A 69623-nucleotide genomic window follows, 5' to 3' on the forward strand; every position below is an offset into this window, starting at 1 on the left:
TAGTAATTAGCTTAAATTTTTGATGACTTACTCAAATCAAACAGATTAAAAATGTTAGATAATAAAATTAAATTTTTTTAAAAATTTGAATAACTAAATCAAAATAATTTATAGTTCAGACAAGTTCTATACATTTTTTTTCCTTTAATTATTATTATTATTTTTTGCCGAGAAAAACCTGTAATAGAAAATTCATCTACTATTGTATTAAATTATTCCCCAAATAATCCGAGCTGGTGGGGGTCCACCAAAACACTAAAAAAAATATTGGACCGGGCCAATAAGAATAGTGAACCGGCCCAATAAATACTGTTTTCCGGCCCAATAATAGGCCCAATAAGTCCACCAAAAACTCTCCGCGAGTAGCGGGAGGAAGAGGAAGGAGACGACGACGACGACGATGGTGAGCTCCAACTCACATCCATGGCGTCGACCCCTTGCCTCCTCTCTCCTCCTCCTCCTCCTCCTTGTCGTTGCTCTCCTCCTCATCTTCTCCCTCCTCCTCTCCCCCTTCCTCTTACCCTCGCGCCCCGTCCCCCGCATCAAGAGAACCCCCCATCTCCCCCTCCGCTTCCGCTACGACGGCTCCTTCAAGATCCTCCAGGTGAGGTCGAGACCCCGCTCCCGTGGCGTGTTTACCTAGGGTTTTTCTAGGGTTTGGGTGTGCGGTTCGCTTGATCCGTGGGTCGATTAGGTCGCCGACATGCATTTCGGGAACGGAGTGGTGACGAGGTGCCGAGATGTGCCCCCCGGTGAGCTTGATCGATGCTCGGATCTCAACACGACGCGGTTCTTGAGGAGGGTGATCGACGCTGAGAAGCCCGATCTCATCGCGTTCACAGGTATCGTCGCCTTTCTCCTCCTCCTCCTCTTTGTTTTCTTCTACGCAATTGTTGCTATTAGGGTTTATCCTTTGTGTAATGCTTTTTGGTTTATAGACAAAGTTGAATCTTTTACGGAAAAGAGTCACTTTGCCGAGTCATTTGGTTAGTGAAAGTTGCCTCTGCTTCTTCTTTACCAACCATTCTCTGAAAGGAATTAGCCATAGAAGAGATATAAGAGTAAAATTTGACTAAAGATTGCTTGTTTCTATCTGGTACTTGCTTAAAGTTGCAATCTTTCACTGAACAAATTTCGAGAAGAGATCTTGTAAGACAAATTTAAAGCGTAAAGCTATCAATTTATTAGTTATCAATATAGTCACTATTGTTCTATATGTTTCGTATTTCATTATATTCTCTCAAATAAATCCATGTGGGTTGTCATCCTGGAAGTTAATGGCTAAAGGTAGTGGATCTCATATTGTAAAGATTTACATACAAATCATTAATTCAGTTAGAATAGAGAAATAATGATATTAATAAGAATGGCCTCGTTGGGCTGAAAGAGCTGGATTTTGTAAATTTCTTACAACTTACGAGGCTTAATTGAGTATTGGAGTTTGTAAATTGCTTACGACTTAAAGAGGCTTAATTGAGTAAAGGAGCAATTCTTAATCAGATTGGTAGCTCGTAAAAATAGGGGTATATACTGATTATTTAGCTTGGAAAGTGAATTCCTATAATAGTCCATCGAAGAACTTTTCTCATAGTTGTTAAAAGGACAATTAATATTGCTCATTTTTAAGAACCTATTGCAAATAGTCAGAATAAGAGATTATTAACCAATTTGAAGCTTTAATTCTCAGTGTTTTTCTCTGAAGCTTTAATTCTTGGAAAGTGTTTTCCTTTGAAGCTTTAATTCTTGGAAAGTGTTTTTCTTTGAAGCTTTAATTCTTGGGAAGCGTTTTGCTTTGACTGATTTTTCTTAACAGTTCATACTTCTAAACTTATTTTGTTTCATCTCTTACAGTAGAGGCTTCATTGTAGAATCTTTTCACTTTCAGTTTCAATCTGAATCAGGGGATAACATATTTGGGGCCAGTGCCACAGATGCAGCAGAGTCCCTATTCAAAGCCCTTAGACCTGCCATGGAATCCAGGCTACCATGGGCTGCAATCCTGGGCAACCATGACCAAGAATCCACCATGACTCGTGAGGAGCTCATGTCATTCATGTCCCTGATGGACTACTCTGTGTCCCAAGTCAATCCTTCTGGAATTGCAATCGATGGCTTTGGTAATTACAACATTAGGGTTCATGGTCCGTTTGGGTCGGGGATGGCTAACAATAGTGTGCTTAATCTCTACTTCCTTGATAGTGGTGATCGCGCAGTAGTTAGTGGAGTTAGAACTTATGGATGGATCAAGGAATCTCAACTCACGTGGCTCCGTACTACTTCACACGAGCTTCAGGTACTCTTTGTTATGGCATGATAAAAGGAGTAATACTATATATAACTCCAAAGTTTCCCTCAAAAATATTATTAATGTATCAGCATTGTAACATAATAGATAGTGATTGGTTTAGTCTTGTTGAATTCAAATATGACACATGACTGTTCCCTTTTATCTTCTAAAAGCTCAGCTAGGTTCCATGACTTTTAAGATTAAATCCTCTTAGATATAGCCGGATATGACTAAAGTGGAACTGATGAAGAGGAGACATTACCCACTTTTGGTTAAATCATTGATATCTAATGGAAATTTTCTTTGCTAAGCCGTGGTTTGAATGTTCGACTTTTGCAAGCTGTCTAACATCATGTAGTTTTCTCTGTAGGAATCCAAGAAACAGCATGCAGTTTTCGTGCATTACACCTAACTAGTGCAGTAATATTTCTTGAGTGCAAAATAAGGAATATTTAAGATTATACTACAAGCTGAAATAAACATGTTAAAACAAGGTCGAAAACCCTAAATAATTGCTGAAATAATTAAAGATTAAACCTAAAACCTATTTTCTTGAGAGATATTCATTTTCTGTTCCAATTTTTCAGCTTGCCTAATAACTGCATCTCCCCGAACTCAAAACTATATTGCCTTGACCATTTATGAACCTCATCTCTGGGGCTCCTACAAAAATGTTATGTAGTTGTATTTCAACCTGAACTTCTCTATCGACAATGACAGACTTTATTGGACACTTTGCTAATGAGATAATCTATTTGTTTAACTAACAGGGGATTTCCCAAGCACCAGCCCTTACATTTTTTCACATCCCATTTCCAGAAGTTCGAGACTTGTGGTACAAGGGTTTCCATGGCCAATTCCGGGAGGGCGTTGCCTGTTCATCGGTGAACTCCGGAGTCCTAAAAACCCTAATCTCTCTCGGAGATGTCAAAGCTGTATTTCTTGGCCACGATCATCTCAATGACTTTTGTGGCAACTTAGACGGTATGTGGGTGTGTTATGGGGGAGGTTTTGGGTACCATGGGTATGGGAGAGTGGGGTGGCATAGAAGGACTAGGGTTATTTATGCTGAGCTTAAGAAAGGGAAAGAGTCATGGATGGGTGTCGAGATGATTAGGACATGGAAGCTTTTGGATGATGAAAATCTTTCCAGGATTGATGAGCAAGTTCTCTGGCGCCGTGGAATGAGATGATTATGGCCACGGAATGCAATACAAGCCTTTGTAGGGTATGGTTTGTTGTTTGTATGTGACTGTTTTTAATTGATTTTTCGTTTTTGCGTACGTTACCACGTTTATGGCCAATTGAATATGAGGGAGTTATTTGCAATGCTTCTTTGCATAGGTTAATGTTCTCGTTTTTAACCATTATGCATGCAGAAAAATTGTGTTTAAGTTTAGCTTGGCCATCTTGAAATTGTTCATCTTTTTTATTAAATTGAGAGAGAGAAAGAGAGTGAGGATTAAATTGTTCTTTACACCTGTAAGAAGGGCTTGCTTGGCCTGAATGCTCGAACAACTTCTCTACTTCAAGAAACAGCAACTATGTGTTTAGAATCGAAAACTATGCAGCTTCTGCTGTGGCCAGAAGCTGAAACAAATTTTTAGGAATGCTCTAGTTTGAAGTTTTTGCTTCTGTTGCTGCGAAAATCTATAGGATGTATTTCTTATGAAGAAGTTAGTGCAGACAAAAAATAGTTCTACAAAGGCTAAACAGCCAAAATGCAATTTTCTACTAATTAGTGTATGTACTTCTAGTCAGCTTACCTATATGTTATAATTGATTTTGAATGATTTACACCTAGTAATTACTGGACATCAAATTGCACCCTCTTGACAGTTTCATGTTCCTTGTGTTACATTATTTTGTTTATAACAGTCTATGACTTCAAATAAGTCATGTATCTAACTGACTTGTTATTACATTGCAGTTCAATTGATCATAATTATATCTATGTTTAACAGTTTCTCTCTATAATTTTGTGCTCATGTTAATATACTGTTGCTTACAATTAGAAGCCATACATTTTACCTGATGCCTCTCTTACCATGGCAATATAAAACTCATAATATCTATGTTTTCTTTGAGCTTTTTATTGCATAAACGATCTGTTACGTATGAATAGTCTGATAGTTGTAATGTAGAATGGCTTGTTGTGGAAAACTCATTCATAAAGATGTATCAAACTGCTGGATAAAAAGATTTGGGACTTGAAAAGCTTTCAAATTTAAATATTTGCAGAAGGGCATGGGTTGCCATGAGGTATGCATTGGCTGTTCCTTTCTTTTATTTGCTAAGAGTTTGATAAACTTCTACTGAAGCTTGTTTGTATCTGTTTCTAGAGTATCTGCGGAAGTAAAGAAGTTTGTGTGAAATAGTTTGTAACTTTTACCACTGATAGCTTCTGTAGTTATCATGTTCAGGCATTAAATAAATGAAAACTCCATCAGATGACTAAATCTTCCTGCAGCTATTCTCCCTCTGAATTTGGTAGTGCTTAATTACAGATACCACAACCCTCTACAGGGAGAAAGTTCTTTTCTTATTACTTTATATTATGCTATAGTAACTTCTTCGGCTCAAAATATTTCATCACTTGCAATCATATCCGTAATTGGATTTACTGTCTAAAGTCGAGCCAGTAATCATTTTTGAATACACTATGAAACACATTTTGGTGCAATTCCATGTACCCTCTTTTTCTTTAACCCAAGCTTTGAATAGAGAGCATTTTAAATATTAGGTTGCTTCTCAAAAAGGCCCAGCTACTGCATATTACTACCATAGCCATGATTTTCTCGATTTATGCATTTTAGTATTTTTGCTATTATTAATTATTTTTGGTTTTTATGTTTATTGTGCTTGTTTTCAGCTTATTTTTTGCAATTTGACCCTTTAAATAATCTTATGGCCCTATTCTCATATTGCATCTTTTACTGTATGACACAATGAAAATTAGGTACTACTTTTAAATTTGGTACTTCTTTTGTAAGATAACTGATTGAAAAGTGCATTGTCAAGAAAAGCTCTTTTCGAAGAATCATTTTCATCACATTGCTGCCAATGGAAAATGCCAAAGCTATACATCTTATCGTCCTTCTTTTCATACTTAAAATGTAGAAAAAGATGAAAGAAACAATAATTTTTCCGTCCATCTTATAACTGCATTTCTATTTCTTGGAAGATTTTTTAGAACATAAAAGAAATTTTTCGGCACATATCTGCTTTCATGTGCGTCTTGTAGATAGTTGTTGCTAGTCTTATGGATCAATCAGGAACTAGTAATTACAAAACAATGTGGAAAATGGCCGTCTTCTGATCTCTAGTTGATTTTGACATCTGATACATTACACCTTCATCTTGATATGCTTTGTGTTTGTTTCTAGCAATTTAACTCCGATACTGGTGGGTATTGTAAGCACTGTACCCTGTGGGTAGTTCCTTTGTTGATTGGCTATTTTTAGACAAATACTTTACATAAGTGTTCGTCTCCCTTAGGACATTTGGAAATTACGAAAGTAACTGAAATTTGGTTCTCATTCGTTGCAGTTTCTGCAATGGTTAGTTTGGTGAAAATTCATTGAAATGAAGCGGGTAGAACAACAGACTTATACCATATCTATTCATAGTGCTGAGGTGCCGAAGCAAAAAGATCATGAGAACTCCAAAAGGATGGTGAAACCCCTGAGGTATGATAATGCATGAGAGTTGCCAATGTGAAAAAAGATGAAATGCATTTACAGTTTAATATCCAGATGCATGGTTCAATCATTTCTGACGGTCTAGAAACACGAAGAACAGTAGAACAAGGCTTTCTCAGTTGGATAACTTCAATTATTATCATACTTTGGAAAGCACTTATTTTAGTGGGTTTTTGATGTACAAGGTTTGTGTGTAAAAAAGTATGCCTTTTTGTTGGACTTGGACAAATGAGCCCCAAAAGCTTTTGTGCTCTAGGAGGAAAGCTATGCTTGTAGTGTTTTGTAATGTTATGTGAGAATTTTACAACTTTTGCTGGTGTCAACACTACTTTTCCTGCTTTTTTTTTTTTTTTTTTTCATATTTGTTATCTTTCAGTATTTTCTATTTTTCTTTTTGGTGGATGAATAGATAGGAGTACTTTACATCTAAGAGAAATATTAAAGAGCACTTAGCATGTGAAAAGGTAAACTAAAAAAACAACCACAAAAGCGACTCTCTGAGTCCTCCTAGATCAGTATTTGTGCACTGGATCTGCCTCTAGTAAAAGATTTGCATTGAGATTAGGGATCAATTTAAAAGCAATAATCTCCCATCTCCCAAGAGAGTAAGTTCCTCCTAGTGCAACTAAATGCATTACTCACTTTGTGGAAATAAATAAATAACCGACTAAATAATAGAAGCTGTTCTTTTATAGCTCTTCGGACAGTGATATTAACATAGCAGAAATTTTTGTTGAGTGGATAAATGTATTGAACCTACTAAGTATTTACGCACTAGAATTGATCGGTTTTATGATAATTAATAATTTTGTGATCTTTGATTTTCTTATCATCATTAGTTCACTATCCTTTACTCACCCTTCATATGAGAGAGAGAGAGAGAGAGAGAGAGAGAGAGAGAGAGAGATATGAGGAAAAAATCTCATGCTAAAGATATTCTCAACACTTAGAACAAGGAGAATGAGCAAAAAGGTAGTTGGTAAATGAGCCTTCTAATTAGGGGAATAAGAATAATAAAGGAATATGTTAAGGAATAAGGGCCAATGCAAATCTACTTATCCCATACTCCCAAAGAATAAAGACATTGGCATTGCATACACTGTAGAATCAGACTGTAGGCATGCCAACTTGGTCTTTTGGTCTTTTGGTCTTATTAGTCTCCTTGGGCCCAAAGACAGCAAAGTGTACACACCACCCTCTTGATAGGAGTGATGCGTTTTATACTGACAAAAAGAATCCATGTAGATGGAGCTTCAAAAGAAGAGCCCAATTACATTCAGAGAGAATGAGATTAAGATTGAGATTATGGTACATATGGACATGGTCCACAACATCTGCTGTGAACTGTCCAGTTGATCTGCTTCGAAATGCAATCTCACTCGGCTTGATGCCAAGTTGATTTTACATATCTTGTTTGAAGTTGCGTGTAGGCCTAAGCGCACACCCTACTCCAGCATAATGTAGGATTAGAACCGAGCGCCTTGATCGAGAGTGTTTCTACTGGCTGAGCTATTCAATGGTGATACTTAATATAGAACGCATGCAGATCAATTAGTGATCTACGGCTGATGTGGTGAACTAGGTCCAAGCAATAATAGATAGAATGTGCATGAGAGAGAGAGGCATGCGCAAAACTCCAAAGGATGGTGGGGGTCCCCCTCCCTAAATGCCCCTAATGGGGGAAATCTAGGGCATAGTGTTACCATCCCCTTGGCATTTTCTCACATTCCTTAGTATCCTAAGCTGATTTGTCCCCCCCACATCACAATGCCATTTATCTATCAAGCTCACAGTGTTGTGTTGCGTATGCCTCCCATAAGAAGCACTCCTCTATGTACCCTCAAGTCACTTTCTCTCTCTCTCTCTCTCTCTCTCTCTCTCTCTCTCTCTCTCTCTCTCTCTCTCCACATTTTCCTTTCTCTATCACTTGTTCCTGCTTCAGCTTTTTTGTTCACCACCTAGCTTGTCTTGTGCTGTGGCATGCACTGCATGCATGTATATATGCCTTTGTGCTTCTCTAGGAAGCTGCAAAGCTAAAAATAAAATGTTCACATCACTCATTTCCTATTGGGTACTTTTTCACCCCCTACACACATATACATGCATATATGTGCCCTGTGGATTGAACCCAGTAGAGGGGACATATGTAAGTTGATAGCAACAATTGCTTTTGTGATCTGATCTCATGTCCCTTTCTCTCATGACAAATTCAAAATGCATTCTCATTCCCTGCACCTTCAGATTCATAGTTGAAAAGTATTTTAATTAGGCAGATATAAAAACACCTTTTTTTTTTAGAGAGAGAGAAGGTAGCACGCTACCTGCTTCATTCATTGAATGGATAAACTAGACTACAAGGGTGAGGCAATCAGGGCCTCAATAAAGAAACAGGACAATCGCCACACACACACACACACACACAACAACAAAAAAAAAAAAAAAAAAAAAAAAAACCATCATGCAATGGTAAGGCTTCTACTAATTACGGAGATGTAGATTCCAGGATTTCCACAGCTGTGCTAATCTGTGAACGGCCAACATAGGGTCTAGTTGGATGTTTCGGAAAATCAGGTCATTCTTGTCATAAAAACACTATTTGCTTGGCAGGTTTAGTTGTTTCTGTTCTCTTTTTTTTTTGTCCTTTAAAAATAAAAGCTCTAATTTATAGCTGCCGCTTCTCGATGTTGTATAAATATATTAAATGTTTTAATTAATTAAAAGAGTATCTTCTAAAACAGTTCTTCTCAAACAATATTTGTGTGTACAAGTTCCCACACAACAAGTTTTTGCAATCAATGAAACCATAAGTGATACTAAGCCTAAGCTTACATTGAGCTCACATCACTCACAGCTCAAGATAACTACAAAACATGAGAATTTTGTCCAAGGCCACTGAAGAAATTAAACAAAAAGGATCAAGAAAAGAAATTCGGAGTAAACCACTTTGTCGATCATTGAATTTTTTTTATTTGTTGCATCTGATGTGTTGGCTTTAACTTCCATTTCCATCGAATTTAGTTTTTCCAATAAATCAGTTATAGCTAAATCAACTACTACATCTTCTGACACTATCTATTAACAATTGAATCAGCTGTCACATTTATTAGAAGAACTAATTAGAGTTTTACGGATTGGTCAATACAACTAAATAAAAGAAGTAAAATCATCCTGCAATTTCATTCCAACACCACCAAAAATAAAAATAAAAATAAAAAAGGGAAAATCATTTGAAATGGTCTAAGCAAATGGAGTCAAGCATTTCAGCCTATCCACATGGCTACAATTACTATTGGTCCAACTGGGGCCCATGGCCTTGTGTAGAAAATAGACTCCTCACCTGAGAGAGAGAGAGAGAGAGAGAGAGAGAGAGAGAGAGAGAGAGAGATGTTGAGGTGTAGTGATCAGGGTCCCATGCACAAGGTGGTCATAAGTGTTGTACTCAAATAGTACTTGGCCTTAATGCATAGCCTTTTGTTGAGTCCTGTTCATTTAACCTCCTTTCACAAACTGCAAGAATCTATGATATCTATCTATCTAAGGGCCACCAATATTATGCCTTCTCACAAACACACCCTATGGGCCATCACTATTTCCTATCAGTTTTCGAAGCAACCGGTTACTCTAAAAGCATAAATTGTTGCGTGTTAATTATACCAGAAATATCGATTAGAAAGAGTCATTTTGTATGATATAAGAACAGGAGGTCTCTGTCATTATGAAATATGTAACACAACATTTTTTCTTTACTAATTGTTTAAGCTTTTAGAGAAAACAACCAGGTAGCTCAAAAGAGGAGAGATCTAGGGAGTTGATCACTTATTAATGGAAAAGTTACTAACAGGTGAAGGTATTAGTTGCAAGTTCTTCTTTTACATGAAAATATGTTAGATGAGATTCGGAATAATGGATACATCTATTAGACTAGTTCTATTCCTAACCCCATTTATGTCCATGTAAAAGAGATTAGGTACTACTGGATTAGACAATTTGGAGAATCTTTAGGGCAAAAATTTAAGTGTCGTGTCATAGAGCCTATGCTAATTGTCATTCACAAAAAATACGTGTGCGTCGATACACAATAACATAAAATATTTATTTATTTATTTATTTATTATTGTGTCGACATCTTGTCGGTGCATGCAGTATAATACGGTGGGTAAAATTCTTACTTTAGGACCACATGCACAACTAATCAATTTATTCATCTTGCAGCGTACATATATACGAAAATGAACAAAATATTACTCTAGCTGTACATACAGAGAGACTTATATTGTTAAGAGAGAAAGGTAGCATATTATTCGCTTCATTTATTTTTTTAAAAATAAACTTAGCTGGAAATGTGAATCAGTTAGGATTCGAACTTGGGTTCTCGGGTACCAACCATCAAACTCTTTGCTACTTGCATTAGGGACAATCGGTGCAAATATGCTATTATTACTATTATTGTTATTATTATTATTATTACTACTACTACTACTATTATTATTCACGAGATATGTACGTAGTAGTCTTGTGGCAGAGCCTGCTCTCATTGCTACAGCAGCATGTTGGGTTGCGCTCAGTTGATTTCTAGCATGCCTATGTTTCTACAATATTCTAACTTTTTCTCTATGATCATGTTGTCTAGAGAGAGAGAGAGATCTAGAGAGAGAAATGCGTATAGAGATATATATAGAGAGAGTAGAATATAAATACTAAAAAAGTACTATTCTGATCACATAGTAGCTCAAGCTTTTACAAAAAAAAATAATTATTTCATATTATCTGATATAGTTCACTATTGGAACCACGATTTTTTATTTCTCTTCAAGTTCACATCTCCAGTTTATCAAAGTCTCGAGTCCAGATAATGAGTACAAAGTATTGTGTGTATATATATATATATATATATATATATATATATATATATATATATATATATATATATAAAGAAAAGGATGTTCCCTAGCTATATATGTTCCCCCTCTAGCTATACAAATATATAAATACATTATGGCTTCTTTTTTGGGGATTGGCTCGTTCTTTTCCTGGTGCATGCATGCTTTTGGGCCATGCATTCATTCATTCATTCATTCATCGCTCTCACACCCCCCCTCACCTCATGATCAGTTTCCCACAACCTTTATTCTTACGTACGTACGTACGTAACGTACGAATATATACATATGCACCACCACCTTTATAATAGGGGCAATTTCATGGATACCCCTCCCAAAGTTTAAAATATCACAGATGCCCCTATAAAGTTTAAAATATCACCAATACCCCTGTAAACACAAAAAATTATCACTAATACCCCTACTGTTAGTTAAGTTAGTTTTACTATAGTGATTACATGGTTAAAGATGGGTTAATTTTTAAAATGACTTATTTACCCTCAAATATCTTTTAACTAAAAATGTATGGAAACCCCCTCAACTATATGCATTTTGCCCTCAACTTTCATTTTTTAGTTGATATCCATTAACTTTTATTTTAAAAAAAATCCGTGTTATAAAAAAAAAAAAATTTTAGTGATGATTTTATAAATCTAATGGCCTCTGTATTTACTTTTTTTTCAATAAATACTATGTATAAAAATTTTAAATAAAAATTAATGTTGTAGAGGTTATTGAATCTTTCTTAATAATTAAATATATAAAACTCGAAATTTTATCTGTCGATTACGGTGTATTAAAATAACTGATAATACTTAAAGTATATTTTTATCTTTTGAACAAAACTGCTGCTTTTTAATTATTCATCGACAAAACAATGTATGTGATTTATTTTATAATAGGGGAAAAAATTAAAATCTAAGTAATTTATTTTGCAAAATTACTATTACTAATTAGAAAGCGTAAATAGATACAGGAATAAGTAAATAATTTTAAAATGGGATAAGTCTAATCTATATTATGATAGGGAATAGTTTTATAGTTATAACGGTACAAAAGAATTAAGTTAAATCCCGTCGTATTGTGGGGGATGTTTGAAAATGTCAGTTATAGTTTTGGTCTATAAAACCCAAAGAGACTAAAAAACCAAAACAAATACCAAATCAGATAAAAAATACTTATATTGTAAAATACAATTTACTATATTTTTAATTAATTAATATATATTAATAATGTTAATTTAATTATTATATTAAATACTCAATTTAGATTACAAAATTATTTTGAAATCCTATTAGTATTTCTACTTATTTAAAAAGAGTAAAGGGGGTAAAAATGCGTATTTTTAAAAATTTAACTTCCGATTAAAATGGGCTTATAATGGATCTTAACTAGAGGGAGGGTATTTCATGATTAATTTTTTCACATTTTGGAGGCATTTGTGATATTATTAATTTTGAAGGGTATTGATGAAATTTAATAGCTTCATAGAGGAGGCATTATGAATTCATCTCCTTTTATATATATATATATATATATATATATATATATATATATATGTTCTCTTCTTGACCTACATGTTGTAGCTGGGTGACGCATAAATATAGACATGGACTCTCTGCATGCTTTGCTCACGTACTGTCCCCTTAAAGCAGCATTGTATATTGTAGAGTTCGCAACCTATTACTAATAGGTAAAAATATATATAATTTATCTAAATTATGGATCATTCTGATTTGGCTATTCAATCTTTTAATTTGTTTGATATGAGTTAGTAAAAAGTACTTCGACTTTGAAATTTAATCAAATTACTTACTTTAATGAATTTATAATTGCGAAAATCGTATAAGATATACCAACTGAACCTGTAAAGATATATATATGACGCACTCAAATTTTGAAGTTAAGATATCGTTGGCCGGCTCAAATCAAACAAATTAAAACAAATCAAAATTTTGAAAGATTGCGTAGCTAAATCAAAATGACTCATAGTTCATATAAGTTCTATACGTTTTTACCTATTATTACCTTCACTCAGGGACAAAATTTCTCGATTAAATTATCAGATTGAAAATAAAAAAGAAAATTATGAATCCACGAATGTAAGTATGTAGTTCGAGATATTGTAATTTACTATGTGAGCAATAAATTTGTTTTAATGAATATTGTGATTGTAATAATGTGATGGGCCTTTTTTTTCGGTACAATTTATGTGAGAGTCTCGTACTAACGACGTTCAAAGAATTTGACGACAACTGTATGTACGAGATTGTAGATAAAAACAAATTAATTGTTTATATGATAATAAATTATTTTTTTAGGATTCGACCTGGACTCAGATCGATTCCCCATGACTATGCATGGATCCAAAATGAGGCCCATTGAAGATCTACTAACATGAACCCAATGCGAATCCAATCTTTCTATACATGTAGAGAGAGAGAGAGAGAGAGAGAAAATAAAGCATGCCTCTTAGAAGTAAACGTGGTCATTTATTTGAATCATTTTGGAAATATGTTGATACTAGTAATATGATTATATATATATATATATATATATATATATATATATATATATATATATAAAGTAATATTTTTTCATCATTAAACGATATGAATTATACAGCATAACACTAAACTGTCCTCTCGCCAACAAATGTCATCATGGAAACCAATTTTTTTTTTTTCATCTCTTCATTAAATTCATACAAAGTTCGAAAAAAGAAAAAGAAAAAGTTGCTTTTTTGCAGTAACGAATGAGAATCATCTTTACTTTTCTCAGAAACTACGTATGGTACAAATTAGTTGCTTATGTAATAATTAGGCATAATTTATACAAAAACAAATCACAGGAGCACAAAATTAATGCAATGCCTTTTATTTTTCTCTGCAAAATATTAGGAAGGTTAATTGTATTTGTCCTTAATTATAAAGATTCTAAATTCGAACTTTTTCATGCCCGTTGTTTTATTTATTTATTTATTTTCATCTCATTTATTTCAAAATTCATTTACTATACTTATAGCCAAAATTCAAAATTTGGTTACAAGTAAGTATAAATAAATTAAAATACTAGCAATTAATCCTGATCCTATTTTTATTTCTTTTTCATGAACTAATAAAGTGGATTGTGTTGCGTTTTGATTGGCCCGGTCTACGGATGATGTGGTGGACTCAATCTATGCACCAATTAATTTCACCATTCACATGCTCCCAAAAGTCTGATCTTAAACAGTGCTGGTCAAAAAAGTTACAAATGAGAAAACACACAAAAAATTAAAATAAAAAAATAAATACATAGAGGGGCAAATTAAAGAAAAGATTGAGGAACAGTGTAAAAAAAAAAAAAAATCTAAATATTTTTAAACAAGCCCATGCACACTGATCTAATATATATACTCAGTACATATATTCCCCTGCTCTCACCTTTTAACTTTGTTATTTATTTACTGCATGCAACAAACTGCTTCAACCAATACCTTATGTCATCATGACTTGAGGCTTTTTACATCTGCACACACCCACACAAAGTTTTTTTTTTTTAAAAAAAAAAAAGTTAAAAAGGTTTTTTTTAAAAAAAAAAAGAAAGAAAAGAAAAAGTGTTTTGCAATAACAAGTGAGAATCTTCTTTCCTTCTTTTGAGAAGTGTAGGTTAGGGTATAAGTAAGTTACAAGAAATTTCTTTCTTTTTTTCTTTTCTTTTTTGGAAGAGGTGATGATCATGACTAAGTATTAACTCTACATGTCGTTTTAATTTACGTAAGAAGTTTGCAAATTTTGTTGATAAGAAGCGTGATCAATATCTGAAATGGAATAACTATATTCGACATCTTAGTCCTTTTTTCAGAGTAAAATAAATTACTAGATGAAATATACGGTCATATAAAATTATGTATATCAGCAATTTTTAAAAAGTAAAATTTAAGCTCCTTTTACTTATAATTATACAAAAAAATTCACACACTAAATAAGTTATTCTTTGATAACTTATTCCGACGTCGAAACATGGCGTAACCAAAATTGAACTATAATTATTTGTTCCAACAACAGTATTTCAATCAACTATATTTGCAATTAAAAAAGATTATTTGTATGAGCTTTATATACTTCCTTTGCATGCAATTTAACCAATTAAAAGAGAGAGGAAAAAAAAAAGAGATTTTAAGATAAATCTAAACCACCTTTTTTCTCATCTTTGGAGTATATCTAAAGGTTCTATTGTGTATTTTTTCTTTGGAAAAAAAAAAGAAAAGAAATAGGCCTTTCAAAATAATGTTAAGTATCTAATAGTGGGTGTGTGAGTGTTGGTTTGGTATGGAGGATCATCTACTTCTATTAAGCAAAATAGAGTTGAGGCAAAAGTATCTAAAGATGTACTTCTCCAGTTACCTGTAAATTCATAGAAAATATATCGTAACATACGCATTATAATATGTACGACGTTGTATTATAAACAAAAATAAACAAAATACTTTTTTATTGAATGTAATGTAATCTTCTAGCAATCCTAACAAAGGCTAAATTGCTTTGCAAAAGAAAAAAAGCTGAATAAAAAGGTAGTTTGTTAGATATTAAAAGAAAAAAACATAATAAGGGTTTAGGACACAAGAAGGGTTCAAGGGAGTCCAGCTATTATATTCTTATAAGTATAGACTCATCTGTACTCATAAGTTTACGACTGGTAGTTCTATTCTTTTAATTATTTCCATCCGTTATATCATATTAATCAACCAACCGTCCACTCAACCTTGGGAAATCACTATCGTCTTAACTGCACATTCCTCATCTAATGACCGTAAACTTATGAGTATAAAGGGGTCTATACTTATAAGAGTATAGTAGTCCTACTGCTCGGGTTTAAGGAGCATGTATATATGACTTTTAAGAGCACATGAAAGAAACCCTAAATAATGCATTTGCAGAGGACCAGACATGGGTTTGCTTTTTGGGTACTTTATTAGGGAAGAGGGAATATATATAGCAGTGTCTCTCTCTTTTTTCTTTGGAGACAAGGAGATAACACTTATATATATGGTTTCTACTCCCACAATGGCCCCAAAAAAAAAAAAAAAAAAAAAAAAAAAAAAAGGGATAGAGAGAGAGAGAGGGTTATGTCATATGTGTGTGTGTGTGTATAAAGTTGTTAAAATTCTCTGCTGCTTTAGCCACCCTTCTCCTCTTTCCTTTTTTGAGCTCTTTACCCTTTTCTTTTGCTTTGCTTTAACTTTGGTGAAATTGTATGAGGACACCACTCAAATATCTTAGCATTTGAAATAGTCCCCTCCAACAATTTGATTGAGTCCCCTCTTAAATTTTTATTATTTTAATTTGAACCACAGGGACGATATTTGAAGTTTTTTCAAAAAAATAAATAAATAAATAAATAACAGTTGAGAGTACTACTTGGAAATATCATGTAGTTGAGGGGGTTTTCCATGCATTTCTTCTTACCTTTGGAGTCTCTGATGGCACACTGTCTGGCCCCTTCAAAGAATGATGTGGGAAAGGAGGGAAGTCTTCTGAACTCATTTGAAAAGTGGAGCCCACACTCATGCTGCCTTTCTGAAAGCATGCCTAGCAAAAAAAAGTTCCACCACAATAAACATTGGCAATTAGTGATTTATTTTTATATTTACATAATTTTGGGATTAACATTAGTGACCTGCAGAGACTTCAATTTCTCTGAGTATATTTTCTTTGCAGCTAGCAGCAAAAGCTTAAGTTGTAATATTTAGCTTTTGTCCCAGCTAGAAGTTTTTTGGTAACTACTGCTTTTCAAGTAAAGAAATTNTTTTGTGCCTAATGCCACTGTCTGTGTGGATAGAAAAATCCTACGCATGTGGCTCGTCTTGATTTTAGTACAGCATATTGTTGGCTTAAATAGACCAGTATTTTACCCTGTGCGGGGGGTCATGTGTGGGCCGAGTCATGTTCGAAGTGTCGTGAAGCTGAGTGGGCCGAGTCAAGTTCGAAGTAGCGTGAGGCTAGTTGGGTCGAGTCACAATCGAGACCCGTAGGCGTTGTATCTGTACGCTTTAAATGAATTTGTTGCGTATTTCTAACAGCTTGAGCTTTTGGGATTAATGGTTAGCGCCAACGATCCGATAGGAACGAAAGTAATTTAGCTAAATACTAACATCAAAGTAATCGTCATATATTTAGTCACATATGAGTGCTCACAGAAACACTAATAATATGTTTGTTAAAATCTTTCTGACAATTAATAATAAAAAAAAATAGTTTCAGAGTGGAAGTATGAATGAACATAAGTTTTGGCCCATAGTGAAGGGATGGAGTGGTACACTACATTTCCTTCCCCTCATTGTTTAATAATCATAAGCATAATATATAATATACATATATACACTTGTGGTGCTATTAAACTAATACAAAAAGTCATCATTTGTATATTAGCATGTTGGATGCTCCTCCTCCCAAGTCCTAAACCACTCTTTTCTTTTAAGGTCACCCCATTCAAAAATCTCACTCTTATTTTGGCTCCAATAAGCATATAAAATATAATAACAAGAACAATAAAAAGTGCTTTTACTAAACAAATAAGAGATTAGTGAGGTGGGGAGAAAAAAGTGCCTGTGGGAAGAGAAAGGAAGCAACACCTGAAGTGGTAATGAAAAGCAACAGCAACAGCAACAGCAACAACAACAACTACACCCACAGCAGAAAAAAAGGACACACACAGAGCCACAACAGTGGAGAGAGAGAGAGAGAGAGAGAGAATATGAAGTGAGGTGAGCTTCATTTTCTTATTTATTTATTTTATATTATATTATATTATATTATGAAAAAAGCATGGATGTATTGTTGTATAAAGCACCCACCCCACCCCATCTCTCCACCTCCCCACCCCTTCTTCTTCTTCTTTTCCACTTCAAAAAACTCCCCCCTCATTCCAACATTGAAGCAAAGTTATCTCCTGAAACATAGAAAACCCACTAGAGAGACCAGTGTAGCTTGAAGCAAAACAGAGGAGCTTAGTTACACTACATTGCTTGCTTAGACAGAGTAAAAGAACACAAGAGCTACAAGTAACACAAAGGAGTTAACTAGAGAGAGAGAGAGAGATTGGTGTAGGGGGGGTGGGGGGAGTAGTGGGGAGGTGGAGAGTGATGCGAACAGGGGCTTGCACAATCCANTTATCTCCTGAAACATAGAAAACCCACTAGAGAGAGAGAGAGAGAGAAGTAGAGCTACAAGTAACACAAAGGAGTTAACTAGAGAGAGAGAGAGAGATTGGTGTAGGGGGGGTGGGGGGAGTAGTGGGGAGGTGGAGAGTGATGCGAACAGGGGCTTGCACAATCCAACAGGCCCTCACAGCAGAGGCAGCCACAGTGCTGAAGCTGTCCCTGAACTTAGCAAGGAGGAGAGGCCATGCACAAGTGACACCTCTCCACGTAGCCGCCACCCTCCTCACCTCCTCTGCCTCTTCTTCTTCTTCCTCCTCCTCTTCCTCTTCTCCATTTCCTTCCTCCAATCTACTCAGAAGAGCTTGTCTCAAATCACACCCCCACCACCCTGCTTCTCACCCTCTCCAGTGCAGAGCCCTCGAGCTCTGCTTCAATGTCGCACTCAATAGACTCCCCACAACCCCACCACCCCCCTCCTCCTCCACTTCCTCTTGCTCCTCTACCACCACCACTGCTGCTGCTACTAACTCTCTCATCCACTCCCACCCAACTCTCTCCAATGCTCTCATCGCTGCTCTCAAGAGAGCTCAAGCCCACCAAAGAAGAGGCTGCATTGAGCTGCAGCAGCAGCAGCAGCAGCAGCAGCTGTCGCCGCAGTCGCCACAGCCGCTCTTGGCCATCAAAGTGGAGCTCGAGCAGCTCATCATCTCCATCTTGGATGACCCGAGCGTGAGCAGAGTGATGAGGGAGGCTGGTTTCTCCAGCACCTCTGTTAAGAGCAACTTCGAAGAACAGAGCTCCTCCTCCTCCTCCTCTGTTTCCCTCACCTCATCATCATCTCCCCCGTTCTACTTTGATCCCCAGGGATGTTTCTGGCAAACCCAGTTCCTGAAACCCAGCTCTGAACCAAACAACCCAGCAAACCACCACTATTTGTCACAGAGTGAGGATCTGCGGCTGCTTTTGGAGGTGTTGGTGAGGAAGCAGGGGAGGAGGAGGAGGAGGAGTGTGGTGGTGGTGGGGGACTCTGCTCCCACCAATGAGAGCCTTGTGAGTGAGCTGATGAGGAGGGTGGAGAGAGGGGATGTTCCAAATGAGCTCAAACCCTGCTGCTTCATCAAGTTCCAACTCTCCTATCTCCATTTGAGGCTAATGAGCAGAGGAGATGTGGACACAAAGGTGAGTGAGCTCAAGAGGAAGGTGCTTAGCTCCTCAGCTTTAGTAGAGAAGGGGGGGAGTGGTGGTGGTGGATGTGTGATCATATATGTTGGGGATTTGAGGTGGGTGGTTGATGGTGAAGCAAAGGATGGGGAGTGGGGTGGAGTGGAGTACATGGTTGAGGAGGTTGGGAGGATGCTGGGGGAGGTGAACAATGGCTCACCCAACAATGTACCCAGCAACAGGGTGTGGGTGTTGGCCACTTCATGCTACAGCACATACATGAGGTGTCAAATGAGGAAGCACTCATTGGAGGCACAGTGGGCCCTACAAGCTGTGATGGTTCCCTCAGGTGGGCTTGCATTGAGCCTACAAGCTCCAACAAGGTGAGTCCCCCTCTCTGTTTTTTTATTTTTATTTTTATTTTTTAAGGAGTATAATTTTGTCTCTTTTTGACATAGATATGGTGATTTTTATTCTGTTGCAAGTGTCACTGTAGTTGTTCTCTTCTCATGCTTGTTTCACTTGTTGTTCTTATCATCTTATAAGCTACATTGTTGTGAAAGTAGTGAGTATATATATATATATATATATACAAAGAGAGGATGGTCATTTTCATTTTCCTCTCTTTGGAATAAAACCAACCAAATATATATCAATTTCCACTAATGGAAACTCTTATATATAGGATTGAAGCCCAATGTGCCTTGTTTTTACTTGCTCCATTTATCTTTTCTGATCAAAAAGGCAAGAAAAAGAAAAAGAAAAACAGAAAACTCAACTCATATAATGACCCAAACAAATTAATAATGAAACTTCCTTGGATAGTTTTACTTTTCCTTTTTGCTATATAACTGAAGAAGAGAACAAAAGATTATATTACTTAAATTTCTCTCTCTTATTGTTTCATTTTTGTACAGTGGTTTGGACTCAAGGGTGACAAAAATAGCTCAGTATCCCTTCCAAATGCTGGAGCCGCAGGCTTTTAGCCCCAGCAAGGAGGAAGAAGATAAGCTCACCTGCTGTGTTGAATGCAGCAGCAACTATGAGAAAGAAGCTTCATCCTACAGCCCAGAAGCCAAAAGCACTAACTTTGCCTCTACCACTTTGCCTCTTTGGTTGCAACCACTTAACAAGGTAAAAAAAAGAACAAGAAAAAAAGAAGTGAACTTAACTTATATTTGTTCTTATATTTCAATATACTGTTTAGTAACTAATGTGATTTATCTAAATACAGGATAACTTGGTTGAATTGAGGAGGAAATGGAATAGATTATGTCAGAGAATCCATCATGGTCAAAACAACAGGATTCATCCACTCCCTTCTCTGTTTAACCAAGGCCTAACTGGGAAGAGCTTCGCTGCTTATGCTTCCTCGCATCCATGGCGGCGGCTCGGTGACTCGCAGAACAAACAAAACAAGCCATTTACTGAGCCATGTTTGCTGAGCTTTGATAATACCCAGGAGGTGGGATTAAGCTCCCTCAAGAAGCCCGAAAACCAGGAAGTGAAAACAGCTTTGGTGTTGGGCACTCCGCTTTTCTCGGATTCGGCGACTTCGCTTGAGGCGAACAAGAGGGGAGGGATCGGAGACCTGCGGGAACTGGAGAGGCGATTGAAGGAGAACATCTTTTGGCAGTTGGGCGCCGTTAGTTCGATCGTCGAGGCTCTCGTCGATTGTGATGCTGGCGAGAGGAAGGGCACTTGGTTTCTGATGCGAGGGAACGATCGCGTCGCCAAGAGAAGGGCGGCGATGGTGATCGCGGAGTCCTGGTGCGGATCGATCGATGGTTTAGTTTGCGTAAACGTGAGGGAATCGGCGAGAAGAGGGAGTTCATGCTCCGAGATCCTCTCGGAAGCCCTGAAGAAAGACGAGAAATGCGTGATCTTGATCGAGGGCATAGATCGAGCGGATACCAATTTCGCGAACTCTTTAGTAGATGGCCTAAAAATCGGATCTTTTGTGGACCCATTGGGGAGAGAATTAGCTCTATCGAATTCGATCATCATTCTCGCTACTTCTAGCGGCGAAGAACAGGAGAGCAATGTGCTCGCGATGAGGATGTGGGTCGAAGAGCAATTGCCAGTCGGTGATCTCAAAAGGAAGGCTCCGACCGAATTGCCGAACAAATCCAAGAAACCGAGAATCGAAAAGAACGGTTTCGATCTGAACGTTTGCTTCGAGGAGGAGGACGACGACGAGGGAAATGGCGAGAAGGCGAACGAGGGGGTTAACGAAGAAGAGGAGGACGCCGTCCCGAGCGATCTCACCCACGAAGGAGGGGATACTACGAACACCAATCTCCCGCACGGAATACTCGAATCGGTCGCCGCCTCGTTCACCTTCGAAGCAGGGCCCGACTCGTTCCGACTCATCTCCGACCACATCGTATCGAAGCTCAACCAAGCTTTCGACAGGACCGGCGACCGAGCGAATGGCCTTCATGTAGAGGAAACAGTGGTGGAGGGGATGGTAAGAGCTTCTGGGTATTTCCTGGAGAGTTTGTATGAGAGGTGGGTGAGAGAGGTTTTTCAAACTGGTTTGGCAACGGTCAAAAAGGGCGGGGAAGGGGGGGTGAGGCTAGGGTTTGAGGGTAAAGAGGTAAATTCAGGGGAGTTAGGGTTCCAGGGATCAGTTCTACCCAGTAGGATTCATGTGGACTGAACACTAATCTCGATCATCTGTCCCCTGTCACCATGCATCATCCCTTGTAAAATATTAGATTTTCCAAAAATGCCATTATGTACTCTTTTTTTTTCTTAATCTCTTTGCTTTTTTTCATTTATGATCGTCGTCATCATCACCATCACCATCACCATCATTGTTGTTGTCCTCGCAATCTCAACCAGAGTCCAACTTGTTTATGTTAGTGTGGTTTCGATTGGATCGTGATTCGTTCACGGAGTGAATCATAATCAGAGTCGAGCCAATCTAACCCCGTCATTATTAATAATAAGTCAATATTTACATGGACATTTATTCTTAGGTTAGTGTCCTTAGATACGTGTTAAGAAGCATCTAATAGAGGATAAAGGTATAAAAAAGGAGTTTCTGAGAGTAGGATATACTTAAAACTGCATAACTATTCAAAACAATAATTTTTTTATACCATATCATGAGCTGGTATTATCCCCTTGTCAATGTATCTAAATAATTGTCTATCTATTATTGTTATTATTATTATTATCAAAAGTAGCTGGTGTTGTTTTCCTTCTGTTTTTTTTTTTTTTTTTTTTGGTCTGTGGAGAGAGGACATGAGAGGGGACAAACTCTGGCCATCTTTTGTTCTCCCTTTTGTTTGGAGGCACTTTGCATGCACGCTAGAAAAGTCATTGGAAGAAGGGGGAATAAAAAATAACCCAAGATAAAAAAGAAGAAGACATGCTCACTTGTATTCAGATTGGTGAAAAAAGAAAAGCCTGGGTTGGGTTGGGATGAGTGACCAATGAAGCTTTTTGGAGTTAACACCTTTTTTGAGTCCATTATTGTACATATATACATAGCATTCATTGTTTTGCTTCAGAGAAGGAGAAGTGTTGGGTTCATGGGTCCATGAGATGGTTTAAGTGACTCCTTGGTTTTAGGATTCCAAGGAGGAATCCAACAAATGGGTATGATTGGAAGTTGTTCAAGCTATTTACTTTTTGGGGTTTCACTTTAGGGGTTTTTATTTTCTAATAATGACACAGGGTGAGAGGTGCTATCATAGTCATAGAACTTCAAAAATAAAAAGCCTATATATATCCATTGTTACTAAATAATCATCTCTTTTCTACTAGCTGGACAAATTGAAACTTACTTAATACCATCTAAAATCAAACAACTATGATTAGCACATCACATGGGAGTCTAATAGGTTCCATTCTAAAGCCACATTCATAAAAGCATAGTTTGGTAGGAACACACAAGTCCACTACATAACCCATAAGAAGATTTGCCACTCAAAAGAAAAAGGAAAAACTTAAAAAAGTTTAGGAAAGATAACTATGTAACTAGGTTTGCTGAGAATGTATATATACTCTCTTAGGCAAATCAAACCCAATAATAGTTTGCTTAATCAACTACAATGAGAAAGTATTTAATACATAATCCATAGAAAGACAAAGAGCTTTTGACATAAGAGGGAGTTGCAGCTCACCCACAAAACCTTTATATCTCTCTATCTTTTTGCTCATCACACTTGAGCTAACAAAGGAGGTCTTCTAATGTTGCCATTATAATTCGATGGAAAAGTAGTAATCCTCCACCAGTCCAATAACCAATGATCCTTGCGCTTCATTATTTTATTCATCTAAAAGCAAAAGCTCTTATATTCTTTATCATTGCTTTGACCCAAGGAGCCATGTAGAGGAGCATACACATGAATTTAATAAGGTATGGTAAAGCATTCATGATGATAGATCTTAAGCCCTAAGAATTTGAACACTCAAATGTGCTCACTATCAGCTTTTCTACTCTTTCAAGGGAGTAAGTGGCAAAAAGCTAAAGTTGTTATCCTGATCACCATCATTACCTAGCCATTGGCTCTCCTCGTAAACACTGGAACAATGCCTTTTCTCCTCTACTAATGAAGTCACCAAAAAATTTAATCGACCACTTGTACCTAGGACACTAGCTTTGGAGGTTCAAGTGATATCACTATATGAATATTCTCTGCTTTGTTCTCTACTGCTAGTATAATTTGTAAGAACGCTATTGAGCGATTAAGTATGGTATCCTTTACCCAAGTACTTGTTGTGAATACTCACGTGATAGTGCGCCATCCCTAATGACCGGTAAAATATTCTGAAGACACATCCACTAAAGATTAGACTAGGTGATGTGACCAATGTACAAGCAACTTGATCCACTAAGCCTTCAAAGTAGTGGTCAATCAATCCGAAAAATAAGGAAAAGTGGTTCAATTTTAGCTGCATTAAAGAACCAGGACTTGGCTATATCAACCTAACAAATATCTAAACATTATTATATTTTCATGATACTGGTGATTCAAACAAATAAACTGAGAAACTGCTGAAGCTGTGCATAAAATGGGTGCTTAGATGCATTTACATGTTTCTACAGAGCCAAGGTTGTGACAAGAAAACCATAGTACTAAGAAATTAATACCTAATTTACATTTTCTATAGCACCCATTAGTTACCAACCTTACAAAATTTCATTTTTAATATAACATAAAATGTGAAAAAAGAAATGGAATGCATATATTAAGTTCATTGTTCTCCTTTGTAGCTTAAATCTTGACAGGTCTCAATCATTGGGCCCTCAACTACTTTAGGAGGCATATATGGAGGACACTGAGTACTTACAAATTCCTGAAGATAACCATTTTCACTAGACTTCTCATTGTCATGGACCCCACTTATAAAGCCCACTAAGAATACTTAACACAAAACAATGTGGCCTACCACCTTTAGTGGAAAAAGCATAGCAAGAATTTAGACTAATTTAAGCACCTCTTTTGAGGTAAAAGATTGGGAGGTGGTAGTGCACACCACCTTTGAGGGGGTTTTGGTATTTGCCCTAGATATGATAATGGGCTAAGGACCCCAGAGAGTGATGGTTTCTTAACCCTCAAACACATATGAAAAAGAATGGGAAAAAGGCAGAGAAAAGCAAGGCACTGTCATATGCTTAGCATAGCTACCACCCATTGTGTTGAAATGCCTTTTGGTTTCCCTCCATGAATGAGGATGGTATCTAATTCCCTTATAACACTAAAGAAATAAACCACTTTTTACATATGGGAGGAAATGTAGTACTTCTATATGAGGATTTAATGTGAAAAGAGACTTTACCAATAATAATAGAAAGTGCAGTAGTAGTAGTAATAGTAGTACTACAGGTGGCAAAAGGGCGTAGCACAACGCACATGGTAATCACCATCTTTAGGTAAAGAAAACAATGCGCTGTACGATAAGATTAAAGTAATTATGCCTGTAAACACAATAATTGAACCGCAAATCTAAAAGAGAAGGGCTCAATAATTCAGGAGAACACCTGAAAAGGAGAAATGACAGTCCCTTCGTGAATTTTCATGGTGTTTTGGTTAATGATGCTCGTCCAAAAATTTTGAGCATGATTAAACCTATGATTATGGGAATACTACTCCTACTAGGTATAATGATAATGAAGATGAATGATTTGGATAGTAGCAGTCACAAGATATATCAATGTAGGAGATCATTTTTCTCCTAATTAACCAGGTATTGGAAGATGAATGACATGTTCACTATGGTGCATTGGGTTCACATGGGTTCTTCCAAAATTTGTATATCATAGAACTTTCGTTCTCACAATTTCCTTGATATACATCTTAATGTACCAAAGAGCCTTATTTTCAGATATAATCAAATAAAATTACAAGTTGACATGCAAAACATAAAATTTTGTGAAGAAACATTAATGCCCTTAAAGAGCTTTTAGCTTCTGTTGCGTTAAACCAACCAGCAACATTTTCAACCTCCCATGTTGTTTATGTTCCGATAGAACGATGCACCCTCTTTTTGTCCCAAGAAAATTTCATCTTGTCAGAAGTAAATTGGAGCAAATAATTCCAAAAAGGAGAGAGAAGAAGTGGGTCTATCTTACTACATTGTAACCTGATATTTTTTTTACCTTTTCAAGTGTCAAGTTAAACACTAGTTCCATAGAAAAGTCCTCCTAAAACAAGTTCCTAGGACATAAATGGCTCCCAACACCCCCCCATCCAAACAACTAATGTAAATAAGAGAGGGTGCATTTTAACCTGTCAGACAACAAAAACACAAAGCTCATTCTACAACAAACTTCTGCTAGAAAATTTCCTTCATTCTAGGAGAGATTGTAAAATTGAAAACAGTAAGATAATAGTAAGACAGGAAAACTTGATAATCCAATGGAAGTTGTGAAAATTACCTAACCATTCAGCTTGCTTCTTTCATGTTCTACTGCCGAGGTCCTTGTAAAGATTGGAAGCTTGTGAAAGTTCAGCAATAACCTGCTAACATAGTAAGAATTTAAAATTGTTCAGTTGCCCTGGGTGACATATTTATTATTTTAAGAATCAAGAATATACAGTCTAAAAAAACTGACCAAATACATAAATATAAATCTTGCTCCCTTTCTTCTCTGCCTGTGTTCCAACGAGTTAACAAAGAAAAAAGGCCCTGAAATAGTATGTGAAAACTCAAAAGCACCATGTTACCTCCAAACGATATGCATTGTGCACAACTTAACTTTTCTCCATGGCTATATGAAAAGTTATGTTAGAACTATATATATATATATATATATATATATATATATAAGTAAGAGAAAGGGAAACAATGAGTGTAAAAGCAAAGGTCATTGAGCCAGCTCCAGAGATAGTACAAGAAAATTCTGAAGCACCAAGGAGTATCCACTGATGCATTACTTCTCAATGAGAGTAAACTAAAATTAAACTAAAATCTGCCCTCTGGCTTGTTAAAGAATGAATTATGATGCACATAGATTACAAGAGAGAAAAGAAAAAAAAAATTACAAACTAATGTACAAAGAATTAATTGTATTGAGCTAGTCCCACAACTCAAATGGCTCAAACTCTATAGCTGTATGTTACAGAGGGCAACTTGTAAGGAGCTAACCAGCTAATACTAATATACAATTCTGGTCTTTATCATTTCAAACTTCAACCTCACGAACATTTAGAGAATCAAGTTCGAGCAATTGATTTACTAGCCTCTCCACCTCCTTTTGTTGGAGATTCATAGCTTCGATTACCATAGAATGTGCTGCCTTGCAAACCTGCTCTTCTCTAAAGGCTAATGTCCATCTCCCATCAACCAAAACCTTCATTTTGGTTTTACCAAATCCATTGTACTTTGAGGGATCCAAGAAAGGTAGGGTTGAGGGGCGTATGCGTAAATGCAACCACTTTGGATGCTCCTCGTCTATCCTAGGCTGATTGCAGAATGACAAAAGAGAAGAAAATCAGAACCTTGTAAATTAACATTTTATTCACGCTATCCCAAGCATCCATTTTTCCCAATTGGGTTTGTCAAGACTTGAGAAAATCAAAGTTGCTGTGCAACAACATATAGAAAAAGCAAAACAGAAGAGAATCAAATTTAAAAGTAAAAGCAATATTATAAGCATCGGTTTTTACGTTCCTAATAGGAGCAAACTCCCTATTGATTGTTTGCTCACCAAGTTCCATCCAATCAATGTTAGAACTGCTTCCGCTTGCGCAATGAAGTGCCTTCAACAAAATCATTGAAGGAAACTTTGCCAGTATATTCTTTTGGTTTACAGCAAAAACATGAACAAAAAGCACTTCACTACATCTCAATTTGATAAGGCATGATTTACGGTAGAAAAGCTGTGTGTAAATGAGCTTGAGCCCAACCTATAGAAAGTGTCCATGATGTCAATCTCATTCACCTATTAAAAGTGTCAATGATGAGTAAGCTAAAATGCAAATTTACCACAGTAGCTACTTTCTTCAGAAAGCCAAAACCCTAAGCATTAAAATTAAAAATAAAAATAAAAAACAAATTGCGCAAATTTTTACAAGCCAGAAGGAAGTTCTACATTCTTAGTTTAGCAGCTTTACGACTTCTGCATGTTTTAAAAAATACCCTACATCAAACATTTCTAGTAAGCAAAAGCTACAACAGCTTTCAACTTATATCAAACAATTTTAAAATTTATAGCTGACATATCGAAGACAACGGACAATAATTTTTCAAAAAGTCAAAGCAAAAGAAAGCTCGCAATTCAAATAATTTTTCAGACAAGTCATAGGAAAAGAAAGCTCGCAATTCAATTTTTCTATAGAAGATTTGATATACATACATCTGAGCCGGCCAAGGGGGCTATGACACGAATAATTCCACGTTGCTGCTTGAGGGGTAACTCTTCCACAAGAAGCAGCCAACCAGATGTTCCCTTAGACATAGCTAAAAAAGAAAAGTAGCGTTCTTTCCCTCTCTCAAATGCTATTCTACAGGGTACAGCATTAGCTGGAAAAAAGAGCACAAGAAAGCAGGCTGTAAGATAAATCCGGCAATGCAGCCAAATATGCCGCTAATAGATAGGGCCTCTAACATGTATATCCCTAGAACATCATCTATAAATAGACATATGCAACCCGTACAACCTGAATTGGCATATCTTTTCTTTTCTTTTCATTTTTTGATAAATCCTACCTGATCTTTAACCTGGAAAAAATTAACTCAAAACCCCTCAACTTACGTTGGGGAGTCATCTAATTCACGGAAGGAAATAGCTCTCTTATCAGAATGTTATTATGTAACAACAAGGGTAAAAATGTCAAAAAAAAAAAGCTTTTGAAGGGCATATATGAAAATTCATATTTTGCAGGAAAATATATCGAAATCGAAATGAATAAAGAGATGCCAATCTTCTAGCATACCCAAATCAATTTCAGAGCCAGGTTTCGGTACTAGAACATCTAAACCAGCAGATTTTGTTTCAGAACCTCGAGGAGAAAACATTGGAGAATTTATTGTGGGTTGATCGGCTAAAGTTCCTCCAAGAGAAAAAACTAGCAGTTGACGTTGGAAAACAAAAACCTGGACAATCATCACCAATGAGTCAAAAAAACAAAAACAGCACAAAGAAAAAGTGCAAGTATAGAATACTCCCAAAGGGTATGCTCATCTAATGCACATATGATAGTGCAAGGGTACCATATTTTCCAAGCCCTAAAGATATATATCATGATAGGCATTGTTTATATGACATCATTGCTTTTCGGTGCCAAAGAGGTTTTTTTGTCATTATAGCTAACTTGCCTAATTTCTTTTCTTTTGTTTTCTTCTATTGAAAGGCTTTCAGACATGAAACTTCAGGGAAGGTCTATTACATGTGATCTAAAGCATTACCTGATGAGAATGCATAGGATCAAATAACTTATACAGTTTGTTAAATGGAATAATTCAGTTTACCTTTTGCTATTTTAAGTTTTTCAGTTTCATACATAGACAAGTACAAAATTATACGTACATGTATATAGGAACCAAGTAACACTATTATAAGCCTGAAAGTATTACACAAGTGTCAAATTAATAAGTAAAGACCTTAAAGTGATATGTAAACCATTTAATGTGATGTACAACATCTAAAGAGCCTCTATATAAGAAATCATTTATTTATTCCTACCAAGTAGCCTAAAAAATTATCAGTTTATAATTTTTCAAATGGGTTGCTGTCCGACAAAAACAGAGTGGGTTTCTGAAATCAACGATTTTCTTTCATGTTGCGCTTTTCAAGGTTACAGTCCCATTACAGATACACTTATATTCAATGACCTTCATGTTCAATTTTAGACATGTAAAACTCTTAGTACAACCACCTCAGCACCCAGAAGCACAAGAACAAGAAGTATAATAAAGTAATAATCAGAATTGCAACCACTATAACTACTACTAACCTTAACCATCTCATGCATCCTCTCGCCAACAGCTAAAGAAGATTCACCTGAAGTATCTGATAATAGGGAGAAAAGGTTTTCTAACCAAACATATATAATTATGTAAGAAAGTTTGCAGTGAAAAATAACAAAATCTAACCTCCATAGGAACATGTTTGTAACGGATATAGTATGGATTTGGGGTCCTTCGGAGGTGATGATGCCTCAATTGCTGATTCGTGTATGGAAAAAATAATAATAAATTATCAGCCAAATTCAATATAAAAAACACATCAATTTTAGTCTCAGAGAGATTGATCAAACCTTTCTTGCAAGTCCTCCATACATCTTTAAGAGTGACCAAGAGCAAATCCGACCAGCATCCTTTGATTTCCTTTAAAAGATTAGCAGTAGAATTCTTGTGCGAATCCTGTCCGAAAATGGTTTTCCATATCAAAAACAAGCAGAAGAACGTCTGATCTAACAATGCACTGTTTCAAGTTGTTATAATACAGAACTAATATTCATATTTCACAGCCTACTGTTTGTTTGCCTTTCCAAGTTTTCCTTGCATGAATGAGAACGTTGCAAAATGAATGCTAACATTTTTTTTTAACAATATTAGAAACAAATGATGAGTTAAAAGTATAAAAAAAAAAAAAGAAGAAAATCCAACAAGTAGCAGTATATACTATCACAAACAACTTCTTTACACCTGAGAACCTAAACTATAACACATTATGTAATGCTCATTTTCTAATGCTAGTGTTAAAGGCATAAAAAAGAGTGTATCCAGCATTCGAGATTTGATGCTCTAGAAGAGATCGATCTGCAGGCAGTTAAAGACCTAGTTTGTTCAGCTATAACATTTAGAGTTTTTGCAAGAACTAAGACAGTAGCTTTTTCCTAGAAATACCAACATTAAAAACTGTTTATCGTCTGGAATTGTCACCCAATTAGCTACGAGAAACTGACCAAATTGATTCTAGTGTTCTTTTGATTGTCTACTTACCCAGTGAGGCATCCAAAAATGTTCTATATACTGAAATTTTTTCGCTACAAAGTGTTTATCAATTTTTTTTTCTAAGATCACAAAATATATTTCAATTGTCCATATTGCATGTCTGATGCATCTGTAAGGAAATATCTATTTTTAACATCATCTGAGGTCATATAAATATAAAAAGAGAATTTGATGGCATCAAAATCCGGTATTGCAATTTCGGTACTAAAATTGGCTCTCTCTTAAGTAATCTACAATATTGTAACAAAGGCTTTCAAAACAAAAAAATCAAGAATATTTATGCTTGATACTTCCTTCGCAAAATACAGTAATCATGTGCAAACATAAAAGTAAGATTAAAAAACGATGTCTTTGAACGTACCTTGAGTCGTTCAAGATGAACAGCACTAAGTTGTTCCTCGCCATGAGGCAGCAGCTGCCTCAAAAGCCAACCGCCAACCCATCGAATCTCCGCAGATACATCAGACCTGCAGAAAAGGCTGACTAACGCATCAAGCACCTGGAGAACACAACATATTCTCAAGTTAGGAATTGTAACATTGTCAACTATAATCTTGACTTTCTTTGGATTGATACACAAAATTTGCTGTATCACCAAGCGCTTCCTAATGTATGCGCAAAATACATGAATATTATGGAACTCTAGCACCAGAGAATGGGGTAAGTTTTATAGTGATTACTACTAATTTTCTTCAACCAAACTTTCAGCAAGTTGATCTTCCAGTGCAGCAAAACAATACAAAGATTTGGCATAAATTCATGAGGTTCTTCAGCTGATTTCTGAGAATCATAATCTGTATGGCTTCTTTTCTCAAAAAAAAATAATCTGTATGGCTTCTATATATCAAACTATTAAGGAAGAATAAGAAAGGAGATATATGCAAGGTTAAGGAAAAGAATCAGAAGGGAGATATGCACAATTAAAATTCAACCTGAGAACGATGCACCTCAGGGCTTATTCGATGCTCCATCTGATGACACAACAGCCCATATTCACCCTGCAAAGAAAAATAAAACATACTTCTAACTTAAAAAACAAATGCCTCTAGTATTAGCGGACAAACTCAGTATCCTCTAGTATTAGCAGACAAACTCCGTATCCATGGTGACTTATAGCTTGTGAACAATGAAACTGAACACGCGCACCAGACTGTTTATAACATCAAACAGAATCCAGCTAAAGAAACAAGAAAAGCAGGATGACGAAACTGGAAAACTAGTTCTTTTCCATATATCACATGAGGCAAATAGGAAGAAATCCACCCATATAGTTAAAAGATGCGAAGGGTTATTTGGAAAGGTCGACAAGTCGCTTTTCATACCTCTATTTTCTTCAGGTAGCTATCAAGGTCGCCACAAATGTCATCCTTTGTTGCACTTCTCTCAGTGGCAAATAGCTGTTCTTCAGCTGAATCTTCACCAACCAAAGCTTGCTGCCAAAACACAACAAAATCATTTTCTTAAATCTCAATATAGCAACAGCAGAACACACTTTTCTACAAAGGGGCCATACCACATAAAAAAGACACAATAATTGAAGAGATTAGTGCATGTTCATGGTGCATATAAGTTGAATTCTTTAGAAAACAAAACAAAGATTCATCCTTCCTGCTCTAGAAACAAGGATTTGTTTCACGCTCGAAAGATTATCCAAAAAAATAAATGAAGATGAAATATGAAAGGAAGTCCAGACGGAGTGTGTTGTAATCCACTTAATTGCGTGAAGACAGCTAGGCATACCACCAACATTTTCTGAGACTAACTATTATTACTATCAAAGAGACATCTATTCACTACAGCTATTTTACCCTCCATTAGTTGGAATTTTGTTTTACTCAGATTTGAGTTAACTTTGTACAGGTGATTTTTGACAAGCACAACCAAATTTATTATTTGAGGCTGAATTTGCCATGATTTAAATTCCAAGGGACAAAAGAGTATATAAATAAGTTTTAGTCAATGTAGTTGATTCAGTTATGCATGCAATTTTATCTACCCTGTTTGTTGTTTCTCAAGGCACAATAATGCACATTATCTGTCCTCTTTTTGCTAATAAATATTGCCAAAGTGTTAGGCCTTGTTTGGCTAATATTTGTCATTCTGTTTTCTTTTATTTTTTTTTAACTTAAACTCATGAAATTGAATTGACCAGCAGATCATGGATTGTTTGCAATTTATACATCTATGGGGTCTGTTTGGGAATAAAAAACAAAAACTTAGGCTCTGATTGCAGGCAAACTGTGTTTACATCTGATAAGCAAATGCAACAGGAAAAAATTCCATTTGTTTCCATAAATGATACCATGTCACACAGATTGCACTTGTTCAGTGGGTAAGATATTATTTCTGTGGTCCCACCAAAAGACAGAGAAGTATATCTTTACATGCTTTGGCCACAATTCGTTTTTGCCCGACAGTATTAAGCAGGCCCTCAATAACAAACGGGCCCCTAGAAGTAGCTTGTTTTGCAGTTTTTTTAAGAGATTTGCATGCTAACCCACAATAACAAAAAAAAAAAAGAAAAGCCCATTCACTGGTGAATTCACTCACAAGTCACAACACAAATCGCAGTTTGACAAAAAAAAAAAAAAAAAGCTGACCAAACAAGGCCCTAACCTATGTTTCCGTAAAATAACATGGAGGTTATAGTGCAGTTTCATGCCTATTGCATGAGCACAGGAAAAGTGATATAAAAGAAAACTATCAAATAAGAAGTTGATAGTGGTGCAATGTTCCAATATCCAATACAAACCAGGAACCCATGATGCTAGAGAAATCCATTTAATTTATTGTAACTAACCAATAATATTGCTTGCTATACAGGCATTAAGGAAAAAATTCTTAAGATAATTTTGATCAATAATGGCCTATCAAAATACAAAACTGAAAGCATAAGCATTATAATATCAATCAAGAGAGTTCAGTTATGATAGCAACTTGATATTCTAAAAGGAGAAAATTAGAGAAACTTTAAAGGTATCCATAATAGGCCTAAAAACTAGAGTCAAAATGTAGAGCCACAAGGGCATCAGCAAAACTTACAAGCAGGAGCCTTTTGTGCTGCTTTCTTTGAGGAAGAATTCCAAGTGCATCTAGCATCGATTCATCGAGTTCTACAAAAACTGATATATACTTCAGTAATTAACAGATTTGGCTAGATATGCAGTATGGGCAAAAAAACAATAATAATGTTCCTTGACCTTTTGTCTGCAACAAGGTAGCAAGAAAACTCAAGGAACCTAATACTTGCAAGTCATCTCCAGCAGTTATATATGATAGCAGGACTTCCCTGGAATACAGAAATATGCATCTTAATCTAATCAGTCGGTAAGGCCTTAATTATCCACGAATTTTGCCTTCAATAATGGAAAAAAAGGATTATAATTTCTTTGATCATTTAACTTGTAGATGAATTTGATGCATTGACACATTAAGGTTTTGTTTAACTATACCATCTGTTTTCCTCTGTTTTCTTAAACTCAAATTCTATGCAACCGAATGCCCGAGCAAATGGATTTGCGCACTAAAGGGATACTTGAAAGACACATGAGAATTGCTTGCAGAATACAAGACACAGTTCTTTTGGGTCTAATAGGCACTAAATCATCGTTAAGCAGTCTGGATCCAAAAACTTATGCATTTGGATGGCACTTACATCATAGATTCATGGTTGATAAAACCCAAGAGTAATGCTGGTCTGCTGATTTTGTTTCTTGATGAATTTGTGGGATCCTAAGATATTCAGAATTTACCCTATAGCCATATCCATATTGTAGTGTATCTGAAGCCCATATCCTTATCTATGCAACATCGTCAGTCAAATAGAATTGAGTTTAAGAAATCAAAAAGGGAAAATGTGGATTCTGGAGCGTAACCAAACAAGATCTAAATTTCTAAGTTTGTTTCCTTTTGTATTCTAGCAACAAAAAAAAAAAACTACTTGCTGCATAATAAAAATTATCTTATCACCTAAGCATGACTGGTTCACCAAAATCATTTTGACAAAATGAGGAAAGGGGTCACAATTCATTCATGCATGAAGAAGAACACTTCAAGAGTTTTGCCCTTGCAGGTATCTCGTTAAGAGAAATACCTCAATGAATGACATGAACTGCAACCACTTTGAGAAGAATGATTGGGTAAACATGAGGAGCCAGAAGGTTCTAGCACAGAAACTCCTGAATCGTCTGCTTTCACGTGAGCACCAACAGAACAGCCATTTGGCCTCGCTTGAAAGTTTGAACCAAACAATTTTCTTGGACAGAAAAGGGTAGCAGCAATAGTATTTGCCAAGTCCTTGCTCTTAAAAATGTGTAGTATACAACAAAGCAAGTATAAGGAAGTAGCGATGCCTATGTCTCCACCCTGGAGCAGCAATAATCAGATAAAAAAGGACAGGAGAAGTTGTCCAGAAAATTAATTACGGGGAAAATAAAGGGAAAAATATAGATAATACCCCCAGTAATCAAAATCGACAGATAAATCCCTTGGTAAAATGTAAGCACTTACGCACTTCAACAATTGGATTGACTACAGGATTCTATAACAAATTGAGGGTTTTATCTGTAATTGTGATTGCCAAGGGGTAAAGTGCAAATCACAACATATAGGAGCATTATGTGCATTTTTGCAAAACTCAATAACGCTTACGTTGCTACATCTGTCCAGCGAAGGCAGAAGCAATGGAAACACCAAAAACTGCAGTATATTGTCAGTTATTAATCTTCCAAGATCTGGTACCCCAGCCGATATAACATCACTAAAATAGTATAAGTTATCTTCAATCTCTTCCACTGCAGTAAGAATGGAGGAGGTTGAATCGGAGGAGTCTGGATTCCTGCCAAAAAGGTACTATTGTTAGAAATGACAAGATTTATGGAAGTCGGTAAAAAATAAATGACAACTGGAGAGGTATTTAAGGATGAGGAAATTATCGTTCAGTACAGATAAGAATAGAAAATTGCAAATCACAGGCACATGAAAAATGTATTACTAGCTGGCTCACCTAAGCTTGGCCTGACTAATGAGAAAAAAAGAAAATTATTAGACCAGAAAGAGGACTGGCCAGCATTTGGAGTATTATATATAATAAATAATCCTGTCACATATTAAGACAAAATTCAAAATATGTAATTTATAGTTTCCCGTGTTCAATTGAGAATTATCATTCAACTAAGATGTAAGAAGTTGCCAAAATGATTCCAACAAGAGATATGGCCATCAAACCTAGCAATTTCGGCAGCCAACTTGTCCAAGTTGATGCACTGCTTTTGAAAATATTTGACCATATTTGCAAAGAATTCTGATAGCGGGACACGTGAAACATATTTGTTAACAGATTCATCTCCAACTGAAAAGGGAAAAACAAAAAGAAGTGTTAGGACAAGTGACCATACATAGATGAAAAATAAAGGCAGAATGGTACATAATAACAAGGAATTGAGACCTTACCAACTTACCGTGATAGACATTAAGTGTTAATGCACGCACAGCAATTCGAATCATAGTTTCCTCATGAAAAGCAAATCGTATGGCTTCAACATAAAGCGGAAATGAAACAACATCCTCCTATATGAAGGTTAAAAAAAAGTATTACAAAAAAATAATAATAACAAAACATTCAAATAAATCATGACTAGCCAGTTAAAACATCTTATGACATGAAGTTCATCAAATGAGTTACATATCAAGCTCATGACTAAGTTTCTTTTTAGAAGATCAGATGTTTCGAAGTTTCTTACAATAATGATCAAGTAGCTTATGTGGACAAAATAATGAAGAACATTTGAGAGCATTTACAGGTATTCACAGTGAGAAGCTGAGTGATGATGAAATGATCTAGCATCTTAGAACAAGCAAGGTGAACAGATGATCTATCATCTTACTAAAGCAAATAAAATGCAATGTGTACAGATTCTGAATAATAAATAACACATAAAAGGTAGTTTCTTGGTGCTTCAAAGTATATTTATGCAATACTTGTAGATAATCTTAAGAAAATTTCTTTAACAATAATACATATTGTCGGATTGTTGGCTCTAACCATTAATCCCAAAAGCTCGAGCTGTTAGAAACACGCAACCAATTCACTTAAAGCGTACAGATACAGCGCCCAGGGGGTCTTGATTGTGACTCGGCCCAATCAGCCTCACGCCACTTCGGACATGACTCGGCCCAACCCAGCCTCACGCTATTTCGAACGCGACTTGGCCCAACATGGCCTCCCGGCACAGGGCAGAATACTGGCCTATTTAAGCCAACACATATCTACGTCGCATTGTAGTGTTATATGATATGATCTCCTAGAATTATACACTATCAGAAGGAGATATAGAACTTAAGCAGCCATATTATTTAGTTCAATGAATGTGATTCTCTGGAAACAACTGCAATTTAACAGGCCACTACTAAATGAAGTCAATCATCTCCACAAACTTTTAAAACTACGAGAAAATTTAGCATGTGAAAATAGAGGATATTGTGTCATGTTCATTAAAGAGTCTGAATATAATCACTCAGCATTTTGAATTATACCTTATAAATCTTGCAATGGCGGGAGATGCATGCCTTGGCATACACACTTAGAGAATCCAACATGAATGCGTATGAAATTATCTAATAGATGTAGGAAAATTCATGTAATTCTAAAACAATACTACTAATCACTTCAGCATTCTGAATCACCATCTTCAAAGGAAAGGCTGGCCTACCTTTGAAACTCGGACAAGCAAATATTAAAAAGTCTCACACTACTGAAAAAATCAGTAAATCACAGCATTATGGCACACTGCTGATTATACACTTCAACATAATGAATGTTGCCAAAGTGCATAACGAATACTATCCATACATGTACTTTTATGCATATGGGCACTTATACATGAGCAGTATAAAGATCAGCTGGTAATACATAACCAAAATATTGAAAAAGAAAAATAAGGTAAAGTAAATCCTCCTAGTAGCACAATAGGAGATGAGATTCATACTTTTTCTGTCTTCACAAGCAGTGAGATCGTATTCTTGTTCAACTTTCCACTTATTGCCCTTCCAGATACAAGGGAAATGGAACAACATAAACAATTAATAACAAAAGTCAAATATACTGAATAGATAACATGGTAAATAGAGGCAATTACCCACCGTAAAAAAGATATGTAGTATGACAGCAATTCTTCATTTCGGAAGTCAAAAGAATATGTTATAATGTAGTTAATGTGTTCGTTGCTGAAAATATAGTCTGCGAAACACATGATGATTTGATTAATTAGACCACGTACTACGAATGTGGTATGACACAAATTCATTTAACCATTGCATAAGGTCATTTAACCATCACACCACTTACAAATCGCATGTTCGCTTCTCAAATTCTGGATCATAATGCTCATAGTCTGTAACAACTGAAGTGCAACTTTGAGTGGTTTGCTAATCCTTAATATACGTGCAAATTCACCCATAATATGCTTCTCCATGAAGAACCTAAAAATAGATAAGTGTAATAAGACAAATAAAACCACCAATAGCATTTAGGGAAACAAAACCGCTAAAATACTCACTCAAAAAATGATGGATCATGCTGGTCACCATATGTCAGCAGCTCCGCAATCGACCTCAGTGCTTCAATGACAAAATCCTTCATGACCATCATTAACAGGTAAAACCTCCATAAAAAAATTCAATTACCGAACTTATTTCAGATGAGTAATTACCTCGTTAACTTCATTTACAACTTGAATCTTTTGCAGCTGATCTGTTAAATATCTGCACAAGATGAGCTTAGATTAGCATCACATAGACAGAAAAAGTACATATGAGTGACAAGGTTGCTGGAAGCAAAAAGGTCTTAGCTTGATGAGCGCTAAAATAATTGAGTAAATCATATTCTAGCAAGAAAAGCATACAAACAAATCCTCAGCGCTTCGCATTCAATTTTGTAATTAAACTTTTAATCCCAAGTAAAACAGTAGAAAACAGTTTTCAAGACAAAAAAAGATTTCCCAACAAAATGGGCATTCACTTTTTCTAGCGTTCAGTTCGCAGAAATAAAGGAAAAGAATTGTTTTCTGGGAAATGCCAATTTGTTTTGAAAGAAAAGAAAAACGAACATCCAGAAGTAAACCCCCCATTAAGAAAGTAACCTGTGGTTCTCGTTCTTGTTTTTCCAAGCTTACGTGAAGGGCCATTTGTCCTACAATATGTAAAAAATATTTTTCTACTGAAATTAGCCAGCCAAGCACATGATAAACTATTTTCTGAGCCAAAAACAGTTTCCATGGCCTTTATCCATGAAACTAAACAGATCTTAAATGAAAACCCTGTCATAATAAAGCCATACTACTTATAATATTCCTTGGTAAGATGATGTTATCTTTCATTCACTGCTGGGGTTATTTTTGTGGTAGAACCTTTTTTCAGGGTTTAAAAACTAGCCACATCCTCTGCTGAAGGCGTTTTTCATAGTCTCAACCTATGCATCCTAAATTAACCTAAATATGCCTTCTCCGAGTTTACCTTTATAACAAGACAAAGCTTAACCTCCACATCTCAATCTCCATCAAATTCAACTCCACGCTTAAGAACAGCATCTTTCTATACCCAGATCTTTATCGCTTTCTCTCCACAAAACCAACAATTAAAATTGAATGCTTGCATTGACGTCTATCAAACTGATCACCAAAGATTGATCTCGAATTGAAACGCTCACTATTTTTAATCAAGATTTCTTTTTAACCAATGCCCTTCTAATCAAGATGCCTACGCCCAAACGAGAAAAAACCAGCAAAATTAAATTGGATTGGCGTCTATCGAGTTCATAGGTTAAGATTCCATTTACGTACCAAACACATACAACAAATCAATTTTTTCCTGCTCATAAAAAACCCTTCTGTATCATCCAACACCTCTTCATCTCGCAATTTCTACACAATACCATAAAAGATGCAACCGAGATTAACCAATTCACCAAAGAAATAAAGATTTAGGGCAACAAATTGCAATAAACCGCTTCTTGAACCGCATCTTGCACCGATCCAAAAACCCTAGAGGGACGAAGGGGAGGGGAAATCGAACGCACCGTAGCTCGTCGAGGGAGAAGCGATTCCTGGATCGCCAGAACGAGAACCACATGGTGAGGGCGACCACAGCCCCGACGCGACCTCAGACCGCGCCGCCGCCCGCGCCCACGCCCACCACCATCGCCTCCGCCACCCCCGCCGCCTCCGCCCCCGATCCAGCGATCGAGGATCGCCGGTGCGATCCCTACGATCTCCCTCTCTCTCTCTCTCTCTCTCTCTCTCTCTCTCTCTCTACGATCTCCCTCTCTCCGCTCTCTCTCTCCCCCTCTCCCCGCTCTCTCTCTCCCCCTCTCTCTCTCTCCTCGCCTTTTCGTCGTCGGCGAAACAGATGATTGTTTTATTTATTTATTTATTAATTTATATAATAAATATTATTTTATTTTATTAATTAATTTATTATAGAGGGACCAGGGTGTGTCCCCGTGTGTGTCATGTGTGTGTGGGAAAGAATAAGGAGCACGGAACCGCCGAACCGGATTGAGCCGGACGGGCCGGTTCGAAATTAACTTGGTCTATGCAACTCTGGGTCCGGTTCAACTCGAACCCTCCAGGCCTGATCCAACCCTTCCAATGGCCCAAATAATTTCAAAAAGCCTATAATTATTTTTTAGGTAATCTTAATAAATACTAAAAATCAATTCCTATGGTATTTGTCAATTGTAGATGAGTAATGCAAAAAAAATCCAACATCCACTCAATATAACCACATATCAATACCAAACATATATCGGGACTCATTTGATAGTAAGAGTCATCTAACACTATTAGACGCTTTCACAATCACAACTGATGTTAATGAAAATATTTATATCTGGTCCTATGTGAAGTTGATGTATTTGAAGTACGTGTATACCATATATTACTATATTCATAAAATAAAATAAATTATATTAAAAGTATCCTCTATTTAAATGAGGAATACATAAAATATTTTTTGCAAAAAAAGTTTAATTTCATGAAGCAAGTGCAGTATGCTCCCTAGTGTCACGGCCTTAGTGTTTCTGTTCGCAAAGCCCGTGCGACGCTCGCCTTTTTGCTCGAAGATGGGCAAGCCTTCATCCCTGTTGCTAGTCTGGATCTTCGCGTCCTACGACTAAATATACAAAGGGAATGACAGAAAGAGAAAGGCGGAGGTTCACTCAAAAAACTAAATACTTCACTATTTGGAAAAAGAGAATTACAACCTACAAACACAATCTCTGGTGTCCTTTGGCCTAAGCCAAACCTCACTATAGATAGGCTCCTATATACATTGAATCTAGTCATCCACTAACTCTCTCATTATAACACATTAACTCACCCTCATAATGAGCCATAAATCCAAGAGTCACCCCATAACTTATGGGAGTTTCATAACTTTTGAGTTTCCCATAGCGGGTTTGGTTCGGGTCTCTTTAATGACCTGCTCCGCTAGCGAAATTGGGCCACTGTCAAGGAGAAGTCAGCGAAAACTATTTTGCTCGTGACATTCTCCCTACCTAATGTGCAGACGCCCTCGCCGCGCGCCGAGTCGATCCCAGTCCGCATAGCATTCCGCGCAGTTCGTCTCGCCTTCGCGCGCGATCGGCACCGTGCCTTGCTCCTAATGTCTCCATCTGTCCCCGTACCAGCACCAAGTGTCTTGCCCCTCTGAGCAAGTGCACCAGCGAGCCTGCTGTGCGAAGAGTTCGCCGGATGTGCATGTCTTCCGCGACACGCACGCGCACTCTGCCAAGCTGCCGAACGCCTCGAGTGTGCATGTCCTTCGCGACACGCACGCGTACTCCGCCAAGCTGCAGAACGCCTTTTGGTCCTCGTAGGCTCCTTGGCAAAATGACTTGCACTTTGCTTGGACGCTGGCCGCTCCAGCACCGCATAAGACTCGATAGTCTCGCCGGTGCTCATGTCCTCCTCCTCGAGGTCCCCAGCCTTCTCGCGCTTCACCTTCTCGCAAAGCTGTAGGGCTGTCAGGGTTGAACTCTCGTTGCACCCTTTTGAGTCCCTTGGATCGCGGTACTCTCCCCCACCTTTGGCCTCGGTCCTCTTTGGTGTTCACCTCGATCGCCCTCGGTTCGCTCAAGAAGTGCCTCACTCGTCTTGAGGTCCTCAACCTCCTTGACCTGGGCACTGATGTACTGAAGCAGCACATCTCGCACATCCCGCTCGTCATTGCGATGGGCAAGATTCACCTTGAACTACTCCAGACGATGGCGGAATGTTGCCATAGCTGCAATAACATCCTTCTCCATCAAATGAAACCCCTCCTCCAACATCCTGACATGTTGGGATAGGTCGGAGTAGCACTCCTCCGCTCTCGCAGCAGAGTCCTCCAACACGCCTACGCGGTCGTCAAGCAAGACGGACTCTCTCGCCAGAGTCTGCGGCTCCTTGCTCTTGCCACGCTTGGTCGCCCTGGGCTCAGGCACAACGTCAACGACGGCAACTTCTGCCAAAGACATGGTTCCTCCTCGAACTGGCTCTGATACCAACTATCACGGCCTTAGCATTTCTGTTCGCAAAGCCCGTGCGGCGCCCGCCTTCTTGCTCGAAGATAGGCAAGCCTTCATCCCTATTGCTAGTTCGGACCTTCGCGTCCTACGACTAAGTATGCAAAGGGAATGACAGAGAGAAAGAGAGGCAGAGGTTCACTCAAAAAACTAAATACTCCACCACTTAGAAAAAGAGAATTACAACCTACAAACACAATTTCTCGTGTCCTTTGGCCTAAGCCAAACCTCACTATAGATAGGCTCCTGGATACATTGAATTTAGCCATCCACTAATTCTCTCATTATAACACATTAACTCACCCTCATAATGAGCCATAAGTCCAAGAGTCATCCCATAACTCATGGGAGTTTCATAACCCTTGAGTTTCCCATAGCGGGTTGAGTTTGGGTCTCTTTAACGATCCGCTCCACTAGCGAAATTAGGCCACTGTCAAGGAGAAGTCAGCGAAAAATATTTCGCCTGTGACATTAGGCTCCAAAATTGCTCCTAATTGCGTCTCTTTTTTTTTATTTTCTAGTGAGATTACGTAAATCATGTCTTGCTCGATTTGGTGCAAATATTTTCAACGGAGCTTAGCCGAATACTTTTTTATTGTGCATTTTCACTCTGTCCGGCGTAATGCATTTGGCCTACAATTCCACAAATAAATATGAGTAAACCAGCTAGTTTTTGCTTTTATAGCATTTTTTTTTTATAAATAATCATTTGAATTTCAACAATAAAATAAAGTTAAACGAAGCGGGTAGCGTGCTACTTATCTCTTAAAAAAAAAAATTAAAAACTATCATAAAAATACAGTACATTTGGCTATTAAATACACCATATAAAAATTAAGCAGGAAAAAACAGACACGTAACTTAAAAATATTTTAAGGCATATAATTACATATATTATTTAAAAAATCACGTATTTATATAAGTATAGTCTTGACATTCCGTGGGCTTGTTTATTAAAAAAAAGAAAAAAAAAAGAGAGTATATCTTACAGTATATCAGCAACAAATCAACGGTCGTGATAATTTCAAAATGTTACCCAGAATTTTTCAATTTAAACGCGTAAATATTACCGTTTGTGAGGCTGACACGCGCCTTCATAAGAGGGCCCCACATACATACACACTCCGAGTCACGTGATCGCCAAAATAACGTAAAATTACTTATATACCCCTCCGATCTCATCATCTCCTCCTCCGCCCCCTTTCTTTCTATGATCACTAGGGTTTCCTCGAACTCTCTTTGTTTCTTCGAAACTTCTCTCTCTCTCTATCTCTCTCTCTCTCTCTCTCCGTTCCTAGAGTTTCCGCCTCTTCGATCCATCGCTAGGGTTTTGGAGCGCCTTTGACCGTGGTCGCCATGGCGGAGGTCATCGACATGCCCGCCGAAACCCTAGATCGCCGCCGTGACCGCCAGGGGGAGCAGCGGGACAGCCCCGGAGACGGATCGCCGCTGCCTCCGCCGCCGCCGCCGCTGCCCCCGCCGCCGAGGAAGAGGGAGAGGGACCCGAAGGAGGGGCGCGATGAGAGGGACGAACGCGGCCCCGGACGCAGGGAGGATTACAACGACGCTCGGAACCGGTCGCCGCCGCCGCCGCCGCCGCCGCCGATGGGGCCATCGCGGGGGGAGAGGGAGCGGGACTATCGGCGGCGGAGCACCCCAAGCCCGCCGCCCTACGGCTACAGGGATCGGCGCCACTCCCCTCCGCCACGGCGGTCGCCGCCTTATAAGCGGTCGAGGAGAGATGATGGGGGATACGACCGGCGCAGGGGTAGTCCGAGAGGAGGTTATGATGACAGAAGGTGTGGGAAGAATCATTATTTTCTTTTCGTTGCTCTTACCTTCCCATATCAAATTGTTAATCCTGGATGGAAAAGATGATTTGGTGTAGATTTTGATACTATATTTTGGAACATTAGGTAAAATACTATCTTTCATGAGGTTACTTATCAATCTGATCGTCCGTTTATAGGTATGGATATGATTATGGTGGCAGAGGTGGCTACGGCGAGGAAAGAGGTTATGGCCGGTACATGGGTCGGGCATCAGGTAGTTATTATTCCATTATATATGCGTATCATAACAATGCTTACTGTTGCGGGCACTTTGAATATGTGACCGTTGTCCTCATCATCAATCCATGGCTTGACCTGGCTACAAATTTGAATCACTTGTATTTTGGCGTTTTATCAATAGGTCATCTTTGTGGCCGGAACTTTATAATTCCTTATAGTAATCAAAGAAATTCAAAGATTCTAACATGAAAGCACGCGATTAGCAATAATTAGCATCTTATCTTAACTAAAGGAGAGTTGCTTTTCGCTCATTGCTAAACTTGTTAAACAGGCATGCAAGATCTTCAAGCCGGTATATTTAACTGATATTGATGAACGATTTGAATTTGCCAGCGGGTCATGGAATATGAAAATTTGGTTCTATAGGTTTTCATAATTCGTCTTGACTCTACAATGTGAGGATTACACTGGCCACTATCTTTGGAGAGGGTTAAGTTCTTAAATTGCAATATTGGAACATTTTATTTGGTGTAAACTTACTACCTTGAAAAAGATTCTAATGTGCATTTTATTCCTGAAAAGAATTTGAATGAAAATTTTGATTGTTGGTTAATATTCCTAGAGCTGGATAAAAACATTGCTGAAAATTTTGTTTGTGCTATAAATATCTATCACCAATGACTTTAGAAAAATTAGTGGCAATAAGATTCCAGGTTATTTACAACACTAATGCTTTGTTCTTTGTTGCTAGGCATGATGCGTTGTGCTAAGAGCTTTAAACTAATTAGCAAAAGACAGGACGTTGTTTAGATTGAAGGGAGTATTTACATGTTAAATGGGAAGTCTTTAGATTGATGATGGAGTTTCTACGCAATATTTGGGTGGTTTAAAATTATCTGAATCGTCAAATATTTTCTAGTATTAAATGTGTAGATGTGTGACCAAACTATGTTTTTATAACTCAACATTTGTTCGTTCAAATTATCTTTACAGTGTTTTTAAAATGTTTTCAGATTGGCCTGAGGGCGGACATGGCGATTTTGGCGATGGCCCAGGGCTCGCTCAAAGGTTTGTACATTGCTGCCCATAATCTCATGCAACTCTTATCCGCCTGTCTGATTGTTTCATATGATACAGTGGTCTTAACTTAATATTTTCTGCCTTTTTTCCTGGAGTTTTCTAATGGCTAAATTATGTTTAGCAATATTTGTTTAGAGACTGATTCTGTTTGTTTATTTTAGGAACTTATGTGAAATAGATGATATTTCTGAATGATGTTGTTAAACCATTTTTGGTGTAATTCTCTTGTTTGCCACTATTATTGCTCGATAAAGTTGTTACAATGCTGCCTGGGCCTCCACTTATTTGACTCATTTCCTCCCTGTGCCTCGCTTCTGTGGACTACCTCTTAGATTTTATGTGGTCTTATTGCAAAGGATGGAAGCTAAAAATTACAACCTTGCCAAATTGGTCTTTGGATCTTATGTTGACAAATCAGCAGATACTTTAAACAACTTTGGCTTGTTCGAGACCCTTCTTATTAGCTTGTCATGCCAATTATGGTAATGTTGAACTTAATCACAAATAATAAGAATAAGAGGAGTAAAAAAATATTAGATAAATGTGACAAATCGAGAAAGATAGAAAGCTAGTCGATACGCCCTTTATAAAGTTATTCTTGACTTTTGAAGTTGCCCATGATTTGTGGAACTTTTAGGTTGAATGATATGAGTCTACAAGCAACTTTCGAGTGGCATATCTTTTTACTTCGTTTCAAGTATATTGTATTGGTATATTTAAAGTCTTCACTTAACGGAATTAATAGTTGCAAAGATGATACAGAATTTTATTTGATATCTTTGCCATCGATATCTTCTCCATTTTAAGTGGCATAATTTATGCTGTGGACATTTTCCCATTTTCCATTTGAACCACTGATAGTATTGTGTTGTTTGCAGTTCTTTCTACAAAAAAATGTAGTCCAATGCTCTTCCTTTTTTTTTTTTTTTTTCCACTTCCTCTTTCTTTGGAGTTTGCTTAATTGGTTACCATGGTTTGTGATGATTTTTTTCTTAACCAATTAGTTTTTTGGTTTGGAAGTACTCTGGACTTCTTCCATTTTGCCACTAAGACTTTTAAAATCAGTTAATGTGTGCTTCGTATGTTGTGAACTGAAACCCTTTCAGGGAAGGCTTGATGTCGTATAAGCAATTCATTCAAGAGCTTGAAGATGACGTTTCTCCAGCTGAATCCCTACGCAGGTAAAATGAAGCGGTCTGCAGTTTTAGTATATTTTCTACGTGCTTTATTTTGTATTGTCTTGAATAGCATGACTGTTTTTGCTGTGAGATATTTACATATATTCCCCTGCAAAATCATCTATAATAATGCATCTCCCTGCAAAATCTGAATTCTCAAATATAGCAACCAAACTTCTTGCATATAGACCATCATACTTTACAATGATGCCCCTCTTTAGAGAACAATGGTTTTAATGCAAAACCAGCATTGACTTGAGATGAGGCATTTTTCCGTAAGAAGCTGCTTTTTGAGGGGTATATATGTACATCCAGATTTTATAGTGGTATCCACGTCAATTGTGTGATTTTGTAGGTATGAGGAATACAAGACGGAGTACATTACAACTCAGAAACGTGCTTATTTCGACCTTCATAAGGAGGAGGATTGGTACAACTGTTTTTTCTGGCTTTCTTTTCTTTCTGATTGTTTTATTTCCCCCTTTCAAATGGCTTCGAATTCTTAAAGAATTAATTCTGTTTGCTCTTCCTGTAGGCTGAAGGATAAGTATCATCCAACTAACTTAGTGGCTGTTATTGAAAAGTGAGTAGCTGGCTCACCTGTTTCAATTGTAGACTAGTAATTTGGAGAATTCCCTGGTCATTTTTCTGTTATCCAGACCAGGTCACTTTTCTTGACCAATAACTACCTTTTGTACACAATATATTCATCTTGACACATAGTATGCTTCCTCCTATATGTGTTATTCTATGCTTGAATAGTTGAATGTATTTGCACCTTATTCCTTTTATCTGGTACTTTCGCTGATTTTTCCTATTAATCATTTTCTCTTATAGGCGGAACGAACAAGCTAGGTCCACTGCAAAGGAATTCTTTCTAGATTTACAGAGTGGAACTCTAGATCTGTGAGTTTCTTTCTTTTATTTTCCTCCCATTATTCTAAATCGTAACTGCCATTCAATTCTTATTTTCCCCACTTATGGCATGCAGTGGCCCAGGATTAACTGCCACGTCAGCATCCAAATCAGGGAATGCCAGCGATGCAAACTCTGAGGATGAAACAGACTTAAGTAGCAAGAGGAGAAGGCATGGAAGGGGGGCCACAAAAGACAATGATCTACTCTTTTCAGCTCCCAAGGCTCACCCAGTTAGTTCTGACCCTCGACGAATTCAAATCGACATAGAACAAGCTCAAGCACTTGTACGCAAGCTCGATAGTGAAAAGGGTATTGAGGATAACATTCTATCATCTACCGATCGCGACAAATCTGATGGCGACAAATCACATAGTGGATCGATGGGCCCCCTTATTATAATCCGGGGCTTGACTACCGTGAAGGGTCTTGAAGGTGTCGAGCTCTTGGACACTCTTCTTACTTATTTGTGGCGTGTCCATGGTGTTAATTATTATGGCATGTCTGAGAGCAATGAAGCCAAAGGCCTTCGACATGTGAGAGGAGATAGTAAGACTTCTGACGGGTCTAATAATACAAGTGGGGCTGATTGGGAGAAGAAGCTTGATTCTTTCTGGCAGGAGAGAATGAACGGTCGGGATCCATTGGAGACTTTGGCAGCAAAGGATAAGATTGACGCGGCGGCTGTTGAAGTGCTAGATCCATATGTAAGGAAAATAAGGGATGAAAAATATGGTTGGAAGTATGGTTGTGGAGCCAAGGGATGCACAAAGCTTTTTCATGCTCCTGAGTTTGTTCATAAGCATCTCAGACTGAAGCACCCGGAGCTTGTTATGGAGCTGACCTCGAAAGTGAGAGAGGATCTCTATTTCCAGAATTATATGAAGTATGTATTCCTATTCATTTCTTTTAAGGTAAATATGTAGTGAGGACCCTCAATGGTATGCTATTCTGAAATAGGCCCCAAAACCTTCACTTTTCCTGATTGACAATCCATCATCTTTTGCTTGTTTTGCTTTTAGTGCTATCAGTTGAATTGGGGATTCCGTTAAAGTCAATGGCTTCATTAGCTATTAGCCATCAAATGTTGATGGAATTGAATCACCAGTAAATTTTGGGGTTGATAACAAGAACATATTAGAGTTTCTATATCGATATGTTCTATAGTTGATGGGGGTTCTAATGTACATTTTTACTATCTTTTAACCAGAAGAATTATATGATTTGAGCATGTTCTCTGAACTGTAAATGTCTATTCTTTTCTTTTATTATTGCAGCGATCCGAATGCGCCTGGCGGAACACCTGTGATGCAGCAATCTGGTCCGGTAGGAATCTTTCTTTTGGCTTGTGTGCATATGATTTTTACCAGTCTGTCCATTAGAATGGAATATGCAATGCTGTTGTGCTTGAACTAAGTGGGAAATTTATCACTTGTTAGCATAAAAAGATTAAGTGATCCATCTATTCTTCGGTACTTTATTACCTTTTATACCTGCTTGATGATCATTATAATTATCAACGCAGGATGTAATTCGTTTTTGTCTCTGTTTTTCAAGAACTTGATTACAGATGTATCTTGCGGTTTCCATGGTATATGATTTACTTTTTCCTTTCTTTTTTTTTCTTTTTTCAGGGGTTTCAGAGGGATAGAATTAGAAGAAGGGGACCTTTAGATGGTCGCCTTAGAGATGAACGGGGCAATCGCAGAGATTATGACAGGGCTGACAGAGATGGTGATAGGCATGATAGGATGGATAACTCCCCGACACGTGATGCCAATGGTGGATCCGAAAGGGATAATCCGAATGAGCCGATCTTTGATGCTTATGGTGGGCCAGGTTTGCGTGGCAATCCTTTTACTGCGGATATTCCACCTCCTGGACTACTGATGCCTGTGCCTGGTGCTGGGTACTCTCTCTCTCTCTCTCTCTCTCTCTCTCTCTCGCTCTCTCTCTCTCTTCNAGGGCAGAGACTGAGACGAGTCTGTCCTCATGTCTGTTAGCTGCAGCCACTGAGTTATTTATTAGCATCCGTACTCTCTCGCTCTCTCTCTCTCTTCACACACGCGCGCGTGTGGAGTGAGTCAAGCTAGAATGCTTTTCAATGGCACTAGGGTGATTGGTGTTTCCACTTTTCCATATGTTGGAAATGTTTGGTCATTCATGTGCAAACCTGATGAGCTCCAATATATATGCACATCGCATGAACATGCATCTTGAACCTAGCACGTGTGGATCACAAAGCACATCTGATTTGCGAAAATAAACCTTCCGATCGATGCTTCTGCTTTTCGCGCCTTGTATTGGTTTTTAGATTTTCTGGGAATCTTGTGGTGCATCAGTTGAGTGCATATCTTCAGGCTGATGTGTGTGGATCTTGAGGTGCATCACTTGAGTGTGCATCTTGAGGCTGCCGCATATGGATCTCAAAGCTGATCTGGTGCGTGAAAAAGCAGATGCACCGGCCGCATCCAAGGGCATTCATGCTTAGTCCTATTGAATCTATTGATAGACATCTTATTGTCCTTATGTCTTTTCTTTTTCTTTTCCTTGTAGCCCACTGGGCCCTTTTGTTCCTGCCCCACCTGAAATGGCAATGCGGATGATGAGGGATCAAGGTGGTGGACCGATTTACGAAGGAAATAGTGGTCCTCGTGGTAGGAAAGGGAGGCTTGGCCCTCCTGTTGGTGCTTCAGCACCACTTCTTGCTGTTCCTCCGGCCTTCCAACACGATCCTCGCCGTATACGAAGGTTCTGCTTTTATATACACACACACATACATATACCCTAAGTTTTGATTTCATTTTGCTAATCATTCTTTTGTTCATTAATTCTTAAGCAAATCATTTCTGTCATTGTGCTGCTGTCTTGTTTGTACTGTTAAGAAAATGCCTTTCTTTAGCTTGTAACTGATGATCTCTTTTTATAGTTAAGTTGAATTATCTACTGTTTACTGGTACCTTTGGGGTATCTCCTTGTTTTGCTTGGAGCCCCTAATTGGGTTTTACATCTTTGGACCAAAATTTCTTTTTATTGACTGTAATGCCCCTGGGCAACCATGCTATGCATTTTGCATTAGAGTTGTAGGCCAGAGGCATTTTGGTTTGACAAAAGAATATTTCAGCACAATTTTGGGGAAATGAGAACCTGAACCGAATATGCAGCAAATACAAGAAAATTTGTGACTTCCAATGCAAAATGGCCTTCTCTTTGTGACACCTCTGCTTTATTCCTGTTGCCATTGCAGCTACCAAGACCTTGACGCCCCCGAGGATGAAGTCACTGTAATCGACTACAGGAGCTTATAGGTGCCCTTTTCTGATATTTGATCAGACTCACGAGCATGATCTTTGAAGCAAACCAGATGGGCGGGCTAAGTTTGCCTTGGGAGCTTACCGACGTGTTTAAATTGTACAATAGCTGCTCGGGAAGAGGACTTGTTATTACTCTTTTATTCTGTGGCAAGCCAAAAGAGAGGAGACATTAGACTGTGCCCATGTTGAGTTGAATATATTGTTTGTACATCGCAGTTGTGGGTATATTTCTTCTGTTTCATCTTTTGATTTATAATCTAGTGGTTTCAGCGTCAGTTTTAAACCGTTTTAAACCGGAGGGAAATTGTGATGCCCTTGGCATTCAGCGACATTTGTTTTTGTAGAAGATGTTTATCTCAGTTCGGTACATTACTATATATCTATTTTGAACCAGTTTAAATCTATCATTTACACCAGCACTGTGTAAATTGAATATTTTTAAGGTGGGGAAGTGGACTTAACTATTGTTGTTTAGGAGAAAGCTGTTTGGTTAAATAGTTTATGCTGATGCGTGTTCAAGTCCACAGCGGCTTCGGATACAGCTTCTTTACGTCGAGAAGCATGGACTAGGTGTTTGGCAAACAGAAAATGTGTGTGGCAGGTGCAAATTTGAAAGCTCTGGTTTGAAGGTTTCACTATAGCTTTTTGCTACAGTGAGAAGCTGCTCTTGAGGGTTTTTAGTGGTATTGTACTGGAAGTCTGGAAGCTGCTCTGAGGATTTTGAGTTGGTTTGCACTGCTGCATTCTGCAGCTCTAGTCAAAAGGTACTGCAGGAACTTTGAGGTGCAGGCTTTATTTTTCTTGTAAGATGAAATTCAACTATTAGAATAAGACTTGTTCCATGGAGAGCTAAGTCCATGACATTTTGGTACATTTGATGGCTGAAATGCTTAGCCAAGGGGCCATTTCTCCTGCATATTATCTTGAAAAGATATGTAGTAATCTGGAGACAAATTATGAATGTTCAAATTTGTGTTATCTGCCTGTTTTATTATTATTTTCATTCACCTGTGATGTGGTTTCCATCTACTCTGAAATAAATAAAATAGCAAATAAAGATGTAGTACAGCATGTTCCTAAAGTAATGCTATTTATACATCCGGAAGTGATTCTAAATCTTATATATTTTCATTTTCTATTGTCCAACTCTGCACGGAGTTTGAATGCAGAACCAGCATTTCTCAATCAAAAATAAATAAATAAAGTTTCTTTTATTTTTTTTGGGCTTACTTTAAGTCCAATCCAATGTCTAAAACCTGAACTCGGCATATTCTACCAAAAGCATCTTCTGTCAAAACCCTTTCTCCTCCCCCTTCTCTCTCTCTCTCTCTCTCTCTCTCTCCTGTTCTCTTCTTCTTCTTCTTCTTCTTTTTCTCTCACATCTCCTTTTCATGGAAGCTACGCCCCTGCTGCGGCGATCCCTTTAGATGCTCACGCGGCGCTCGGTGGCGCGGCCCCTTCTCTTCCTCCTCCGCCCTCTCTCCTCCTCCTCCTCCTCCTCCTCTCCTCCACACCCAAACCCTCAACGCCCATCCTCCTCCTCCGACGAAGAAGAAGAACACGAGAAGCAGCAGCTACAACAACAACAACAACAACAACAACAGCTACACCACCGCCGCAACCTCCTCCTCACCTCCCGTCCCCTCTCCTCCCCACCGGCGCCGCCTCCGTCGGGCATCGGCCTCGCCCTCGCCCTCGCCCGCCCTTCGTCTTCATCTGCTCCCCCGGCTCTCCTCTCCTTCGCTCGCAGTTCGTTCCACATGCCCTCTTTCCTGTTGCCAATATCCCCAATTTAGTTCGTGGAAACGACTTCAATCAAAAAGACTCGAAATTTGTTATTATCTAGTTTGATTTATCGGTTTGTTGTTGGCAGATTATTCTCTGCGTGTCGCGAAGGTTAAAAGAGCCGAATTTGATGATGAGACCAGGTGAATCCTTTGATTTTTCGCGTTGATTTTTAATCTTAAATCTTAAACTTGGCGGGCAAGCAAGTTAGTGGTTCGGTTAGGAAATGCATAATTTTGCACCTTTTTTTGGTGCTAATAGGGTACAGTATCTTAAATTTGTTTCATTCAGATGTTGAAATATCGAAAACATGGTGAAAAATAGTCATCTTTTGCTGTGAAATTTGAGTTTTGGTGAGGTTTCGCGAATTACATTGATTTTTATCCATATTATTTTTTTTTTCAATCTTGTATATGTGTGTGCGCACGAGCGTAAAGGAACTGTCACGAAGCTGGAGTCTACTGTTAGTAACGAATAACTTTTGTGGGAATTTCTCAAGTATATTTACACTGCCCATGGATGGGATAATGTAGTGAACTCGAAATCCTCTAGTCTATTGGTTAATCCCTTATTTATTAAGTCCCCTTGCTCCATTACAGGTTTAGTTGTTGCATTCATGTATGTTTTATCGCAGCTGTACTTGTTTTTAGCTCTCTTTCTTTGTGAGGTAACTGTAAGTTGAACTGCTTAATTCAGCCAGCGAGCAGTTAACACGGCACTATGGTGCAACTTCCTCGTGTTCTCTCTCAAATTCGGGGTGTGGATGTCGACTTCTAGTCATGTTATGCTAGCTGAACTGGTCCACTCGGTTGCAGATTTTGCAAACCAGGTACTTGTAGCTAATGGCAAAACAACTATGTTTTCTCCTTTTTAGTTTGTGCATAATCTATTCCCTCTTTTCTTCTTGCATTCAAACTCTGATGATTCTTCATAGTTCATACTCTACTCTTGTATTGAGTCTTCAAATTCTTATTCACAATTTTTCTAGCTATCTTATTCAGGTCATAAATCTAAAGTTTTTGATATTTTAGGCCCTTCTAGCATATGGTTTGAGTAGCTCAAGGCGTGCTCCAGATGCTATGCACCCGTAAGTCTGCTTCGCTGTATGCTAAAATCTTCTTGTAGTCAGGTGTTTCGCAATCAGTAAGTCTGAAGCTTGTGTTGTGGTGGGAAGAGGAAGTGATCTTTCGAGTTCCAATGGCAAAAGCTCTAATTTGAAGCTTTTGCTTTTGTTGTTTCAGGAGGCTTTAAGGAGATTCTAATGGAAAAAGCTATTAATAGTTGACTGAGTAGCTCTAGCCAAACAACATTTTTACGAAAGCTCCAGCTGGGCCAAACTGGCCCTAAAGAACTGCTTTTTTTTTTTTTTTTTTTTTTTTTTTTTTTTTTTTTGGGGTTATAAATGAGGACTGCTTTCACCGTACATTCTCATCTTATACAAAAGCGTCACATTAGTTTTTCAATGCAAAAATATAATCAGAAGGTCAAAGGAAGTACTATCAACCCTGAGCCAATAGCCCTGTTTTCTTCTTCTGTTTACAGTTATGGCTACTCAAAGGAAAGATTTGTTTGGTCGCTGATATCTGCTGTGGGCATCTTTTGCTTGGGTTCTGGTGCCACAATCGTGCACGGGTTCCAAAACTTGTGGAACTCTCACGTAAGTATTCTTAAGTGTGTTGTCCAATGTTGCTTCTTCGAAGTATCAATATTTCTTCCGAGTCTCTGAATCTGGAATTTTTAATTTTTTTATTTCCAAACAGCCCCCCGAAAATATTCATTATGCTGCTTTAGTGATCGGTGGATCATTTCTGCTTGAAGGTACAACTTAAGATGCTGTACTTTTGTTATCGGAAGCAAAGTAAACATATATTTATGACTTTCATAGGTGCTTCACTGCTTGTTGCTATCAATGCTGTGAAGAAAGGTGCCGCTGCAGAAGGAATGAAAGTGTGGGATTATATTTGGCGTGGTCATGATCCAACTTCAGTTGCTGTCATGACAGAGGTGTAAAACTTAATAATTTTTTATTTCGGGATATTATGTATACCCCTATAAAATTACCTTCTTACGTATATACATCTGCAAAATCTGCATTTACAGACATGCCTTGTGTACATCAATGCCCCTCTCTAAAAGAAATTTTTATAACACAGAATGGAAGCCCACATAAATGGGTGATTTCCCACCTTCAAACAAGGTCTTTTTGTAAGAAACTACAGGTTTGAGTGGTAAATATGAAAATTTGGGCCCTACAAGGCATATGTGAAACTAAATGATTTTTCAGGGATCTCTCTGTTTAATCCTCCTTCTATCAATCATTTTAGCATCTATTCTACAGGAAATAATGTTTTTTTTTTTTTTTTTAAATAGCTATTTACCCATCATAATCTAGTATCTGCTTATTAATTCTGTCTGCCTTGCCATTGTTTGTTGATGTTGTCTTCGCATTTGATCCTTCTGCTGATTCATCATTATGTAGGATGGTGCTGCTGTAACTGGCCTCGCTATTGCGGCGGCATCATTAGTGACTGTTCATACGACTGGAAATGCTATATATGACCCAATTGGTTCAATCATAGTTGGTAATTTACTTGGAATGGTATGTAGTTTTTATGCAAATATGTCCTTACTATTTACTCATTTTTATTGGCTCGCCTAGTGAACAATGTTAAAATTCGCTATCTATTGCTACGAGTTCTATTTATTTGCTTAATAAGCTACCAAGTTAAAATCGTTGGAACCCACTGACTTATATTTTGAAATGGCTATCCAACCCAACAATTTGGTCGCTAAGTTGATTTGGCGCAAAAGAGAATCACTATTCTATTGTTGGGACAAGCTCTTCTAAGATCTGTTGCGTGCGCATATGTTGGCTTTCTTCCAATGCAATTTATCGATAGTTGAACCAAATCTTGCAGGTTGCTGTTTTTCTCATTCAGAGGAACAGGCATGCTTTAATTGGTAGAGCCATTGATGATCATGACATGGAAAAAGTTCTTCAGTTCTTGAAGTCCGATCCGGTGAATTTAATGGCACATAAGGATTTCTATAGTTCTTGTAATATAATAAGACTTAATATATCTCTTTTCACTTATTCTGTTTCGGCTTCAGGTCGTAGATGCTATTTATGATTGCAAAAGTGAAGTGATTGGGCCAGGATTCTTTAGATTCAAAGCTGAGATAGGTACTATACTCAGCATTATAATGAACTCATCCCCAAACCACACATTAAAACAATGGTTATGCTTTTGATTTCCAGTTCACAGATAAATTCGTCATGTTGAATTTGTTTCTTACATCAAAATTTTGCAGTCTCTTTCAATAATCTTTCAATTTCCTATAATCTTGGAACAAAGCTCATTTTATGTGCCGATTGCAACAGATTTCAATGGCGTCGTGGTGGTGCAGAATTATTTGGAAAGAACAGGCCGAGAAGAATGGGCGAAACAGGTACTTGCTAGTGCTGCAAATTCGCAACACTTCTCCTCGTTACCTTGCAGATTATGACCCTGGCTTGGTTAGAGGATACCCTAGTATTTCTTTTTCTTTCTGAGTAATCTTTACTTCTACTGAATTTTACCAGTTTCGAGAGGCCGCAAAGTGCGAAGATGATAAAGCTCTACTCATGGTCATGGCTAATTACGGTATGTAATTTATGTGCTTGTTTGTTTAGACCTCCGTAAACAATAACACTGTTTCGAAAAGTAGAAGTTAGACGTTTAGCAAATAACTAAAATGAGCTATTTAAAGCTTGAAAAGCAAAAGCTCAAATTTGAGGCTTTTGCTTCCGCTGCAGCGAACGGTGAAGATGTTTTGCAATAAAAGCAATTTAATTTTATTCCTTTTTCAGTACAAGATCTTATGAGAATTTTTACTGAAGGTGAGGATGTAGTCGAAGCTCTCGGAGCCGAGGTGGATCGGCTCGAATCGGAGATTCAAAAAATCGTCCCCGGAATTCGACATGTCGATATCGAGGCGCATAATCCTGACGGCGTCTTGAAGTAACCCTCATTAATCTTTCGGCTTTTTTATGGTAATAATTAAATACATGAGCTTTTTTGGTTTTTCTCTTCCTCTTCATTGATGGTCCATTATTTTTTTCCCGTTTTTTTTTTTTGTGATTGAAGTGGCTCACCTTTTTAACTTCCTCTGAGATATCTGATGATTCATTCGGTGTGCAAAAAGATTTTCATTAGAGTATACAAACTGGGTTAGTCATGATGGAAAAGCTGTAGTAAATGCAAATTTGGGGTCTCTCTCTCTTTACTACTAAAAAAACATTCTCAAATTATAGCTTGTGTTTTTGTTTTGCTTTATTTATTTAGTTATTTTATTTGTTTGTTTTCCATCTCTTTCTCTTCCTTTCGTTTGTTTTCATTATTTTCTTTTCTTTGCTGTTTTCTTTGACACATGCTCTTGAAACCTTACACAGGGATTGAGGAAACAAAGAAACAAACTTAACTGGCTCCGTCCAGTGTAATGAAATCGCTAATAATAAAATCATAAACGGGAGTTCAAACCTTCAATCTTAGAAATTGGTGTGGAGAGATAATCTTTTGAGACTAACCAATATTATTAAATTAGAAAATGTTTTCTTGTTTTCCAAAAACTGGTTACAATAATGATTCTATGCAATTACAAAATAAAATCAAACCACTAGTAGTCTAATGACCTGGTGCCCACCCTAAAAAGTTTTTCGAGTTCTATATATAATATAAATCTTTCAAAATATTAAAGAAAAGGTTATTGTTTATATAAAAAGTTTTAGATTTTCATGTTCCAATCTATTTTAAAAATATTTATAGATTTAAATTTTTGTTAATGAGCTGTTAACATTTTTCAAAATATTAAAGAAAAGGTAATTGTTTATAGAAAAAGTTTTAGATTTTTACGTTCCAATCTATTTTAAAAATATTTATAGAGTTAAATTTTTGTTAATGAACAGTTAGCAATAACCGTTAGTTATATAATATAAATCTTTCAAAATATTAAAAAAAGTAATTGTTTATATAAAAATAAATAAAATGTTTTTAAAATTTTGAAAGATATATAGGTTGTTATTATTATTCCTTGAAAAGAGAACAAAACTGCGGAGTGCCCTCCACTAAATTTTACCTTTCTTTTTCTTTTTTTTCTTTTTTTTTTTTTTTTTTTTTTTTTTTTTTNACCCCTTCCTCTTCGTAAAAGTATATATATATATATATAGAGAGAGAGAGAGAGAGAGAGAGAGAGAGAGAGAGAGAGAAATCGAGATCTTAGTAGTAGCGGTAGTAGGGGAATTGGGGGAATTGAGGGAATTGAGGAGGGGGGAGGAGGAGATGTGTATTCCGGTGGTGTTGGTGTGCGACGAGGAGGAGAGGGTGGTGGGGGCGCCGCAGCAGGCGCCGGGGAGCTGCCCGTTCTGCGGAGGCGGCGTCGTCGCCGCCGACGTCGAGAGCGCCTGCAGGTTCTGCTTCCTCCTCCCCATCTGCTTCAGGACCAAGCGCAGGTTCCACTGCTCCTCCTGCTCCCGCCCCCTCGTCCCCTTCTCCACCCCTAATTTCCCTGCTTACTATTATTAGCTCTTCATGAAGACCCCTCCTCCTATTTCACTTTCATTTCCATTTTCTCCAGTGTGTAATCAATTAATTAGTAGTTGCTATGATATGATATCACGCTTATGTGTATTATTATTATGTTTATCATTATTATCATCATTACTACTATAATAATGCTCAAGGAAAATTAAAAGCAAGAAAAAAAAAAAGGGAATTATTAAAATCATTCAAGGGAGGAGGAGGAGGAGGAGGAAGGAGGAGTCGTCCACTTGATGTATGAGCTTATCTCATGTTGTCTAAAGCTTTCTTAAATAGGTAACATTAAAATAAAAGGGTCAATTTCATGCCGCTCCATGTCAACATATGGAATAACCAACATATTTCTACAAAATTTAACTTTTTATATTTATCTCTCTGGTTTGTTATCGTTAGAGCACTATTTATTTTTTAATATAGGATGAGTAAAATGACATTTTTTGACATTATAAATATATCTCTCCAAAAGTTTTAACTGTTAGAATCATATAGAAATGTACTCTAAAAAATTTCGAATTGTTATTTTTTTTTCTTTCTGCCGTTACAAATAATATAAAAGGAGTAAAAAAAATTAATTTATCTTATTCACTAATCAGAATTAAGTATTTTATTTAAAATTAATTATATTTTTCTAACAGATTCTTGCTATGGATATATTTGAAAATATTAAAATTTTTATAGCCATAAAAATAAAAAATTAAATTTTATAAAAAAATATATACTATTCGGTATGTTTATAAAAAAATATATGCAATCAACCGGAAAAAAAAAAAAAAAAGTAATTTTATCGAGTGGACACGTGCGCTCATCTATTGGGCACGTGTGAAGCCATCAAATATTTAGGCACAAAAGGGGAAAAAACATCCTTTTATACAAACTTTGGAAATTATTTAACAAATTACCTACGGACTGTTCTAGCTGTAAAGTAATGATCTATTTTTTTTTTTTTTTTTTTTCTTTTGATCGTGTTCACGTACTAATTTGTATAATCGAGATTGATGCAGTGTACATGCATCGCTGAGATGAAGGGTTTTAATTGATGAGATTCGCGAAACGGATGGTGTAATTATGCGGGCGTGTTAGCATTAGTGCGATGCTGTAAAATTTTTTAGTATTTAAAATATATTTTTATGTTATATTTTAATGTTTCCATTATCTCAAGTAAAAATGTTATTTTCATTTTCTTAAAATTCTAAGTTGTGATCAACTGGGCCGTGAATTTGAAGGATGAGGCCCAAGCCCATCAAATCAACGGCGTGATTTTGAGGTCGCGACGCAAAGAAGCCCATGATATAAGGCCCTGGACTTTGAACTATGGCCTATTGTTCGAGCAACTCTGGAGCGTCGTACCTTGAAGACGCACTTGTGCATTGCATTTCCAAACAAAGTCTTAGATAATTGCACTTGAGTTTCAGTGACTCATTCAAACTTTCCTTAGAGGTTGTACTTGTTGGCTTAAAGGGACTAACATTTTGTCCTGTGGTGGGAGGTTAGGTTGGGTTGAACGTGGTTGAATCACGTTCAAAATGGCAAGAGTACAGACTGAGCTGAGTCATGTTTGAAGTGACGGGAGGTTAGTTGGGCTGAGTCATACGTCTAATTAACAAGATCTAGAAGTCAAATTTTTAACAGCAAACAATCAACAAAGAAATCAACAAAGAAATTGGGAATCAAATCATTGTTTTATTATATAAAGAGCTAACATGAAGAGTATAAGTAGACTAGCCCTGATACAAATTAGGGATCAAATTCAAAACCATTAAAGCTAATACCATATCGAGTTAGATAGAATAAGATGAGAGAATACCAACCGTCCCTAGAGCAAGCGGCAAAGGGCTTGGTGGTTGGTACCTGAGACTCAAGTTCGAATCTTAGTTGATTTACATTTCTAGCTAAGTTTATTTCTAAATGAAATAAACGAAACGGGTAGCGTGCTACTTATGTCTCAAAAAAAAAAAATAAAAAAAATAAGATGAGAGAATAATAGTGAAGAGACGAGTGATTAGCCTCTAACTATCCTCGCCCGAAACAAGAACCCTCTAAGTTGTCGAACCCTCCATCTTCTTCGTCATAATCTGAATCCAAACACCAAACACAAAAACAAAACGTAGAAGGTTAATGGCTTAGATCGAGCCTTTGATGTTTCGATTATTAGGGCATCTTGCAACTAACCAATTTCTCACTGTAAACCTACTAATTCACTTTGTATTCTTCTCTTACGTACCAGAGCAGGCCTAAGCTAGATAATGTTACTTAACTCACCTATTGAGCGTGACAATTAATTGAGTACTTGAGATACTATAAAATACCATAAAATATTGCATGAAGTGAATCCTAAGTCATTGAATCCTAAGACATTGACCAATGTCTACTAAAATATATATAAAAAAGGGAAAAATAATAGTAAGTGAAATACAAAGAGTGTTAGTAATTAAGCATTAGAGTACTTATCCAATGGGAACTTGTAAATTAAACAAAATAAAAAAGATGTGCATACGGAAGTCCCTTTCTAAAGTCTCACTATAGTTAGTAGATATAGCTACTACTTGTACTTATCTAGGCTTTAGGAAACTTCTCTCCACTTTCCTTTTTTTTTTTTTTCCCTTTTTTTTCTTTTTGGTTGATCTAAGTTTACCTAACCATTTTAGTTCTTATAAAAGGGATTAAAAAAAAAAAAGAATTATAAGAATTATTTCAAAATTTTTTGAATAATTTAAATTTATTATTTGAATAATGTTTTTATTTTAATTCATTACAAAACTATTCTTTCTGTCTGTTTAGCGAAATATCTTTTAAAGATTTAATTATTCATCTGAAAATATGATGAAAATAATAGACAGACGCCGGCCTTGACGCTAAAATTAGAAGTCTGTGCTTTCGGCTTTAAGTTTAGAGAAAAAAAAAAAAAAAACTAGATGCAGATATGGTTATTCTTGAATATTTTTTTAAAAGCTCTCTAATGCGCTGACAATTATAAACGGTAATATGTCGGGAGCGTAGAAAGATTTCGCTAAAGCATTGCCTCCATTTGTGGCCTGGTCTATAGACCGGGTCTAGGGAACAACTTGGAACGCTGTGACCAATCAGAGCTGCGGTTGGGATCTGGACAGGTGAAACAAAACGTGAACAAGTCTTTTTTTCTTTTTTATTTTTATTTCCTATATAAGAAAATAATATATTTGGACAGGATGTGACCTCTCTATATATCATATTCCTGTCCCCAATAATAATATTCTCTTTTCGCACGCCACCCAAGAAAAGCGAATGTAACAGCTCTATATTTTCACTCCTACTATGGAGTTTGACTGGACTATTATTAGTAGTAAACTGCTCCATTTATTACTAATTTATTTTTTATGATAGAACTTCTAAATCGACGATCGGCACCGTTAAATATGATCTAGACTATTTAAATTATGTAGAAATCAAATTTTATGATTTTTTGGCATCACTAACTGAACGATCAAAGGGTCACAAAATTTATAATTTTAATGGCCGATATGGTGCGTTTGCTCGTTTAACGATATAGAAAAGTTCAAATCAACTAAATTCTTGTTAAAATTTTTTTTAAACTATTTAAAATAAGATCTAGACTCTAGATCTCAAATATAAAAATTGTATCATCACTTTTTGAAGGATATTCATTTTCAGCCATTCATTTTTCTGTTTACTTGATGGACAAGAGAACAATATCGAAAATGTGTGAAATTTGATTTTCAGATAGTTTAAATAGTTTAGATCATGTTGAACGGCGTCAATCATCAATTTGGAAGTTCTATCATCGAAAACAAATCGGTAGTAAACCGAGCTGTTTACTACCGATAGTATTCTAGCAAAACTCCCTTACTACGCTATAAAATAACTATGATTCTCAGTGTAAGTGACAAAAAAAAGTTGATAATTGATATTCGAGATTTTAAATTTTAATTTTAATTGATTCATATTTTTAACTAAGTTTATTTTTTTAAAAAATAAACGAAGCGGATACCATGTTACCTTTCTTTAAAAAAGAAAACTATGGTTCTGTATTTTCGCTCGTAAGTAAATTAAAGATAATTTAATTATCTGATTCAAATTAAATATTTTTTGATAGTAAAATTAAATTTTTAAAAGGTTAAATAGTTGATTCAAAATAATTTATAATTTAGATAATTTTTTAATATATCTTTTTGTTAAAAAATTGATAAAATATATAATAAATAAATCTGAGCCATAAGAAGCGTAGTGTATGAGATTTACATATATATTATTTGTGGATTACGTCTCTTGTACTTTTGAAAGTATGGACGCTTCCGTGTTTATAAGTTTTTTTTGATATTCGGCCCCCTTAGGCATAATTTATGTTATTAGAATAATTTATAAATCAAATTTCATAACTTTTCGACATAATTTACCAAGTGATTAAGAAGTCTAAAAAAATGATTATCTTAACAGTTGAAGTGGTTTGTTTTTAAGTTCAACCGTGTAGAATAATCTAAATTATATGAAATTTTAATAGAAAATTCTATTTAATATTAATAGCAAGATCGATTCTTCGGATTTAAATTTTGAATTTTTTATTATTATTTTTTTATAAGATTTTTATTTTTAACTGTTCATTTTGAGGCTTCTCTATCACTACATAAATTAAGTCAAAAATTATAAAATTTGATTATATAGTTCAATTATGTTTAATGGAACCGATCGCTGAATCGAATATTCTATCATCAAAAATAATTTAGAAACTTGAAGACCTCCGTACTTTCGAAAGCATAAGAATCTAGCTCATTATTAGTATAAAGGATAAATTTTAAATACCACCCCAGTGGTTTTGCACTTTCTTGTTTTAGTACCATGTAATTTAAAGTGTATCAATTTAGTACTCTGTGGTTTCAGTTTTCTCTTTTCGTCAGTTTCTCCGTTAACTTTTCGTTAAATTATATACAAAAAAACTTCAGATCCTCCATCTATAGTTTATCGAATATTTACTTTAATATCATTTAGTTTAAACGTTTTCACTAGTTTAATGAAAAGATTTAGTGGAGGGGATAACAAAAAAATAAAATAAAATTATAGAGTACGAAAGTGGTACATCGGTCCTAGTAACCATTTCACAAAGTGTCCTGAATGCTTTATCCCGGACAAAAATTTTATGGGCACCGTGCCCAAACAATTTGTTTGGTTTTATCCCTATCCCGCCGGTTAGTGGGTTTTTCATTAGTTGGTCATCCACCTTTAAATTACAGAATATTAAAGTGAAAAAATACGAAATCAGAACAGTAATATTTGAAGTTTCCCTAGTATATATGTAGCATTGTTGATTGTTGATATGATATGTAACAATCGATGTTGTTCTCATGCCACGTCAGCTTACATAACTGAGTCAACTACCGTGGACTTCTCACCCTGACAAGAACTCACCAAAAAACTCCCCCATTGAATTGTAAACTGTATAGGCTCACTGTCTCAATCTTTTTTTTTAATTACATAAATAGTGAATAAATTGAGTAATAATTTATGTCATATATTTTTTATGATTAAAAATTAGAGCCTAATTTTAGGTTTTTAAAAAGGTCTCGATGGTTATAATTTGATAAAAGAGTGAATTTTGCAGGTGAGATTATTTTTTTTTTCAAAAAAATGATTACGTACTTAATAGAATATGTTTTTAAAATATTTGATCATGCTATACTAATCTATTAAATACTGTTAAGTTTTTGAATAAATAAAAAAAAATAGTGCTTAAGAAAATGCTCATCCATTCAAACAGATGATGAATATGTATATTGAGAGTAATCATCTTAACTTTTTTTTTAAATTCTATTTAGTTGTTAAACTTTATTATGTATAAAAAAAATTTAATTATTGATCACTGATAAGAAAATCATACGGTGCAAATATATATCTATCGTTATCTCCTTTTATAACCCACATAGATTTGCCCTCCCCAAAAAAAACATAAAATATTCTTTCAATAATAATATTTTACCAAATTCATAATATGTATAAATTTTGGACAAATTTGTAAAATGCTTGCTATAATTGCTAAAAACGAAAATAACGTGTAAAAGTTAAAAAGCACGATTTTCATAGTACCACAAACAACAAAGCCCATAAAAATGATCAATCACACCACACACTTTTTGATGCGATCGGACGGCTACCATGGGTCCATTTCAAATCCTTCGTATCCCCCAACGGTGCGCTCGTTCCCCCAAGCACGCAAGCCCGTTGCTTTCCCAACTCCCCCACTCAGCACATCCCCATAAATCCTCTATGCGCAGTTCCAATCCGTCCGTTCGAATTGAACTCTAACGGTCGGGAGACGTCCCCGCATAGGGGTTGGTATGCGGGGGTTTAGGAAAATGGGGTTTTCTATTTTTAGGAATTTTGTTTAATTTATTTTTACGGTTTTTGGCCATGCGGGAGCGAAGCTACCGCGAAACTTCACCTCTCTCTCTCTCTCTCTCTCTCTCTCTCTCTCTACACGGGAGGAGGAGCTAGAAAGGCGAGAGAGGGAGAGGGGGAGAGAGAGAGAGAGAGAGAGAGAAAAAGAGGAAGGGACGAGGAAGGAGCGACTTCGAAGAAGACGAAGGAACGGGAGCTTCTCTCGCCTCTCTCTCTCTCTCTCTCTCTCTCTCTCTCTCTTCGCTCTCCTTTCACTCTCCTCGTCCCCGCTTGAATCCGAGGTAAGTGTCTTCTCTCTCTCTCTCTCTCTAGGAGAGCTCCGCCGCGATGTTTTGGATGCGTCTTCTTGTGGATCTTGTGTTGTTGTTGCTGATGTTGTGGAGCGTCTGATGCTCGTTGGACGGCGCAGATTCGGCGGCGGGGGCGCGCGGTGTCACCTCTCCTGCGACGGTTGTAGAGGATGGATCTGCGGTCGCCGGAGAGGTACCATCGGAGGTACGACGAGGAGTGCGGCGGCGGAGGAGGCGGCGGCGGCGGCGATGGCGAGATCTGCTCCTCCAGCGACGACGCCTTCGACATTCCCCCCAAGAACGCCCCCCTCGAGCGCCTCCGACGGTGGAGGGTATGTTATCCGCTTCTTGATTCGTTCACCTAGGGTTTTTTCGCGTGTTCCGATGCAATGGCACTCGTTCTCGTGGTTTCTAATCGTAACTGGATCTTGAACAATATTAAACGAGCTTAGCTGCGCTATAGAGGTTATTTCTTGAAGCATTTATTTGCGCTTCATTTAATTATTTCTTGTCGTTGAACTTTTGATCGTTAATGTGAGAATGTGTTTGGAGTTTTGATTTTGTGAGCTTGAATGATGTTAAGATGAACTTAGTTTCGTTGTCTCTGCAACTGTTTCTACGGCTGTCGTATGCAAACTTGTTGTCATTCATTTGGAGGTAGTTACTGCTGTACAAGTGATTTGAGGATGATGTGAGTCAACCTTCTTTGGACTAATTATGTTTTACCAATGTGACATTTGCATTTGCAATAATTTTGGCATTGTAAAAATTGTGGTCAAGAAAGAAAGGGCATGCAAGTTGATACATGCGTATCGTAGCTCTCCTCTGTATTATTATAGAGTTATGTAACTCATTCCTTGATAGTTAGATTGTTAGAATTTTTAGAGGATGTTGTATAGGGATTCTGGTGAAGAGAGATGTGGAAGATTCAGAAGTCCATTTATTGTCTCCAAGTACTTCAATATTCAGTGCAAAGCACCAAATCAAATTTACTCCATAAACATGAAAACTTTATAAATCATCGATCTTCTCAATCATCCTCGGTCCTTTTATCATGTGATAGAGTGTTTCATTTTGTCAAGTTTTATTTCATACTTTTTAGTTAGGTAAAAATATATGAAACATATCTAATCTACCACCCATTTTGATTCAACTTCTTGACCTGTAAAAGTTTTGATTTTGCTACCTAACCTTTTAATTTATTTGTTTTGAGCAATTTAATGGCCTTAAACTTCAAAATTTGAATGCATCGTTTATTTTTTATGGGCCTAGCTAGCATATTTCATATAATTTATGCAACTATAATTTCATTAAATTAAGTAATAGGCCTAAAATTTGTACTGGAAGAGCCATTAAATGGCTTATATCAGATAAATTGAAAGATTGGGTACAAAAATCAAACTTCTAAAAGGCCGGGTAGTTGATTCAAAATGGCCAAAGTTCATATATATTCATTTTTATCATTTTGTATTGGTGAAACTGTGAAATTGGGCTTGTATTAATCAGCATGTTAGTAGGTAGTGATGATTACCAAGATTATTTTCTTTCTTTACTTTCAGCAAGCTGCTCTTGTGCTCAATGCATCCCGTCGATTTAGATACACTCTTGACTTGAAAAGGGAGGAAGAGAAGGAGAACATAAGGAGAAAGATTAGGGCTCATGCTCAAGTTATACGGGTATCATTTTACCATATTGATAGATATAGTTTATACAGAAATTTCAGAATGTCCTTGTTCACTCTAATTTTGAATTTCACAGGCAGCATTTCTTTTCAAGGAGGCTGGGGAAAGAGAGGCACCTGGTAGCTTCCTTGCTTTCTCTTGCTTAATTGTTTGTTCACATAATGAGTTACTGTTCAACATGTTAGTATTCTCACAAGCATCTGGCTTGGACCATTAAACTTAAGATAACTTCTTCGAAATGATTTACTCTTCTTTGAAAATGAAAAAACATGTAATTATCATAGTATTCCCATCTAAATTAAGCTTGTAACTTCTTCTCACCTGCATGATCATATGTGCATTCAACAGGGTTGTTTTATTGAGAGGCCTTGTATTTCTTGCTCCCTCTTTCTCTCATCCATTCCTTCTTCCTCATTGTGTAACCTTTCACTGCTTGAATTTGATTAAAGTCTATTATGCTATTTTATGCTCATATTCACTCCTTATGTTGCAGCTTTATTGTTTTTCTAACTCTCGAGTTTGATCATAGTAGTGTTAAGAGTTCCGCATTATTATCTTGACTAGATTAACTGTTGTTATCGTTAGTTACAATATTATCTGATATCTTTAATCTGCATTTTTGCACCTCCTTAGTAGATACTGTTGGTGGAAAGCTGGTGGATGCTGCTGCTGGTTTTCTAATTCGTGCGGAACAACTTAATACAATGACCAGGGATCACAATTTATCCACTCTTCAGGAATATGGAGGGGCAAGTATTTTTGCCATTTCAGATTTCTTTGGTTACTGCTTGTATGCATGGCTCATGCAAATGCTTTTATGATTGCACAGGTTAAAGGGCTAGCAAAAATGTTAAAATCCAATGTAGACAGAGGAACAAGTGAAGATGACATGGAACTAATGCAAAGAAGAGAGGCATTTGGAGCTAACACATATCCCCGCAAGAAAGGAAGAAGCTTTTTGGTATAATATTTTCGGCCATTCTCTCATACCATTTAAATTATTTTCTATATAATCTTGTTTTGAGAACTCATATTGCTCAATTTTTATGTCATGTTCTTTACCTTATGTAGCTTTTCCTATGGGAGGCTTGCCAAGATTTGACTCTTATCATCCTGATGGTAGCTGCAGTTATATCTTTGGCATTGGGAATGACCACAGAGGTAGATTTTACCGTTCAATTTATCTGGTGCTTAATGATTGTCCTATTATACAAAATTGTAATAATAGAGGTCTATACTTTAGTAAGTGTGTGAATCAAGTACATTTTCTAATGACCGTAATGAAATAAGATGGAGATGGCAACTTGCATTCCTATGTAATTATCATACACGTATAATGGAGTAATAGTTGCAAATCTAAATTACAACTATAATATGGAATTTTCTCAGTTCTTCCCTTTCCATGGAAGCTGAGTTGTCACCTATGTTTGGGCCCCCACTAGTCCGTAACAGATAGATTTTATGGGTACACTTACTAATTGTAGGTCTGTAGTTACAATATTTAAAGCAAATAAGTGGTAGCCAATCAAATTTTAAGGACCAGTGAACTCAACAAGGGAAAAATAAACATATTTGGACCTGTCTCCCAATCTGCAACTTTTGGTCTTACAATTTTTTGAGATTTTTGAGAACTTCTGGTCCACTTAAGCTTCTCCAACTTGGGAAGGTCTTGTAATATTAAAAGACTGTCCATGCCACAATTTCTTTTTTGACATCCTCTTGCAATAGAGGAGTGCTTTCTAAATTATCTGTAAACTATATTTGTGGATTATGTTATCTAACTTTTTATTTTTCATGTGCTTCAATTGTATTCAGAGTGTAAGTGAAGGATGGTATGATGGTGGAAGCATTGCTTTTGCTGTTATTCTTGTTATACTTGTTACAGGTAATATTATCTATCCTACATGTCATTTATCGTTTTACCTTCATTCATGCATTTCTTGTCTTGTTATTTGTGCCTGACATGCTAGCAACTTTTTCTGTCAATTTTTGTGCTTATGAAGCAATTATTATTATTTTAAGTCAACTGAAGGACAATTTCAGTTTCTTACTTGTGTCATTTAAGGTTGAACACTTAGCCAAAAATTTAGTGGATTTTAATTTTTTGAACTAATTTTTCTCAAACACAAAACTACAGCAGCATGTTTCTTAACTTAGTTTGGTTATGATAAATTCTAACCAACATGGGAGAAGAAATAGAAATTCTTCTTTGGGTTATATTTCTCAAATTAATGTGTATTAATATGTAGATTCTTATGCTAGTGTTAATGAAGCTGAGGATTTCAATTGTTGGAAGTGTTGTGCAAGCCAGAAAATATTTTTCTTATAGTGATTTATGATGTTTTTCCAAATATATGCCAATTTGCAAGAGTGTTTACTTGAAGGAATGAATAAAGCCATTATCGTATACAGGTTAGTACAGAGTATAGACTGTCTTTTGAAGTATCATGTAAATAAGCAGTGAGTTAAGGTAGGTTGAAATGTCCTAGATGTAGCCACTAGTTAATTGTTTTTTTCTTTTTTTTTTCTCTGTCATGTTAGTCAGTCGAATTGCTTATGGTGTAAGATGAGGCACTCTGTCGATATCACAATTACTGATCAGTTTAAATTAGACATTAGTTGTTCTATCTCTGCATGCAAGTGTTTTATTTGCCTCCTTTTCAATCTCAAATTCTGTTTTTGAAAAGTTTGGTGAAGCTTTTTTTTGCTCTGGATAAGATCCACAAAACACCTTGTGTTTGTATTTGAGAATCAGGATGCTCGGTGACATTGAGGAGCATCTTCATGAGTTCCTGTTGGAAATTGTTGAGTATCATCATAAATTCCTTGATGCTTTGTGAATTTTTATTGCTGTACTATGATGATTGTTGCTCATGGAAATCTTCTTGTTTTCTAAAATTGATAAACTTGTGATATGAGAAATTGGAATAATGATAACATACTATTTTCCTTTTTGTTGATGTTCCCTTTCTCTGGACGCAAATATTTCCATTCAACTCATGAAAATTGTGGAACTGCACCATGTTAGGCTTTTAATTGGTGGGTACTATAATATAATATACATTAATTCACTGGACTGCATTTTTTTTTGTTCTTGTTCTTCCTCTTTTCCCCCCCATTCCTCAGCAATCAGTGATTACAGACAATCTCTACAGTTCCAAGTTCTGAATGAAGAGAAACAAAATATACAGTTGGAGGTGTGTATGGTTGCGTGAGAATGCTTATCTGAATTTATTTCTTTTCTAGTTATGCAATT

The 69623-nt window shown here is 36.8% G+C and overlaps 7 protein-coding genes across 18 annotated transcripts in view; 6 read left to right on the forward strand and 1 right to left on the reverse strand.

Moving 5' to 3' along the window:
- LOC109706441 (probable inactive purple acid phosphatase 28) lies at nt 340–6311 on the forward strand. 3 transcript variants are annotated; one of them, XR_002215201.1, is made up of 6 exons: nt 340–604; nt 695–842; nt 1902–2293; nt 3058–3515; nt 4432–4549; nt 5837–6311. XR_002215201.1 is itself a non-coding variant. In XM_020227253.1 (5 exons), exons 1-4 carry the CDS (start codon nt 401–403, stop codon nt 3478–3480), a joined length of 1167 nt encoding a protein of 388 aa, XP_020082842.1. In that variant the 5' UTR covers nt 342–400; the 3' UTR covers nt 3481–3515; nt 5837–6311. The 3 variants fall into 3 exon arrangements, 1 of the variants encoding a protein (XP_020082842.1); XR_002215200.1 differs by having other exon boundaries at nt 341–604; nt 3058–4549; XM_020227253.1 differs by lacking the exon at nt 4432–4549 and having other exon boundaries at nt 342–604.
- LOC109727135 (protein SMAX1-LIKE 4) lies at nt 18056–23505 on the forward strand. The gene is made up of 3 exons (XM_020257038.1): nt 18056–19556; nt 20091–20307; nt 20408–23505. The coding sequence occupies exons 1-3, from the start codon at nt 18163–18165 to the stop codon at nt 21833–21835; spliced, it is 3039 nt and encodes a 1012-aa protein (XP_020112627.1). The 5' UTR covers nt 18056–18162; the 3' UTR covers nt 21836–23505.
- Nucleotides 26486–39901, reverse strand: LOC109727145. 7 transcript variants are annotated; one of them, XM_020257093.1, is made up of 22 exons: nt 39665–39777; nt 38730–38779; nt 38301–38352; nt 38148–38208; nt 37937–38070; nt 37732–37828; nt 37578–37635; nt 36051–36159; nt 35818–35941; nt 35242–35428; nt 34685–34956; nt 33792–33880; nt 33634–33713; nt 31914–32024; nt 31524–31589; nt 30953–31090; nt 29892–29997; nt 29728–29799; nt 29589–29644; nt 28569–28728; nt 27989–28155; nt 26486–27094 (listed from the first exon to the last, which is right to left on the reverse strand). In XM_020257093.1, exons 5-22 carry the CDS (start codon nt 38061–38063, stop codon nt 26816–26818), a joined length of 2298 nt encoding a protein of 765 aa, XP_020112682.1. In that variant the 5' UTR covers nt 38064–38070; nt 38148–38208; nt 38301–38352; nt 38730–38779; nt 39665–39777; the 3' UTR covers nt 26486–26815. The 7 variants fall into 7 exon arrangements, with proteins under 7 accessions (XP_020112682.1, XP_020112665.1, XP_020112674.1 ...); XM_020257076.1 differs by having other exon boundaries at nt 38148–38224; XM_020257085.1 differs by lacking the exon at nt 38730–38779 and adding an exon at nt 39429–39509 and having other exon boundaries at nt 39665–39769.
- LOC109728749 (serrate RNA effector molecule) lies at nt 43357–51131 on the forward strand. The gene is made up of 12 exons (XM_020259269.1): nt 43357–43950; nt 44121–44197; nt 45177–45231; nt 46350–46424; nt 46777–46851; nt 46957–47004; nt 47259–47327; nt 47413–48222; nt 48614–48662; nt 48971–49245; nt 49893–50087; nt 50584–51131. Exons 1-12 carry the CDS (start codon nt 43508–43510, stop codon nt 50642–50644), a joined length of 2232 nt encoding a protein of 743 aa, XP_020114858.1. The 5' UTR covers nt 43357–43507; the 3' UTR covers nt 50645–51131.
- LOC109706583 (metal tolerance protein C4) lies at nt 51915–56726 on the forward strand. The gene is made up of 13 exons (XM_020227519.1): nt 51915–52399; nt 52524–52578; nt 53132–53264; nt 53467–53522; nt 53978–54092; nt 54196–54253; nt 54321–54439; nt 54915–55034; nt 55354–55455; nt 55547–55619; nt 55818–55885; nt 56019–56079; nt 56316–56726. The coding sequence occupies exons 1-13, from the start codon at nt 52078–52080 to the stop codon at nt 56438–56440; spliced, it is 1407 nt and encodes a 468-aa protein (XP_020083108.1). The 5' UTR covers nt 51915–52077; the 3' UTR covers nt 56441–56726.
- LOC109706584 lies at nt 57609–58363 on the forward strand. Its single transcript, XM_020227520.1, has one exon. The coding sequence runs from the start codon at nt 57754–57756 to the stop codon at nt 57994–57996; it is 243 nt and encodes an 80-aa protein (XP_020083109.1). The 5' UTR covers nt 57609–57753; the 3' UTR covers nt 57997–58363.
- The window catches only part of LOC109706718 (calcium-transporting ATPase 8, plasma membrane-type-like), a 16173-nt gene continuing 11030 nt past the window's right edge, over nt 64481–69623 (forward strand). For 2 of the 4 annotated variants that reach the window (XM_020227688.1, XM_020227685.1), the window contains exons 1-9: nt 64481–64676; nt 64805–65017; nt 66245–66361; nt 66444–66486; nt 67001–67116; nt 67197–67328; nt 67439–67528; nt 68183–68252; nt 69494–69564. In XM_020227688.1, the coding sequence (XP_020083277.1) occupies nt 64856–65017; nt 66245–66361; nt 66444–66486; nt 67001–67116; nt 67197–67328; nt 67439–67528; nt 68183–68252; nt 69494–69564 (801 nt within the window). In that variant the 5' untranslated portion in view covers nt 64481–64676; nt 64805–64855. The remainder of the gene's footprint in view (nt 64677–64804; nt 65018–66244; nt 66362–66443; nt 66487–67000; nt 67117–67196; nt 67329–67438; nt 67529–68182; nt 68253–69493; nt 69565–69623) is intronic. The other 2 variants (XM_020227686.1, XM_020227687.1) reach the window with 2 other exon arrangements.

This window comes from Ananas comosus, linkage group 2 (genome assembly GCF_001540865.1).
Source record: "Ananas comosus cultivar F153 linkage group 2, ASM154086v1, whole genome shotgun sequence".
In the NCBI taxonomy this organism is placed as follows: Eukaryota; Viridiplantae; Streptophyta; class Magnoliopsida; order Poales; family Bromeliaceae; genus Ananas; species Ananas comosus.

Excerpts from the sequence above, each read along its gene's own strand:
- LOC109727135 (XM_020257038.1), top strand. The coding sequence starts at position 18,163 with ATGCGAACAGGGGCTTGCACAATCCAACAGGCCCTCACAGCAGAGGCA. Across the intron at positions 19,557-20,090 it reads AGCCTACAAGCTCCAACAAG|TGGTTTGGACTCAAGGGTGA; the intron begins GTGAGTCCCCCT and ends ATTTTTGTACAG. Across the intron at positions 20,308-20,407 it reads GGTTGCAACCACTTAACAAG|GATAACTTGGTTGAATTGAG; the intron begins GTAAAAAAAAGA and ends ATCTAAATACAG.
- LOC109706583 (XM_020227519.1), top strand. The coding sequence starts at position 52,078 with ATGCTCACGCGGCGCTCGGTGGCGCGGCCCCTTCTCTTCCTCCTCCGC. Across the intron at positions 52,579-53,131 it reads GAATTTGATGATGAGACCAG|CCAGCGAGCAGTTAACACGG; the intron begins GTGAATCCTTTG and ends TGCTTAATTCAG. Across the intron at positions 53,265-53,466 it reads TTGCAGATTTTGCAAACCAG|GCCCTTCTAGCATATGGTTT; the intron begins GTACTTGTAGCT and ends TTGATATTTTAG.
- LOC109727145 (XM_020257048.1), bottom strand. The coding sequence starts at position 39,717 with ATGTGGTTCTCGTTCTGGCGATCCAGGAATCGCTTCTCCCTCGACGAG. Across the intron at positions 32,025-33,633 it reads AGCACAAAAGGCTCCTGCTT|CAAGCTTTGGTTGGTGAAGA; the intron begins GTAAGTTTTGCT and ends GTGTTTTGGCAG. Across the intron at positions 31,590-31,913 it reads GCTACCTGAAGAAAATAGAG|GGTGAATATGGGCTGTTGTG; the intron begins GTATGAAAAGCG and ends TTTTCTTTGCAG.
- LOC109706441 (XM_020227253.1), top strand. The coding sequence starts at position 401 with ATGGTGAGCTCCAACTCACATCCATGGCGTCGACCCCTTGCCTCCTCT. Across the intron at positions 605-694 it reads GCTCCTTCAAGATCCTCCAG|GTCGCCGACATGCATTTCGG; the intron begins GTGAGGTCGAGA and ends TGGGTCGATTAG. Across the intron at positions 2,294-3,057 it reads CTACTTCACACGAGCTTCAG|GGGATTTCCCAAGCACCAGC; the intron begins GTACTCTTTGTT and ends TTTAACTAACAG.
- LOC109706584 (XM_020227520.1), top strand. The coding sequence starts at position 57,754 with ATGTGTATTCCGGTGGTGTTGGTGTGCGACGAGGAGGAGAGGGTGGTG.
- LOC109728749 (XM_020259269.1), top strand. The coding sequence starts at position 43,508 with ATGGCGGAGGTCATCGACATGCCCGCCGAAACCCTAGATCGCCGCCGT. Across the intron at positions 45,232-46,349 it reads GGCCCAGGGCTCGCTCAAAG|GGAAGGCTTGATGTCGTATA; the intron begins GTTTGTACATTG and ends AAACCCTTTCAG. Across the intron at positions 47,005-47,258 it reads TTAGTGGCTGTTATTGAAAA|GCGGAACGAACAAGCTAGGT; the intron begins GTGAGTAGCTGG and ends TTTCTCTTATAG.